The sequence below is a fragment of the Cervus elaphus genome, chromosome 11 (assembly GCF_910594005.1).
Source record: "Cervus elaphus chromosome 11, mCerEla1.1, whole genome shotgun sequence".
Classification (NCBI taxonomy): domain Eukaryota; kingdom Metazoa; phylum Chordata; class Mammalia; order Artiodactyla; family Cervidae; genus Cervus; species Cervus elaphus.
This window is the reverse complement of record NC_057825.1, coordinates 1,646,996-1,716,443: the sequence shown is the minus strand read 5'-3', so window position 1 is coordinate 1,716,443 and position 69,448 is coordinate 1,646,996. Positions and strand designations below refer to the sequence as shown.

The window sequence follows — 69,448 nt, the reverse complement described above, 5'->3', positions numbered from 1 at the left end:
GAAGGGCCGGGCTCACCCAGGCGCACAGGGGACGGGGCGGAACTGGAGCCCAGCCCAGGCCCTGAGCAGCCCTCACGGTCCTGCTGGCCTCCGCAGTGAAGGTCATCGCCCCCCGCCACACTCGGAAAGACCCTCTGTCCCAGCTGAACATCCTGGGGTCATTGACGACGCTCAGCTGCATCCTGGCTCCCCCTTGACCCCGTATATGCGCACCTGACCCTGGACTTCCCTGGGAACCAGCCCCCGGGAAACCACAGCCAGGAAAACAGCCTGCGAGGCTGCCCGCCTGCACCTAGGAGTTCTGGCAGTGGATTCCTTGGCCGGGGAGCTGGGGGAGGGGGTGGTGTGCGTGGGGTTGTGGGGGGGCCTGGCAGGCCTGCCTTTCCGTCCCCACAGCAAGGCCCCAGGGCCTCATTGCAGCCTGTGAACCCCCGCTGCCCTAGCCAGGTGTACCTTACACACATGCGTGCAGCGGGCCCTGGAGAGGATGCCTGAGCACATTGGGTGTATGTGCATGCACACATGTGTACATGCCTTACATGCATGTGTGCAGCAGGCTCTGGAGATGACGCCTGAGCACACTGGGTGTATGTGCATGCACACATGTGTACATGCCTTACATGTGTGCGCGCAGCAGACTCTGGAGATGACGCCTGAGCACACTGGGTGTATGTGCGTGCACACATGTGTACATGCCTTACATGCATGCGTGTGACACACCCTGGAGATGACGCCTGAGCACACTGGGTATATGTGCGTGCACATATGTGTACATGCCTTACATAAATGCGTGTGGCAGGCTCTGGAGATGATACCTGAGCACACTGGGTATATGTGCGTGCACACATGTGTACATGCCTTACATGCATGCGTGTGGCAGGCTCTGGAGATGATACCTGAGCACACTGGGTGTATGTGCATGCACACATGTGTACATGCCTTACATGCATGCGTGCGGCACGCCCTGGAGATGACGCCTGAGCACATTGGGTGTATGTGCTTGCACACATGTGTACATGCCTTGCATGCGTGCATGCGGCAGGCTCTGGAGATGATGCCTGAGCACATTGGGTGTATGTGCATGCACACGTGTGTACATGCCTTACATGTGTGCATGTGGCACACCCTGGAGATGATGCCTGAGCACACTGGGTGTATGTGTGTGCACATGTGGCACTTAGACCAGGAGAGAGGGTCAGTCAGAGGATGCAAGCTCCACTGTGGGGAAGCCCCTGGGAGGCTGGATGGACAGACAGAAGAGACAGGGCCCCAGGACGCTCTCTGCCCACTGCCCAGGGCTCATGCTTGGGGTGGACCCCCAGCGGGAGCAGAAAGCAGGCAGCCAGACAGGACCTGGTGGGGATGGTTCACACGAGGACATTAGAGGGAGGTTCACGCTCAGGCTCCCCGGGGGTCCTTCCAGGCCAGCCGGGCAGCGGCCCCGGGGTGCCCGGCCTCCCAGCAGGTGATCAGGCCCCACCAGGCCCTGCAGGGAGTGAGGGTTCTGCTCACACGTGTCCGAGGTGTGGGAGGAGGCCAGTGAGAGCCAGGGGACAAGGCTGCAGGACAGGCTCCCTCCCTATCCGGGCGATGACGACCGCATTTCTGCTCCTTTCAGGGTATCACCGGTCCTTCCGGCCCGATTGGCCCCCCGGGTCCCCCTGGCCTGCCGGTGCGTATCTGGAGGGGTGGGTGGTTCCCTGGGTTGTTCTGGGGGAGCGGGGTGGGAGTGGTCATGGGGAAGCTGTGGGGCCCCAGAGTGGGGTCTGCGGGCCCCCTGGGTTGTTCTGCTCATTATCCCTGATCCGAGTTCTGAGCGATGGAGATCAGGAAGTGGGTCACTGGGCCCTGATTTCAGGTGCGGGAGCTGGGGGCGAGCCTCTATCTCCAGGCATTTTAGGGCATGTGGACAGTCCTCTGTAGGCGTTTTGGGGACAGTGAGGACAGCGGCCGGTCCCTCCTGGCCCCTCACTGTCTGCACGCGCAGGGCCAGCCTGGCCCGGACATGAGGAGCTGGGGTCCCGGCTTCCAGGCACCAGCCTGGGGCCTCCCCCTGCAGCTGGGAGACCCAGGACACGTCCCTGAGCCTTGAGTTGCTTCTCACCCAAAACCAGTTGACCTCTGAGCTCCACCCGGGCCTGGGTCCACGTGGCCCAAGGTGGCCCCAGCTTCTCTGCCACTGGCCCCGTGGCAGGCTGTCGGGAGGGGCCGGGGGCTCCACGTCAGGGCCTCCGAGGCCAGCACGCCCCTGTTGCTTCTCACTTGGGCTGCCTGAGCTGTGATTTCCCTGCCGCGGAGGATGGGGGGCTGGGCTGGGGCCCACAGGACCCCCGGCCTCCATGTGAGTGAGCACTCCCCCACCTGCCTCCCTGTGAAGCAGATACAAGCTCAGACTCCTGGAAGGGCCAAAGGCGGAGGAGGAAGGCTGAAGGGAGGCGGGGCTGCGGGGGTGTGGGTCACAGCCGGGGGCCTGGGGGGAAGGGGCCAACCCCGCTGATGCCCTGCCCCTCTCCACAGGGCCCCCCTGGTCCAAAAGGTGCTAAGGGTTCCTCGGTAAGTGGTATCGCCCTGACCAGCCCCCGGGCCTGGGGTTGGAGGGGGTGCAGGCTGTGGGCTGAGAACCTCCCGGGGTCCCCCATCCCCCTTGCCTCTCGGGGCTGGTGGTTGACGCCCCTCCTGTGGGGCCGGGCTGCCCTGAGCCCGCCTCCGGCCTGAGTCACCACAGACCACGGCTCCCTGCGCACAACGAAGGGCTCTGTCCCCCAGGCTCCCCCTCGGGCTGTCCGGTTCTCACATCTGGGGCTGGGGGCGCCCAGCACGTTTGACAGGCCCCTCTGCCCTCTCCACGTGTTCCCGGGGATCGTTCTGGATCTCCAGGTGGACAGGTCCCGTCAGGCTTCCGTGACCATGGCTGATTCTGGTTTCTTTCTCCCCAGGGTCCAACTGGCCCGAAGGGTGAGGCAGGCCAGCCAGGACCCCCTGGTCCACCGGTGAGTAACCCTTGAGGACTCGGGAGTTTGGGGATTCCCCTAATGCCAGGGGAATCGTGGAAAGCATGTTTGTGTGATTCGATCCCAAAACATTCTGAACCGCGTGTGTGACGTGTGGTGGGGCGGGGCCTGTCCCCGGACACAGGCCAGCCCAGGGCACCTCGCCCTCCGAAGTCTGGCTGGGGAGAGATGAAGGGTGAGCACACGTGTGTGTGTGTGTGTGCGCGCACACCTGCATACCTCTGTGTGAACAGGTATGTATGCACACATATGCATGTGTGTGTGTGCATGCATGCGTGTGTTGGGCGGGGGCCGGGCAGCACTAGGCAAGGCCCCGTGGGATCGTGTGGAATGTTCCAGTGACACAGAAAAGGGAAGAAGACTGCTGAGATGGACAGGCGCCTGCAGCCCAGCCTGCAGCAGCGGCCCTGGCAGTGGGCCCTGCCCTGCCCTGCCCCACCCACCGCTGCCCTCTTCCACACCCAGGGCCCCCCAGGCGAGGTCATCCAGCCCCTGCCGATCCAGGCCTCCAGGACCCGGCGGAACATCGACGCCAGCCAGCTGATGGACGATGCGGAGGGCGAGCAGTACATGGACTACGCGGACGGCATGGAGGAGATCTTCGGCTCGCTCAACTCCCTGAAGCTGGAGATCGAGCAGATGAAACGGCCGCTGGGCACGCCGCAGAACCCCGCACGCACCTGCAAGGACCTCCAGCTCTGCCACCCTGACTTCCCTGACGGTAGGGCGGCCGCAGGCCTGGGGACGCACGGAGGGGATGGTGGCAGGGACCCAGGCCTGGGTGGGCACGCACCTCGTTCAGGTCCCCTCCATGAGGGGACGGGGGTGCAGGGGCCTCTCCCCTGTCACCTTTCGAGGCATCGCAGGAGAAGGGGAAGCCGCCCTGGGAGCCCAGGAAAGAGGTCGAGGCGTGGGGTCACATGGAGCGGAGTCTAGTCTAAGCTCAGTCATTGTCGGGCAGTCATCTGCTCTGACCAGAGCCGATGCTCCACATCTGTAAATGGGGGTAAAACACGTCCCCATCAGGACGTGCGTGCACGGCCGTGATGCCGGCCACGGCTGCCGTCCGTGTCAGTGAGAGTCCTCGGGCTGGTGTTTGCTGTTGCACCTGGGGAAGCACTGCTTAGACGCCAGGACACAATAAAAATGCAAACCAGTCCCGTTCTGTTGACTCTGATCCCACGTGCGTGAACCTCTAGGAGTGTTCCCAGAGCACCGCTGGGCTCCCAGGCCTGGGTCCCCAGAGCCATGCCCCGTGGCCCTCACGCTTCAGCTCTGCTCCTGGGGACCAGTCTGGCCCCGTGGCCCCGTGGGCCCAGCAGGGACAGTGGGAGGCCACTGGGAAGCCCCAAGGGGGCCGTGCTGCTGCCCAAGGCCAGGGCGTGCGCGGTGACTGCTAGATGATGGGTGGCAGCTGCTTCTGTACCGTCCGGGGGGCAGCTCTCACAGTCCGCCTCCCCGACCCTGACCCTGACCCCAACCTGGATCCTAGCCCTGACCCTAAGCAGACTCTGACCCTGACCCCGACCCTGACCTCAACCCCGACCCTAACCCTGACCCTGACCCAGACCCTGACCCTGAGTCAGACCCCGACCCTGATCCGGACCCTAATCCTGACCCTGACCCTAACCCTGACTCCGACCAAGACCCCGGCCCTGACCCTGACCCTGACCCCAACCCCGACCCTAATCCTGACCCTGACCTCCACCTTGACACTGACCCTGACCCGAACCCTAATCCTGACCCCAACCCTAACCCTGACCCCGACCCAGACCCTGACCCCAACCCCAACCCTGACCCCAGCCCAGAACCTAACCCTGACCTCCACCCTGACCCCGACCCAGACCCTAACCCTGACCCTGACCTCCACCTTGACACTGACCCCAACCTGGACCCTAACCCTGACCCTGACCTCCACCTTGACACTGACCTCGACCCAGACTCTAATCCTGACTCTGACCTCCACTCTGACCCTTGACCCTGACCCAGACCCTGACCCCAACCTGGACCCTGACCCCGACCTGGACCCTAACCCTGACCCTGACCTCTGCCTTGACACTGACCCTGACCTCCACCCTAACCCTGACCCTGACCTCTGCCTTGACACCGACCCTGACCCCGACCCGGACCCTAACCCTGACCCTGACCTCAACCCTGACCCAGACCCTGACCCCGACCCCGACCCGGACCCTAACCCTGGCCCTTACCTCCACCCTGACCCTGACCCTGACCCCGACCCCGACCCTGTGATGCAGGTGAATACTGGGTGGATCCGAACCAAGGCTGCTCCCGGGACTCCTTCAAGGTCTACTGCAACTTCACGGCTGGGGGGTCAACGTGCGTCTTCCCTGACAAGAAGTCCGAGGGGGTGAGTGCCGCCCCCGTCACCTCCTCTCCCAGTGGGCTGGGCTGCGGCTCCCGCTGTGTCACATGCATGCAGTTTCAGGAGTGAAAACCAGAAGCTGAAACCAGGAAATGAAAACCAGTTCCAAAATTAAGCTTTCTCTTCCAGAAATAGACTTAAGTTTTCTTTGAGGAGAAACTTCTAGCAATGAGATGGGCTTGGTGCAGTCTCGTTTGTGGAAGGTTGAGGAGTGCCTGGCTCATGGGCATCTTCCCCCAACTACCCCCAAAGCTAGGATTTCCACCACTGGTTGGTCAGATCCTCCCCAAAATGACCCTGTAGTCCTGACCTCAGACCAGCCTGAAGCCCATGAAAGGACTTTTAGGGCCAAGTGACCCAGATACATCTCGTAGAAGGTGGCGTTTGCTGAAATTCTTAGTGGCAGCTTCAAGGGTGTTTGCTCCTGAGCACAGTACATTCCTTTATAGTCTGTTTAGTGAGGTCCTGATCCATGGAGATTTTCTAAGGTGTCAATCGGAGTCACCTGTGGTCTTTTAGAGGCCTCGCCTCTGTGGTGGTGTCTCTGTGTGTGTGGACAGGTGTAAACCAGGGTATGTGGATAGTGAGTGATGGTGTGTGGATGGTGTGTGGGTGGCAGGTGGATGGTAGCAGGTGGCATCCGGGTGATGTGTGGGTGGCGTGTGGATGGTGTGTGGTAATGTGTTGGTGGCATGTGGATGGCGTGAGGGTGACGTGTGGGTGATGTGTGAATGCCATGCAGGTGGCGTGTGGGTGGCGTGTGGGTGGTGTGTTGATGGCGTGCGGGTGACATGCAGGTGGCATGTGGGTGATGTGTGAATAGCATGCGGGTGATGTGTGGGTGGTGTGTGGATGGCGTGTGGGTGATGTGTGAATGGCATGCAGATGTGTGGATGGCATGTGGGTGATGTGTGGATGGCGTGTGGGTGATGTGTGGATGGCATGTGGGTGACGTGTGGGTGACGTGTGGATGGTATGTGGGTGACGTGTGGATGGCATGTGGGTGACGTGTGGATGGCATGTTGGTGACATGTGGGTGACGTGTTGATGGCATATGGGTGACATGCAGGTGTCATGTGGGTGATGTGTGAATGGCATGCGGGTGACGTGGGTGACGTGAGGGTGATGTGTGGATGGCATGTGGGTGGTGTGTGGGTGATGTGTGGGTGATGTGTGAATGGCATGCGGATGACGTGTGGGTGGTGTGTGGGTGGCATGTGGGTGACATATGGGTATGTGTGAATGGCATGCAGATGATGCATGGATCGCCTGTGGGTGATGTGTGAATGGCATGCAGATGACGTGTAGATGGCGTGTGGATGGCGTGTGGGTGGCCTGTGGATGGCATGCAGGGACAGGTGTGTGTGGCTGGCACGTGTCACCTTCTCTCAAGCACGTGTTGGAAGCCGGGCACTCTTTAGCCCAGAACAGGTGAGGAAGGAGGGCGAGGTCTCTAGCTGGGAAGACGGTGCAGTCTTGGGCCGCAGTGCCCTCTGCACCTCCTGGACAGACCCTCCTCCAGGATGTCCCGCCCTGACGGCTCCCCGTCCCTGCCGCAAGCCGAGGGCGGCGGGGTCCTGGAGCCACGCAGGTCCAGGGTCGCACCCGGCAGGAGTCGGGTACCCGTGTCCTCAACGCCCAGAGCCACTTCCCTTGAGGGAAGCCGCCGCGGTGCCAGTCCCTGCGGTTCACCGTCCCCGCGGGAGCGCCAGCACCCCCCGGGGCCGTGGGAGCAGGGCCTGCGCTGACCGGGACACTCAGGGACCCTGACTTATGCTCACGCTCCCCCGACCTGGGATTTTAAATCCTGGGGAAACACACTCAAGCAGCAAGACCTCTGTGGGTCACGAGGAAACCCAGACCCTGGCCCTGCCTCTGACAGAGGTGCTGGTGGAAATTCAGATGGAAAAATGCCATTTCATGTCCTTGTGTTGCTGTCTGTCCTCTGCAGACGGCCTCACTGCCGGGGAGCCAGGGGAACCCCTAGGAGCCTTCCCTGGTGGTGGAGCCAGGCGGACGGTGGGCCTGGGGCGCTGAGTGAGCCCCGCGGCTCCTTGCTCTTCCTCTGCTCGTGTGCTGACCTCCACGGGCCCACGGGCTGGGAGCCTCGGGCAGGTGGAGACGTTGTGCCCAGTCGCCCGGGCTGCAGGGCCCCCTCGGCAGCAGGAGGGTGGGGTGGGGAGGAAAGGTCTGGGTGAGGCCCCCCGCCGCCTGCAGCCCCGCTCCTGCTCCGGGAGGACGCGGTCCTCACGCTAGCCTAGCACAGCAGTGAGAGTGGCAGGCTCGGAAGCGGGCGCAGAGTCCTGCAGGACGGGAGGTGGGCTGGGCGCGCTGGCCCTCCCCTGGGGCGACTGCTCGGGCTCCCCTGCGTGAGCCCAGTTCAGGAGAGGAGCCGGGGATGGGGCCCAGGACCCCCGGCACGGGCAGAGGACCCGAGGGACCTGCTGGGAACCGGCTGGACTCATGGGCGCTCTCCCCAAAGAGGATGCCCCACCGCACACTCGGCACACACACCACACATGCCACCAATGCACACATCACAGGCAGGAAACATGTGTACACCTCACCCCTGGCTGGACCCTGGGAGGGTCCCCTGCCCGCTGTGTTCCCAGGGAGAGGCCTTGGAGATCGGTCTCTGCAGTCGCAAAGCGCGAGGCTCTGTGTGCTGGACACGCGGAAGTGATCAGATGCAGACTCTGATCCTGCCCGTGGAGCCGGCGTGGACCCCTGGAAAGCACCAGGGCCAGTCCCTGCGGCGGTCACGGGCCTGACCCAGAGCGAGCACCAGCTCAAGGGGAGATGGGGGCGCCCGAAGGGCTGGCCGGCCTCGCGGCTTCTCCGCTCGGCGGGGAGACGGCGCGCCTGCAGGACGCGGGAGCGTCTCTCGAGGAGGCAGAAGTAACGCTGTCGTTCTCTCTGTTTCTCTCCCTCCCTCCCTGCCTGCCCCTCGATGTTTAGGCCAGAATCACTTCTTGGCCCAAAGAAAACCCGGGTTCCTGGTTCAGTGAATTCAAGCGTGGCAAACTGGTAAGACGGCCTCCGCCGTGTGTGCGGTGTGGTTTGAACCCGCCCGTTTCGTATCTTGCAGAGTAGAATGGCCCGCTGGCCCAAAGAGCAGCCCGCCACCTGGTACAGTCAGTACAAGCGAGGGTCGCTGGTAAGTGGCCCCGCGGCCGCCTGCTCGCGGCTCGGCCTGGCTCGGCTCTGCATGGGACGGACCCCCAGCGCCGCACCTGCTCTCGCCCTTTGGCCAAGCTGCTCCGCCGCCGTGACCGCCAGGCCCAGGCCAGCCCCTCCTGCCGCGCCGACGGGGGTCCACTCTAGCCGAGGGCAGCCGGGCGGCTGTCTGCTCAGGTGGAGGGCGTGAGGCTGGCTTTCAGAGCCCCCCGCCGGGGGCTGCCAGGAACCGAGACCAGAGACTCCAGGAATGGAGGGTTTATTTCGCTCAGTCCTAGTGGGCAGCTCGGATGGGGTGGGCCCTGGACCGTTAAACCATCCAGCCCCTGTGCTAACTTCTGGGGATCCAGTCTTAAAAAACGGCCCATCCAGAGGTGCAGGCAGCTGGCGTCCCCCGAAAGGACTGGACGTGGTGGGTCTCCAGGGGTCAAGAGACTGAGGCCAGTCACACCTGATCCCCTAGGGCCATGACTGCTTCCGCCCAGTAGAGCGTTTTCCCAGACCGTTCCGGGGCTTCGACTCAGGCCCCTTTCTGGGGCCCAGTGCAGAGTTCTGTGACCCCTTCCCAATGAGCTTAAGGCCCAGGTTCCAGACGTGGTCACGCGGCAGGTGCCACCAGAGCTCCTCGCTTCCTGCGTTCTCTCCTCGGTCCGGGTCCACCCGGCCGCCCTTGAAGGACGCCCTTGTTTCTCAGAAGCAGCTCTCGGGTCCACAGCGTGGGCCTGACCCTCCGCCCTTGGTCAGCTCCCCAGGGGCCCAGGGCCACTCTCCCCCGGGACTCAGAGCAGGGCCATCCAGTGGTCCACCCCGGGGACCGTGATCCTAGACCCCGAGGTGCTACGTGCTCACTATTAACAGCTCACGCCCGTGTCCTCGAGCCCCGGTCACCAAAGCTTTTTCTAGACACAAGGCCTGCGCTCGCCTTGCCTCGCCGTGGGCTTCCTGTCTCTGTGCGGACACCCAGGCACCCTCGCCCCCTCCCTCCTGCTGACTCTCTTCCCCGCGCCGCCTTGGGGCTGTCCTCAAGACAGAGCCGCTGGCATGCAGAAGGATCTGAAGTGGGCACCCCTTGGGAGGGCAGTGCCCAGGGCACTTGAGCCTGGCGGATGGTGGTGGGTGGGCGCAGCACTCAGGAGGAGGAGGGCCCAGGGCCAGGTCCCTTCTGCAGCCGGGCTGGTGGGCTTCTCCAGACGGGGCCCTCATCCCCCACGCCCACTGCCTGATTCCGCAGACGAGGGCGCAGAGCACCCACTTTCAGCTGCCGACCCGAGCCCACCTCCTCCTCACGTCCTGTTTGACCAAGAATGGAGGTGGAGGGACGGTCCCAGGGACGGCAGCATGTTGCCTCCATTTTTCGGCCGCATCATTTCCAGGTGCCTGTGACTGTCACAGGGCATAGATGAGGTCCCCCCCCTTGAAGAAATAGGCGCTTTTCTGGGCCGGCTGCCCTGGGCGTCATGAAGGGGATGCTGCACGGCCCCTTTCCCCTAGGAGGGGAGGGGCTCACGCCAGGGCTCTGAGATGCCAACGGGGGTCTCAGGGTGGGCGGAGCCTGGGCCTCACCCCTGCCCGGCTCTGGGGCTTCAGGTCCTTCTGCGTCCAGCACTGCCCCCCGCCTCTCTCTGCGCATGCCTCCTGCCTCCAGTCAGTCACCTTCCCTCCAGGAGGAGCACCCGATGGCCCTGACTGCGGTTGGTATCCCCTCTCTCTCCTCAAGGTCCGGCTGGAAGTCAGCGGCCGGCGGCCATGTGGGGAGCTGGCCAGCCGCTCCATGCCCTTCCCACCCAGGTGGGGAGGAGTAGGAAGCCGGGCTTGGCTCACCGCCATCAGCCGTCCTTACACAGATATCTCTATATACATGGGCAGTAGCGACTTCAAGCCCCCCTTGTGTGATCAGCATGGGTGTTTGGGGGCCCTTCCCGTGGATTTCCACGTAGAGTAGACCGTCTGTAATCCCTTCTGGTTCTTCTTGGTTCTGGAGGTTTTACACTTGGCTCCAACCCTCTTGTTGAGCAGAGCGGCCAGGGCGTGTGTCAGAGCTGGTCACAGGTGTCCCCGGCCAGGGGCAGGCATCCCAGGCACCAAGCTGCCTCTGCGTGCTTGGGGGCAGCCAATGCGCCTGCCTGGCTGAACCGGGCGCTGGGGTCTGAAGCAGAGCAGAGATGGAGCAGCCGTGTCTCGGGAGGACCTGGGATGTCAGGCCCTGACGTTCGCCCGCCCCTGTCTGATGGGGACCCAGGACGGGCCGAGCTCGCTCTGCTGGGTCTGAGAGGAGGGCCTTCGGGGAGGAGAGACCTGCCTTGTCCCAGGGGTTTGGGAGGCCCTGCTCCTGCCGGGCGCAGCAGCTCACAGAACTGCCATTGAGAAGGTGCAGAAGTTGACCTGTCCCTCCGGGTGCCCAGCATGGGCCCGGCTGAGCTCCCAGCCAGTGACGCCGAGGAGTCATTTGGGAACCAGCCTGCCCTCTCTTACGGGTGTCTCACCCCAACTTCAGGCTGCCCGCTCACATGGGCAAGGCTGACCCCCTGACCCCTCGGCCAAACCCCACCCACTGTGGTCTCTCCTGGGTGAACGCCCGGGGAGGGCGCAGCAGAGGCCTCCCCTCATGCTCCAGGGAAGTGCCCAGTCCCTGCAGGCCTCTGGCTCTCGGCCACATGGCCCGTGACCCTCTCACAGGCTGGTCTTCCTGTCTGCTGGCCAAGCACCCCACGCCTCGTGCCCAACCGTCCCATTCCTCTCCGAGGCCTCGTGCCCTTTCGGTGTCCAGTTCTCACGGCCCCGGTCAGGTCTTTGTACATCACGGCGACCACCAGCCAGTGGTCAGCATCATCTAATGAGCACCTTCCTTATGCTGATCTCAGAGCACAGAGATAGAGCTGTGCATGCCAGGCTCCTGTCCCCAGGGTACTCTCGGTCCAAGGAGGGCCACAGACCAGGCCCCAGGGACCCCCAGACAGGAGTCCAGTGCTGGCGTGGAGGGCCCTCCAGCCAGAAGGAAAGATGGACACTGAGCCAGGCCACGCTGGGTGAGGAAGTCTAACCCAGGCAGGCTTCCTGGAAGAGGAAGCATATGAGTTGGGCCCCAGAGGCTGAGTAGGGACCAGCCAGGCAAGGAGTGGGTGGGTTACTTGGGTCCTTGAAGGAAACGAGGCCGGGCTCACTTGTTCCAGGGAACCCCACAGAGAGCCAGCGCGTGCTGGCCTGGGGGCCCGGGTGTGTGGCTTGTTTCCAGGTGGGGCGCTTGGCATGACCCACACTCCAGAGGAGACAGCTCGGGGCTGAAGCTCCCAAGCCCGCCCGTGTGGACGAGGGGCCTTGCGAGGCCGCGAGTCCCCACCCTGCTGAGCCCCCGTCCTGTCGCCCTGCAGCTCTCCTACGTGGACGCCGAGGGCAACCCCGTGGGCGTGGTCCAGATGACCTTCCTGCGGCTGCTCAGCGCCTCCGCCCACCAGAACATCACCTATAATTGCTACCAGTCGGTGGCCTGGCAGGACGCCGCCACAGGCAGCTACGACAAGGCCATGCGCTTCCTGGGCTCCAACGACGAGGAGATGTCCTACGACAACAGCCCCTACATCCGCGCCCTGGTGGACGGCTGCGCCGTGAGTGTCGTCTGCGCGCGGGGCGGGGCGTCGGGGAAGTGGGGCGGGGCATCGGGGTGGGGCGGGGCGTGGGCGGGGCGTGGGCGGGGGGGGGAGCGGGGGCGGGGTGTCGGGTGGGGGCGGGGCGGCGGGGCATGGGGTGGGGGCGGGGCGTGGGTGTGGCGTCTGGGGCAGCGGGGCGGGGCGGGGGCGGGGCGGGGGCGGGGCGGCGGGGCAGCAGGGCGTGGCGTCGTCGAGGGCGTGGCGGGGTGCGAAGTCTGGCGCCGTCTCCTGCGGGGCAGTCATTTGCTCTTTGTGAATTTCCCAGGCACCTGCCATGTGCCGGGCGTAGTGAGGGCTGACGGTGGCTGGCGGACGTGGAATTCCGTAGCCCACAGCGGGACCTTCCCGAGGTGCTGGGGGTTGGAGAGGGCGAGCCCAGGTCCCTGACCCAAAGCCTGGGGTGCTGTGAAGTGCTCTTGGTCCGATTCGGAAGTTGAGACGCCTCCACTTTTTGGGAACGGCCGGAGCTGAGGCTGAGCCCCCTGAGAACATGGCCATCCTGGGAGATGTCTGCAGAGAGCGGGCAGTGGAACTGCCCACTCTCATGACATCCCCAGCTCACACTGGGTCCCCTCCCTGGACCCTGTGCCGCCCTCTAGGAAGGAGGCTCTGCTCAGACCGGAGAGGCCGGCCAGGGCTGGGCTGCCTTCACTCCTTGGACCTTGTACTTGCCCCCCTGCACCCCTACATGTGCCCCCCAGAGTGAGGGTCAGCCCCTAGATCTGAGCTGGGTCCTTCTGTCCTGGGATCCTGGGAGATGTTTAGCACAGCAGTGCACGGTGCCCAGTCCTGGAGAAACCCTCAGATGGGTCTCCCGTGTGGCCTGTCCGAGGCTGGAAGTCGGAGGGTCACCAGGAATCACCATCCTGCTGGTCTTACTGCCGCCTCTGACATCTGACCCCTGACCTATCACCACCTGCTTCCAGAGACCCTGCCTGAGGTCCCTGCCCAGCCTGGCTCCCTCAGGGGACTTGGCTAGTGTAGGCTCTGCCCTGCTGGGTGTCCAGGGCCCACTGCATGGTGCCGGCCTCTGTGGACACCCCCCTCTGGAAGGCGCCAGCCTCCCATCTTATGGTCAGGAAGCCCTTCCCTCCATCCTAGGACCCAGTCCCAGTTGGGGCCCTTCCCATGGATTTCCACATGGAGTAAACTATCTGCAGTCCCTTCTGGTTCTTCTTGGTTCCGGAGGTTTTACACTTGGCCCCAACCCTCTTGTTGAACAGAGCGGCCAGGGCGTGTGTCAGAGCTGGTCACGAGCGCCCCCAGCTGGGGGCAGACATCCTGGGCACCAAGCTGCCTCTGCATGCTTGGGACAGCCAGTGCTCCTGCCATTGCATTCCCATCCCATGCTGTCGGGGTGTGTAGGATCTGAGGGTTCTCCCTAAGGTCCGTCAAGGTGGTCTGGCCACTTGGCCAGCCCGGAGTGTCTGGGATGAGCCCAGAGGGCCGGCAGGAAGGCAGGTGCTGACCCACTGCTGAGAGCAGGACTCAGGTAGAACTAGACTCACATCTTGCCTCCTCCCCTGGCTGCTCTGCTGGGACTGGCCTGGGCTCTTCAGCTGTGGGAGCTCTGGACCTTCTTTCCAAAAAAGGATCTAGTTATAGCCCCCGGGGTTTCTTGGGGATTAGAGGTGAGTGTGTGCGGGGCAGTCATGGGGCCAGGGTGCCTGGCGGGGCAGCCTCCTCTCCCTGATGCCCTGGCCCTGGTGTGGGTCATCCTTCGGACCTGACCATGGCCTGTGCAGAACGGGTCCCTCCCTGAGGTCAGGGGATGCAGGGCACCCCGGGAAAAAGGACCCAAAGCTCCGGAAGCCCTGGTCGTCCAACATCTGCTCACGTTCCTGACGCAAACCCCAAGCTGCTTCCAGAGGTTGTGAGGCACCAACTAAAATCCTGTCTCGTGTCTGCCTCCTACAAAGGAAGACAAGAATAGCACTGATTCACGGGGCTGCTCCGGGAGGAACACGCCAGAGGAGAACTCAGAGCTGCGCTCAGCTGCCATGAGCCCAGAATCATCGTGGTTCCTATTTTTAGGCAACTCGGGCTCCCGAGTGTGAGGCAATCGGGTGGAGGAGGAGGAGGAGAAATGAGGACTTGAGGAGGAGGGTCAGCCCTGGGGCAGAGCCTGCAGTGGGGCTGAGCTCCCCGGCTCCCCTGGCAGAAAGGGAAACACTCTGGTTGGCCCATACGTGTCACCTGTAAAGGGCGGAGACTGGTTTTCCAGAAGAGGGGACGTTCCCTGAGAGGATGCTGGGAAAACGTGTCTGGGGTGAGGGAGCAGGTGGTATTGCCACGTGCACCTCTGGGGACAAGAGTGCCCAGCAGAGGGCCACCGCTCTTCAGGACGGTCACAGTTTCTGAGTCACTCAGAAGGTCAGAAGGATCTGGCTCCTTGTCTCCACCCACCAAAGCCAGCCCTGCTGCCCAGGCGCCCTGACACTGAGACCCATGTGAGATCCAGACCCTGAGCTGCTCCTTGAGAAAAACACAGATCCAGTCATCTGCTGTGACCCCAGGAACCCTGGCCGTCATTGCCGCGCTCCGTGCCGGTCCTCCGGGCACCTCCGATGCAGAAGCAAGACTTGGCATCATGGAAATATCTGCATTTGGTGCTTGACGTTTTTACTCTTGGAAAGAGTCTGTCTTTGAGAAGATGTCTAAAGAGAGTAACCCAGCTGATGGGGAAAACTGGGCTCAGCGGACAGGCAGGGGAAGGGCCGCGAGGAGGGGCTGTGCTCCGGGCCGGGCGGAGCTCGGAGCTGGGGCACGGGGCGCTTCTGGAGGACGGCCGGGAGCCGTCCGTGCTCTGCTCACCCCGCGCCACGCCGCCGCCCGCCTGAAGCGCAGCCCCGATCTGAAGGTCACACCCCTCCCAGGTGCTCGTGCAGGAGGCTCAAGGAACGCAGGCTGGGGACAGAGAGGCCTGCCTCCCTGGAGGCCCGCTCGGTCCACACTGTAGCAAGGACCGAAGACGCTGGGATTTGGACGGTGGGCCGGCTGTGCAGCCTGACGGGCGGGCTGCTGGGTTCAGAGGCTTAAGGAGCCCCGCCACATAAACCCCGCGGTCTGTGCAGCTCCGCGCACCCTGGGGGCCCGGTGCCAACCCGTGATGGTTACTTATGCCTCAGGAGTGACGGGGTGATGGAGCCCAGTGCTCGTGGACGCCCCCCTGAGCGCTCTGATAACCACAGCGCCAGGGCCCCATCCGTCTGGGAGAAAGCACCCGCCAGCTCGGCACATGCTGCCGTCCCTGGGAGGAGGAGGCAGCGGGCACCGGCGCCGCCAAGGCCTCTCTGTCCCCTCCCCGTGGAGGAGAGGCAAGCCGGGCTGCCTGGCTCCCCGTGACCACAGAGGCCCATCAGAGGCCAGGGCGGCTCCTGCTAGGTGGTAGTCGGACCAGGGCCAGAGCTGGGGCAGAGGGACAGGTGGACTCTGAACCCTCCTCGCTGGACCGGCCAAAGGAGGGAAAAGGCTCAGCTTCCTCCCAGGGCTCCCCACCTAAGAGGCGAGGGTGGCATCCTCCCTGGGGGCCCCGAGTCCAGCCCCGCTGCCCCCCAGTCCCTCCCAGCACCCACAAGGCTGCGGTGGCCCTTAGCGCCTTCCCTGGCAGTGGAGGGCTGGCTGTGCTCCCCGGGCCGGGCCTCAGCCCCTCCACTGGAAGCCCACCGCATCTGTGCCCTCAAGCTCCTGGCCGCTGGACAGGTCCTTCAGACAGTGTTGCTCAGAGGCTGACTGTGACCCACGCGTGTCAGCATTGCCCGAGATGCATCTAAACCATGCAGATGCTGCATCCTGCTCGCGGCCTCCTGAATTCTGTCTCCGGAACAGGCTGAAACCAGCGGTACTGACAGCTCCCAGGAGGACGCACCTTGACTCTGAAGTGTTGATCCCGGCGTTAAAGCGATCCCAGCCTGGCCCGCTGAGGGTGCTCCGTTCCTGTGAAGGCAGGGCCGAGGGGAGGCGAGTCCGCGGGTCGCGGAGACTCTGAAGGAAACTCAGAGCAGGTCTCTCCCGGGCTCAGTCCAGAAGCGCCTTCACGGAGGCCCGGCTGGGATGATCCCTGAGGCTTCACCCGTGCTCCCCATGTCCGTGGAGCACGGGTACCAGTTCTCCATGGAGAAAAATGAGCCGCAGAGAGTATGGTAGTCATCCATTGCTTGTAACAAATTACCCCCCATGTTTAGCACCTAAAATAGCAGCTATCAGTCACCTGACTTAGTTTCGGACGGTGACGAATCTGGGGATAGCTTAGCGGGCTGGCTCTGGCCCAGCGTCTGTCCTGGTCTGTTTGAGCAGCTGTCACAGGTGACTTCTGACCAGGGGCTCATCAACAGCACACAGGCGTCCTCACAGCACTGGAGGCTCACGTCTGAGCCGATGCCAGCTGTCCGGGCTGGTAGGGGCCCTCCCCCAGGCTGCGGATGGCCGCCCCATCTCCCCTTGTTAAGAGCTAGCATGCCAGCTGCTTCTTAAAAGGGCGCGAATCCCTTTCATGAGGCCCCTTCCCCGTGACCTAATGGCCTCCCAACACAGTCACCCAGGGGGTAAGGCTTCCCCATCGGGTCTGGGGCCGCACAGTCAGTCCCTGAAGGTGCCTGAGGTTGCCGAGCGACTGCTACGTGAAGCTCCCTCCTGAGGCTGTCCTCACCAGGCGGGCTCCCCCGAGGAGTGATCCACCGGGAAGTCTGGGGCCGGGGCTGTCCTGAAGCCTGCCACCCAGAGAGTGGCGGCCACCTCCTAGCACTGACCACTTTGCCAGGGCCACGTGGGGCTCCAGGGGCTTTACGTGGCCACCCAGGTGATGGTTATGGCCTCCCTGAGAGGGTCGTGCCCACTCCATCCAGCTGGAGGGGGGTGAGGCCGCCGGAGGCGCTACCTTCTCCCTGGACCGGTCACCCCTCGTGGGGGGTTGCACGGGGGAGGGACAGCCTCCCTGGGGCCAGATCCAGCTGAGGCCGCGCCTGTTCTCAGGCGAGGCAGAGAAGGCCACTGGTCCAGAACAGGCCAGCAGGCCGTGTCTTTGCTGATCCTGGACCCTCATCTTGGGGCGCTGCCGGGGAGCGGGGCCAGTGCGTCCCTGACAGACGTTCTGGTGCTCAGGGTTGGGTGTGGGTGGCTCTCCGGGGGGCGGGGCCAGTGCATCCCTCCGGGGGGCGGGGCCAGTGCATCCCTGACAGGCGTTCTGGTGCTCAGGGTTGGGTGTGGGTGGCTCTCCGGGGGGCGGGGCCAGTGCGTCCCTGACAGGCGTTCTGGTGCTCAGGGTTGGGTGTGGGTGGTTCTACGTCCAGGGTGGACTTGCACCTTCAGCCCGGTATTCTGGGGGACGTGGCCGGCGGGGGAGGGCAGCCAGCACTCCTGGGGCAGGTCTGTACCCCCTGGGGTTCCCTCTCCCAACCAGAAGGTGGGGCTCTCGTCCACCAGGGTGGTGCTGGGCAGGAACTCAGATGCTCACGGGAGTGAGGCAGGGGGTTGGAGCTGGGGAGGGCTGACTCACCCTGACTGGACTGCCTTGGGGCAGATCCCTGTGGCTCAATGGGGGGTCCCAGCTAGCGGGGATGGAAGCATGGGTCCTGATGAGCTGAGGACCCTCAGCACACCCTCCCTACACTGCGTCCCGCTCCTAAGTGGTGGGGCTGGATGGATGTCCTGGGGTGAGCTGCCTGCTCCCACAGCGGTCATCCTGCTGGGGGTGGGTTTCGGAGCTGGGGGGCATGGCGGACCTGGGCCATCGGTTCACCTCGGGGGCCTTGCTGACCCATTCCGCTCTCCCCCTCCGCAGACGAAAAAAGGGTATCAGAAGACGGTTCTGGAGATCGACACCCCCAAGGTGGAGCAGCTGCCCATCGTCGACATCATGTTCAACGACTTCGGTGAAGCGTCACAGAAATTCGGATTTGAAGTGGGGCCGGCTTGCTTCCTGGGCTAGGAGCCGCGAGCCCGGCCCCAAGAGCAACCTCGTGACCTCAGCGCGCCGCCTGTGGGCGTCCGGACAGTGAGGGCCCCTTGCCCCTCCCCACCGCGCCGGCCGCCCCGCCCCGAGAGAGCAAAGGGAAAGAGCCGCGTCCGCGCCCCCACCCTGGAGCCGAATCACATGACCTAGACGCCCCGCAGCCGCCCGCTTCCAGCAGCCCCTTCTACGACGCCGCACTCCCTGGGAAGGGAGCGGGGCCCACGGGTCTTGCCCCCGAGCCCGTGGATGGTCTTCACGGAGAGGGGTAGGGCTGCCGTATTTGGAGATCACTCATTTTAAAAAAAAAAAATTCAACTTGAAGATGTGTATTTTCCCCTGACCTTCAAACCTTGTTCCGAGGCCAGCCTTGTAAAGGTCACCCCACCCTCCAGAGCCTCCGTTTTTAACAAGATCCATTCACAGGCCAAATGTCATCCTGCATGTGCCTTTCCGATGGATTAAAGGTGCTTTTGTTTTTGTGAGTTTTAAGTAAATATTTGTATTGTATTGTCATACATGTTCAGTGTCCCTGACTTTCAATCATGCCTGTGAACCCCGCTGCAGTCCCTCTGGGAGAGTTGGAAACACGGCCAGGGCGTGCGTGCTGGGAGGCGGTCCACACCCCCGCCCTCTCCAGGACGTGTGATGAATTGGAAATTTGCAAAAGGCAGCGAGCATTCGCCCCACCATTCGCAAAGCAGGTGCCACTGCCCCTTTCAGACAAGTCTTTGATTAGCTCTGGATTTTTTTTTTAAACGGGGAGAAAAAGAAAAAAGGATTTTATACTCTGCCTTCTCCACATGCACTTAGATGAAAACGCAGGCTTAAATTAATTTTAATTGCTTCCTTTTTCCATGTTTCTTCCTGCAGAGCCTGATGGGAGAATGTCCAGGGCAGGGAAACCACATTTTCTGTCGATGATAATGAAATGAAAATTGGTGCTTATTTTTACACTCCTCCTTTGTGGTGCTATCTGTTGAGATCTCCCTGAAGGTGTCACTGGGGCTCCCTGCTGGGCCCCGTTCCCCATCTCTCTCCCTCCACCATCTAGGTTTTTGCCACGGACATTAAGATAAACGCGGCCACCTGCCCTCCTGTAGCCCTGCCCTCCTCCCAGACAGCAGCGAAGCCGCTCCAGGCCGGGTACCACTCCTAGGCTGTGCGTCTGTGATCGGAAGACGCACGCACACAATAGGCGCATGCCTCCCGCATGATCCACAGTGTAACGATGGCAGAGTGTACTCAGTTGCCGAATGTTTGTGGTGCTAATTTCTGCGTTGTTTTTTTTTTTGCAAGAACTGAATTGAGGCAGCTCGTGGCCCTCAGCGGGGCTGCCCTCCGTGTGGCCTCAGCAGACAGACAAATGTGCAATGAACTCCGTGATTCCCGCCGGGGTCACCAGCTGTGCCTTATCCCCTTGAAAGCGATTTGGATTTCCGTCTGCAAATGTGTTGGGCGTGGGTCTCAGCTGCTTGGGTGCTCGGGCCAGCCAGGCTCCGTCCGGTACCGGTCCTCCTCACCGAGCAAGGGCGAGGACTTGCTGGGCTGGCAAGGAAAGGTGATTCCTTTACTGTGAAAAGCTGCCCGCGTGCAATGCCCTTTCCTGCCAGGATGGGAGAGCGAGACGGGCCCTGGGGCCCTGTGCAGCCCCCTCAGGAGGCGTTGTGACGGGTCCCGGCTCTGGTGCTGTTCTCCGCCCACCCTGCCCCATCGGACCGTGGTTCCAGCTTAGGAAACCGCAGCAGAGCAACCCAGGAGTAGCAGCACACCCCCCACGAGGCTTTCCCGAGCTCCCTGGAAATTGAGTCTTGCTCTTGCCAAAGAAAAGTCTGGCTTCGAGATTCTTCCGAACCCAGGATGCCAGCATCTGCCAATGACCCTATCCTTCGTCTCTTCAAAAGAAAAGCCATATCGGATCGTTGCCACAGGGTGCCCTGTGGGTTTTGTCTAGGTCATGTGATTCCATTTTGATTTCTCATCCCACCGAGTTCTCCTTTTATTCTGTCAATCTTTTCCTCCATTGGCCCCTTCAAAGCTGTTGTAATTTGTACTGAGTCAAAACATGTCCCATTCTCCCCAGACCACTTAGCTATGATATATTGCAATAAAATTACTTCTTATATTTGCAGAAATTCTTTTGGTGTAATTTTATTTTTTTCCCCCTCATCTATATAATTGGACACATGTTGATGAAGAGAAAAGGAAAATGGTCAAAAGAAAACCTATGGCAAATATTCTAGGACATTAGGCCCTTTAAAATAGAATGTCAAGCGACATAATGTATACACTGCCCGAAAACCCAATAGACGTGTTCATACGTTTCAACTGTAATGCCCAGGAAAGGGTATTTTAAAATATTTTAAACCTGTGTAATAGAGGAATAACTGTAATAGTTTTTCAATAAATCAAGATGACTGTTTCCACCGTAAACAGATGTGATCGGCTGTCTTCTTAAGTGTGACCAGGGCCTTCCCCTGCATTAAACCGATGTGTGACCCCAATCTCAGGACAGCAGAAACTCGAAACCCTGGCCATGGTCACAGAAAGTGGAAGGAAGGTGTGGGCCAGACCACCCGCCAAGGGAGCTCTTCCTCGGAAGAAGTGGCAGGGGGCATCGCGAAGACAGAGCTTTGCCCCGCGTGCCCTTGGGCTGTGGCCAGGCAGTAGCCCTCCAGCCTCGTGGGGGAGTTTCCACAATTCTCGGTGTTCAGACCCCGACTGCCCTCCAGGGTGCCAGGTCCCAGGCACCTGCTCCTGCTGCCCAGCCGGACAGAGAAAGACGGTGCTGCCCGGCCCCCTGGCTCGCGACGGCCGATGACCCTGACAGGACGTGGTCATGTTGGCTCCCTCTTGCATCTCAGCAGCCGTGTTCCTGGAGTGACTGTGTCCCCAGCAAGCATGTTCCGGAGGAAGTCCCCAGCCAGACCGCCAGGAACTTGCAGCATGAGCAAGAAACGTGCAACTGTTGGTCTCAGCTGTGGTTGTCGGAGAGCGTGGTTACTGTCAAAGCCACTGGGTCTGTGGACCATCGGCCAGAGCATCAGCCCCTGTTAGGAATGCAGATTCCCGGGCCCCGCAGCAGACCTGCTGAACTGAACAACTTGGGGGAGGCCCCGTCATCTGCGTTTTGAGCAGGTCGATGGGGAGTCTGGTGCTCGGGTTTGAGATCCACCAGCCTGGACGATCCCGGAGCAGACGGGAACGTGAACCGGGAAGTGGGCACTTCCTTTCCAACGCCAGTGTGAGTTGGCAGGTCCCGCTGCGGGGCGGTGGAGTCCAGAACTGCCATCGGAGGATGGAAGGCGGCCCATACTCCAGGAGCAGAATGGGCGGTCAGATTGCTCTCTGTGACCTGTGAGAGCGTGCAGGCCACTCACGAGCGTGTGACTTGGGAAAAGGTCGGAACCAGGGCGGTGACGCAGGGCGCCGCAGATTTGAGGGTTTCCAGGGCCCGAAAAGGCAACCATTTCTCAATTTTGCTCTGTGGCAAAAAATCCACCTGCCAACAACGCAGAAGGCACGGGTTCAATCCCTGATCTGGGAAGATTCCCCGTGCCACGGAGCCACTAAGTCCATGCTCCGCAACTACTGAAGTCCAGGCGCCGTAGAGCCGTCGTCTGCAACCAGAGAGGCCCCAGCTCACCGGACCTAGGGAGAGCCTGTGCGTAGCATCGAAGGCAGAACACGGCCAAAGATTAGTCAATTAGGTAAACCATTTAAAAAGACGGTAGCATCCTGAGTAAGACCCTTCTGGGGCGAGGCCCTGCAGAGTCCCCCGCTTCTCTCCGCCTCTTCCCTCCTCCGGAGACCTGACTCACGGAAGCACCTGCTGGAGGCTGGGCTGGAGGATGAGAGCCCACAGGTGCTGGTGCGGCTGGAGCCCTGAGCCCAGCGCCCGGCGAGCACTGTGTGTCCTCCAGGATGGGAGCAGGGAAGCTGGACTCACTCGAGCACCACTCCCCCCCCGTGCCAGGGTCCCCCCTTGCAGCCGCCGACACCCGGACTGGCTCTTTCGAAGAACGGAGTGGAGGCATCTCACCGGGACTTTGCTCCCCGTCTTGGGAGAGGTGAGATCTGTGGAAACGATGGGTTCCGGGGTCAGGGAAGAGAGGGCTGTCACCGGAGGGAGCTGGGTGCCGAGCTTCCTCGCCTGGGAAAGCCCGTGCAGTCAGAGGTCAGGGCCTGGACGTCCCTGGACAGTGCTGGCCGAAGCCTGCACCTGGGTCAGCTGGAAGGTTTGTTAAAGCAGGTTCCTGTCCCTCCCTCCCCTGTGTGATTCAGCAGCTCTGAAGGCTGCCGAAGACTTGTAATTCCGAAAATTCCCCAGGTGTCCTGCTGCTACTTGGAACACACAGGAATTAGCGTCGGTAGCTTATCTAGTCTCATCTCCCACGCACCCTGGCCTCCGGAAAGGCAGGTGCCGCCCGCGTACCGGGTGTTGCCAGATTTTACAAAGGCTGACGCTATACCCAGACGCCCTCCACCCCCAACTCCCCTGACGCTAAAATTCCCCTGTAGAGAAGTGTGGTCCTTCTGTATAGAATGCATCGCTTTGAAATGCAAGTCTTTAAGCCTTCTGAGGTGTTTCTTCTTATTAGCGATCCTGTGGCAGAAATCAGCGTGACACCTTGAGTTCGAGTGGCATTTATTTGGTGCAGAAAGACAGAGCCTGAGGAGGCAGGATCGTGTGCAGGGCCCCTCTGGGGGGTGGAGGTGACGAGGGTGGTGTCATGTCGATGTCCCGTCTCTGACCACTTGTCAAGGGAGGAGGGGGTCTTCCTCTCCTGCCTGCAGCCCCGATGGGATGACCACAGATGGGGGACGTCCGAGGCATACACCGTGTTTGTTTCACCCTGGTCATCTTCACGTTCCCTCTGAGATGACATGACGGGGGCTCAGGCGGAAGAGAAGGAGATGACCCGATGAGAAGAGGTCTGCTCACAGTCACTGTGAGCAGTGAGGCACCCGCCACGTGTGGTGATGAGAGCATCCCCACGTTGGCCGGAAGAATAACAAGGACGATGAGGATACGGGCCTGGCTCGGATGTGGTGGAGGCTCTGAACGCTCTGCAGGGTGGACAGTCTGTCTTGGAGCCAGGATCAGGCATTCAGGGAAAGGTTTGGGGAGCAGGAGACGGATGAGGTTGGGGCTGAGCTCGCAAGACGTGGACCCGACACTGTGGTGTGGAGGAAGACCGGGCAGGAACAGAGACCGGGGAGAAGGTGCTTCGTTCAGCGGAGGAAAGAGCATCAGTGAAGGAGGGGGTGCCGGGCGCCGACATCCCGGTGCTGCAGGGCTGATGTCGGCTTTCCTGCTCCGTCTCCTACCAACGATTACTTTCTCAGGCACCTGGCCTCCGAGCTTTTTCTCAAACCCACCAGGATCTCGTCCTCTTGCCGTAGGACTCCCACCTGGAACACCGCGTATCCCACCCACGCCTCTCAGCTCCCTGCTCAAATGTTACCTTTCCTGAGAAGCAGTGAGGGACGAAGAGCTTAAAACAACTTGCCCGCCAGACATCTTGGGTCTGATTGTTGGAAGATGGCTTTCATTGTACCAACCCTCCTGCCAATAAAGTCTAAGAGTTGTCTGTGAAAATACACTTATTAGAAGGCAATGGAGAGGGACAAAAAAGCAGATAGGAACTGGATGTGGGCTAAGATGGACAGCCACCCTGACCTCCTGAGGGCCCCCTGGTCCATGGGGTGCAAGGTAGCATCTCTCAGACAGAGGCTGTCTCACTGGGCTGGGGACTTGGGTAGAGATCCAGGCTCCCAGCTGGGCAGGGGGTAGAACCCCCTAAACACAGGAAGCCATGTTGCGAAAGCCCCCTGGACTGCTGCAAACACTGTCCTGTCCCTGCCGACGGTCGATCAGAACGTGCAGCGGGGGGAGGGCGAGATGGTCAGGATGCACCGCTGGGCGGGGGCCCCACACAGCTGAGGGGAGGCGTCAGCACTGCCCAGGGTGGAGGCAGTTTGAGTTCAACTCCCATCATTTTGGATGGATTTGATAAACACCTCAGGCTTCCTCCAGGGAGCCCAACCCTTAAGTAAAAGGTCAGTATCCCAGGCCTGAAGCTTGTCCTGGGATTAAGGGCAAGATAGAGCCACAATAACAAAGCTAGAGCCAAGACCCCCAGGCTCAGATGATCCCGCCCACCTGCCTGCCAGCACCAAGCCCAGTGTGCTTCTGAGGGAGCTCAGAATGCAGACCCTGGGACTCAGTATCCGTCTGGTTCAGAATTAAGACTCACTGGACACAGAAGAAAGGAAAACATGGCCCATTGTCAAGTGGGGAAAGTAGAAACAAATGAACAGGTGCCTCCAAATTTACAGACAAGGACTTCGAAATAAGTAGGATAAATGTGTTAAATAATACATGAGAAAAGGTGGATATAATGAGTAAAGAAATGGGACGTTTCAAGAGAGATAAGAAAACTAAAGCATGAACAAATTGTAAATATTAGAAATAAACATTGCAACATATGAAATAAAATATTCATTGGATAAAGAAGACATACAGATGACTGATAGGCACATTTTAAAAAGTGTTAATTGTTGCTAATTATCAGAAAAATCAAAACTACAGTGAGGTATCCCCTCACACCAGTCAGAATGGCCATCATTTAAAAATCTACAAACAATAAATGCTGGAGAGGGTGTGGAGAAAAGGGAAACCCCTACACAGTGGTGGGAAAGTAAATCTGTGTAACCTCTATGGAGAACAGCCTGAAAGTTCCGAAAAAAGCTAGAAATAGAACTACCATATGATCCGGCAATGCCACTCCTGGGCATGTATCGAGAAAACCATAATCCAAAAAGACACATGCACCCCAATATTCACTGCAGCACTATTTACAACAGCCAAGGCAGAGCAGTAACTTAAATGTCCATCGACAGGGGAATGGGTAAAGAAGACGTGGTATATATATCAATGGAATATCACTCAGCCATAAAAAAGAATGAAAAATGACATTTGCTGCAACGTGGATGGACCCAGAGATTATCACTTAAATAAGTAGGCCAGACAAAGACAAATCTGATATCACTTATAGGTGAAATCTAAAAAATGATACAAATAAACTTGTTTACAAAACAAACAGACTCACAGATAGAAAAGACAAAGTTACGGCTATCGAAGGGGAAGTGGGCGGGATAAATTGGGAGCTGGGGATGGGCAGATACAAGCTATTACATATAAAACAATGAACAACAAAGTCCTACTGAAAATCACAGGGGACTATGTCGATATCTTATAATAACCTGCAGTGGAAAGGAACATGAAAACCTGAATCACCTTGCTGTACGCCAGAAACTAACTCAGCATTGTAAATCAACTAAACTTCACAAACTGTTTTAAAAACAGAGAGAGCGTATTTGTTGCCAAGCAGATCGCATAACCAGGAACGTGGATGGAAGTCCTTCATATCGTGTCTCATCGGTGGTGCCCATGGCTTTCAGCTATATCAGAGCTCACCTTGCACTAGCATTACATAGTTGTTTGTCTGCTTAATTTTTCTGTGTCCCCTAATAGCTCAGGCGCCCAGCATGCAGGGACCTTCTCCGTCTCCCTCTGTGTCATGGGGCCCAGAGCAGCACCTGGCACACAGCAGGTGTTCGCTAAATACCCCTTTCTCTCCTGCTGGTTGCTGTTCAGTCTTGTCTGACTCTTTGTGACCCCATGGACTGCAGCAGGCCAGGCCTCCCTGTCCATCACCAACTCCCAGAGCTTGCTCAAACTCATGTCCATCGAGTCGGTGGTGCCATCCAACCATCTCATCCTCTGCCGTCCCCTTCTCCTCCTGCCCTCAGTCTTTCCCAGCATCAGTGAGTCAGCTCTTCGCATCAGGTGGCCAAGGTGTTGGAGCTTCAGCATCAGTCCTTCCTCTCGCTGCAGAGGCCAAACAGGAAGAGGAATCCCAGTGTGCGGGCTCAGGGCGTGCTTATGGAGCAGCAGCGAGTTCTGAAATTCGGGAACAGGACTCGCCCTTGTGCAAGGCGGCCAGTGACAGGACTTTCCTTTTTGACCGTCATCCTGGGTTGATCCTTTCGCTTGTGGCCTGAACAGCTCTTCAGCTCCAGTGAGGAGCCTTGCAGGACTGCTGGGAATGTCTAATTCCAGTGTGGGGACCGTTAGAGATGAGGGCTGAGCAGGAAAATGTGCCCTGCAGCCGGAGCCCAAGCACAGGTTTGCAAACCCTCCCTGTGGGGGCGGGGATGTGTGCCAGAAGCCAGAGGGCAGGGCGGGGCAGGGAGTCAGGGAGGGGGCGGGAGGGTGGGGCGCCAGCATGCCAGCGCGCCTCAGGGGAGCAGAGTTCTAGTCCTGTCTCCCCACGAGCAGGACATGCGCCCCAGGCAGTGTCTTTCCTTCTCGGCATCTCCATTTTCCATCCCTTCCGAGAGGTGCTCTCCAAGGCACCCGGGCGGAGTCAGGCCTGGTCCTCGCCTTGTGGGTCTCTCTCCCCTCGGTGATGCATCACTGCTGACTCTTGTTCCCTTTCTGGCACAGAGAAGGTTACTCCATGTGCTACTGTCTTTTTAAATTAATTCAAAGGTAGTTTGTTCAATTTACTAAAATTATACATGCTAAATTCCAGCAATTCCTTCAGCTTTTAAGTTGGATGTATCAAGCTCATTCTGTGTGTAAAAAGGCACATTTGAATTTCTTCCTTTACGGGACCCGTGAGTGATTCCTGTTCCACTGACTGACTCAGTTAACAGCTTTCAACGTTTTAATTGCATTTTCAAAATGAATGTATTCACATCTGGGCTCTTGCGCTTCAGTTGTCTGCCTTTAATGAAACCTTCTGAGTAGAAGCTAATTTTTAGGGATCTACTAATGTACACATACAAATGTGATGAATTTAGGGGCCTCTTAACTCTCAACTATAAACAATAAACAAAACAGCAATATTTCCCCATAAAATTGCTAACTCGTTCCATTACTCAAGGTCATGTTTTCAGCTGGATTATCAGGTTGTTCTTTTAACAGATCAGATTCTCTTAACTGAAGCTGGTACTTCCCTGATGGGCTTCCCTCATAGCTCAGCTGGTAAAGAACCCACCTGCAATGTAGGAGACCTGGGTTCAATCCCTGGGTTGGGAAGATCCCCTGGAGAAGGGAAAGGCTATCCACTCCAGTATTCTGGCCTGGAGAATTCCATGGACTGTATAGTCCCTGGGTCGCAGAGAGTCAGACACGACCGAGCGACTTTCACAGACCGGTACTGCGAACATCAGATGGGGCACGAGTTTCTTTCTTTTGAAGGCTTATTTGTTCATGTACACTTGTGGCCGAGCTGGGTCTTTGCTGTCGTGGCGACTTTAGTTGCAGCAGCGGGGCGTCCTCTCTAGCGGTGGTGCGCAGGCTTCTCGTCTCGGGGGCCTCCCCCGTTACCGAGCGTGGGCTCTGGGTGTGCAGGCCTCAGCCGTCACCGCTGGCAGGCTCAGCGGTTGTGGTGCATGGCCTCAGTTGCTCCACAGCAGGTGGGATCTTCCTGGACCAAGGATCGAACCGGTGTCCCCTGCATTAGCAGGAAGATTCTTAACCACTGAGCCACCAGGAAAGCCCGATGTCAGTTTTTTACGCTAGAACATTAACACTGTGAGTACCACCTCTTGCCCCGTCTGTGCCCGGGGAAAAGTTCAGCCCAGCTGGAGGGCAGTCCCCACCCACGCAGCGCGGGAGCCAAGGGGCCTCCTTCCAGCCCCAGCTTGGCGGGTCTCTCCCTTCTGTTCTGTTTGCACATCCCCAGGGAGGCCACCTCTCCCGCCAAGCCCACCCCACGATGGATGGACTCTGGCGTCTCCTGCTCTTGAAGGTTCACATCCCGGCAGCGGCCCCCTGCCCCCGCCCACGACCTGCCACTCCGGCGGATTGATTGTTCTGAGCGGCGGACGCCCCGCGGTTGCTGTCGCTCAGCTGCCCCTGACTCTCTGTGACCCCACGGACTGCAGCCGTCCAGGCTCCCCTGTCTTCCTGGAGCTTACTCAAACCCATGTCCATTGAGTCGGTGATGCCATCCAACCATCTCATCCTCTGTCGCCTCCTTCTCCTCCTGCCCTCAATCTTTCCCAGCATCAGGGTCTCTTCCAATGGGTCGGATTTTCATGTCAGGTCCCAAAGTACTGGAACTTCAGCTTCAGAATCTGTCTTTCCAGTGAAAATTCAGAGTTGATTTCCTTTAGGGTTGACCGGTTTGATCTCCTTGCAGTGCAAGAGACTCTCAAGAGGTGCTTGAAAACCAGGAAATACAGGGCTGGCGTCCTCCTGGTGTTCCTCCTGAGTCCTCCAGGAGGAACTCAGCTGTCAGCCCCTCCTGGTGGGGTGGGCTCCATCAACAGGGAAGACTGACTCTTGACTCATCCCGGCAGAGGAGACCAGAGGTCCAGCCCACACTCAGACAAAGTGTGCAGTGGGCCCTCGGCTCGGGCGGCCTGTCGCCAGCCCTGCGGGGCCCTCAGGCCCAGGACGAGCCTTTAGCAGCTCTGTGTCCTCTGCAAAGGTGAAGCTGGGGGTCTGGAGGGCTCCGACGAGCTCTCCGTTCTCCGAGGCTGCCCAGGGCTGCCCGGAGCCGCAGGGCCCGGGGAGAGAGATACCAGCCGGTCCTGGGAGCCTCAGTCGAGGTCTGCACGGGGCTCTGCAGCGGCCGGGGCGTCAGCTCGGGCCTGGGGAAGCAGACAGACCCTGCTAGTGTCCTGGCTCTGCTTCTTCCATGTGATGTTGGTGGGGAGTTAACCTCACCGGTTTCTTCATCCACACAGTAACGTAACACCACGCACAGCTGAGCGTGCCCACGAGGCTGGCGTGACCCAGGACACCGTCCAACAAGCTGTGGGTTTTATCAACTACTATTGTCGGTGAACATGGGGAAGGATGGCAATTCAGCCCGTTTCCCTGAAGGTTCAGTTCCCGTTCTTATTATTGGAGCTCTCTCTTGAGGAATGAGAGTTTTTGGGCAGTGAGGATCACGCTCCCCCAAGTGGGAGGATGCCGGTTAGCTGGGAGGAGCAGACCGGACCAGGGGATACCAAGGCCACTGCACCAGCAGAGGGACGTTCCCTGGGGTCACGCGAGAGGAACCCCTCGGGGTTGTGCCATGCACAACATGCACACCCGCACAGGGCAGCCCTGACCAGGACCAGCGTCCGGGACCTCCCAGTCCTGGGCGCCAGCCGGGCTACTTCTCCTTCTGGGCAGGTGATTCCCCGGCTCACAACAATAGCACCTTCTCCGCCAAAGACAAGACGACAAAACTCTGGAAACTGTGCGGTGTGGTGCCAGGGGGCTGGTGGTATGATTGTCACCTGTTGAACCTGAATGGCGCTACCTCGGGGGTCCCACGAGAGCTTTGCAAACAACGTGAACTGGTGCTGGGGGAGAGCGTGCAACGACAGCACCACGGTGTCGGAATTGAAGGTGTGGGTCACCGAGGGCAGCGCCCATCGGCCAGGGCCCCTGGGAACAGCTCCCTCCACACGCACCGCCGGGGGTGGCTTGTCCAGAGCCCTCTCTCGGAAGGGGATGCGGGGCTCCGTGGCACTATCCTCACGGGAGCGGAAGAGCCGCTTCCTGTCCGCTGGGCTCTGCCTCATGCTCTGAGCCACCAGCGACTTCCAGCCCTCTGCCCCCAGCAAGGATGAGAGTAACTGCCACCCCAGGTCTCACCAGGCCCGTGTTCTCGATGAAGACACGTGCTTCCCCGACGGCAGGCAGACCTGGGCCGCCTTCATCACCGCCCTGCTCTGACCGCCGGTCCCGCAGCCCCTGTCCGCCCAGGTGTCCTCTGGGCTGAGGGTGTTTCCGAGGCTCTGAGACCAGAGTCGTGGAGCAGGGCCCCGTGGGGACGCGTGCCAGTCGAGTCCCACCACCCCCCTGCTGGCCTCTCTGCCTCCAGGCAATCCCACACTCAGGCCCAGTGGAGGGCTGGAGGCCAAGCCAGGTGACCGCACGTCCTAGAGTCTTCACACTCGGCCCTTTGAGAGAGTGTCCCCCGACCCGGGCTCAGAGGCGAAGTGACCTGTGCAGGCCCGCCCCCGGCCCAGCTGTCCCTGCAGGTCCACGCCGCCCAGGCTCCCGGCCCCCATCCCCCGTCAAGTCCCCGGTGGCCAGCCTGTCCTGGCGGGGGCCAGTTCGTAACACTTGCCCGGCTATCTGTGTCCCTGTCAGTCCTCTTGTGTCTGTTCTGGCTGCGTCATCTACTCAGAGAGAATCCAGAAAGGTCCCAGGTGGTTGCTACCCCCTTGCTCCCCGAGGTCCCTTAGACGGCTCCTAGCAGCAGCTGGTCTAAGAAGCACACAGAACCATGGAGAACACAGCATGTCTGGGGGCGCCGTGGCCTGAGATCTGAGCCGCTGCTCCCGGAACCCGCGCCCACTCATGCATCTCGTGCTGCCCGAGGGCCTGAGATGGGCCAGAGCAGGACGGAGGGGGCCAGCCTGGGGCCGGTGGGGGGTTGGCCCTCCTTCCCCCAGGCCTGAGGACAGGCCCACACCCACTCACCAGGGGCCCGACTGGTCCCCAAGACAAAATTGACACACTGTGAAATGCAGTGATTCAACATGACCTCAGGGGTTCTGCCCCCATAACATTATCCCCATCACCTCTTCTTTCCTTAAAGACCTGCTCCTTAACATCTGGGCAGGAGGGCAGTCCCTGCTGGGTGTGGACTCTGCTTGGGAACAGAGAATGCAGCTCTTCACTCGCCAGGCCCGGGCTCTGATGCACCATCTTCCAGGGCAGCTAAGACCTCGCCCGCATCCCCAGAGCCACAGTCAGGACCAAGAGCCCGGGCCTGGGGACTCTCCTACACACCCGCCACCCTGACATGCCCGTAGCATCTGCGGAAGGGACTGAGCCTTCGGCAGTGGAGAAACGCCCACTGGCTCAGCTGGAAAAGGCAGGACTAGAGTCTGACCCTGCATCTCGGCCTCTCAGGCTTCCAGGTGGCTCAGTGGTAAGGAATCCACCTCCCGGTGCAGAAGATGCAGGAGGCCTGGGCTCAGTCCCTGGGTCGGGAAGATGCCCTGGAGAAGGGAATGGCTCCTCATTCCAGTCTTCTTCCTGGAGCACTCCATGGACAGAGGAGCCTGGCGGGCTACAGTCGTCCTCGGGATCGTCAGAGTTAGACACAACTGAATGACCAAGCGTGCACTTGGCCTCTCAGTCCTAGAACTAAGCTTCTCCTGGAAAGGAGCTTCCTTTATAGATGTTATAATTAATACCGTGAAATTGAATCGTGAGCAATCCCTCTTGAGAAAAACATAATTTCTTACATGTCATGTCATTATTGTGGAAGGCAAAAATAAAACTCTTAAACAAGAAACACTCTTTACTTGACAAGCCAGAAAATTTTAGTGTTAGGCTTAAAATCTGCTTAGTTGAAAGATGGGCTGAAAATATAATGGGCTAAAAGATGGGAAAATAGAATGGGAGAAAGATGGGCTAAAAAAATAATTTTCATAAATAATGTGAGCCTTGCTATAATTTATTTATAAATACTCTTTTGCTCTGGGGACTTGAGAAGACTTTATTTTTTAAAGACTTGTGACAATGAGGTCAAAGGTACTTGGGTGAGCAAGGGGGCTTGGGGACTAACTTGACGTAGTAACGAGTTCACTTGCACCGCATGTTCATCCTCCGTGCATACGTGTGCGTGTCCGTCCACGTGGGGCCGCGGAAACGTGTAACAGCTGGAGGGCGTCTGAGGAGCCAGGGGTCCCCGAGGAGGGAAGACGCTGGTCCTGCTTCCCCCAGGCCCCCGGCACTGCCTTCCGGGAGCAGGGCTTTGGGGCCGGCTGGGGGCCCGAGCCTGGGCCAGCCGGGTCCCCCGACGGGCCCTGCCCTCCCGTCCTGCTCCTCCAAGGGCCCGGGCCTGCGCTGGGGGAGACGGAGGCAGAGGTCTGGGGGGTGGGAGGGTGTAGTGTGCACAGCCGTGGTTCTTCCTGGCGGCCGTGACCTCTGCGGTGGGGCGGGCACAGGCCCAGCCTGGCAGGACTGGCTCTGGTGGCTGTGACCCCCGGCAGCCCCTGGAGAGGCGAGCGCCACCGAGACCCCCGCTTGTCTGGACGGCCCTGGCAGCCCGCCCGGAAGCCCGGCCGCAGGAGGAGGGTGGGCCTCCCGATCCAGGCGAGCGAGGCTGGCCCCCACCCCAAGAGACGCCCTCCGAGACGCAGTGAGAGCGCCTCCTGGGGACGGGGCGCACCCCTCTCCTGGGTTTCCGTTCAGGGTCCCAGAGAGAGCGGCTGATCTCAAACACAGCTGAGTTTCGGTTTCAGCCGGTGACAGGCAAGGCCTCTGCACCCGCGCAGCCCTGGGCTCCCTGGGCTCTGCCAGCCTCAGGCGGTGTAAGCTGGGACAAGTCACTGGCCTTCTCTGCGTCTTCTTTGTCATGTGACTCGCAGACCCGTGGATTGAGGATAGTAAGTGGGAAATGTGGGGTCAGTGGGGCTTCCCTGGTGGCTGAGTGGTAAACAGTTCGCTGGCCAATGAAGGAGATGCAAGAGATGCCAGTTAGATTCAAGGGTTGGGAAGATCTCTTGGAGGAGAAAATGACAACCCACTCTGTATTCTTGCCTGGAAAATCCCACGGGCGGAGGAGCCTGGCAGGCTACAGTCCACGGGATCGCCAAGAGTCAGACACGACTGAACGACTGAGCACGCAGTGGGGTCAGTGCCCGTGAGGAAGTCATCACCCAGCCTCCCCGCTGGCCTGACCTCCTCCCAGAAGCCACTTCCTGACTCCAGGGCCGCCCTCCGTGGACTGGCCCCCTGCCTGCCCCCTCCTGAACCAGCCTCTGTTCCTGGCGGGAGCTTCACAGCCTGGGCAGAGGAGCCCGCTGAACCCCCTCCCCACCCCAGCCTCCCTCCCTGCCCACGACCCCTGGATGCCCCGTCGGGGGTGTGTCCTGGGGACCCCGCTCTGCTGGGCACACCGGTCAGAACGGGGACTGGGGGGTGGCCCCTCGGGTGGGCAGGCCCTTCCATCGCCTGCTGCTCACAGGCACCCGGGGTGTGAGGTCAGCGCTGCAGCCAGCCTATCTGCCTTCTCTGCCATCAGAACCCACTGGGAAAACAGGCTTCCCCCGCCTCTTTCCCGGCCTGAGGAACATCACCCTTCCCTCCAGTAACGCTGAACTTTGGAGCTGGGACTCGCCCCAAAGCCTGAAACCAGCCTGATAGGCTCGCCCGGGCCCCCCTTCCTGTTTCCTTCACCGTGAGGTTACAAGGTTTTCCAACGATCCCACACCTTAAGAACCGTTTACAAGAAAGGGATTGGAAAGGCCGTCTGGTCACGTTCAGGCTTGGCTGGGCCCGGGTAGGACACAACCCTGCCCACCGGAGACAGGGTGCTGCTCGGGCTGCATTCGTGATGCGAGGGGTCCAGACCCAGGCGGGGGGCCGAGCTCCTCTCTGCACTCCTGCGCCCTGGGGTCGGGGTTCTGCCCTTGAAAGCGGCCCGGGAGGGAGCATCACTAGGATGGGAGAGACGAGCTGGGAGCCAGACTCTTAGGGGAGAGGAGGACGGCCTCCCCGGAGCAGGAGCCGGGCCTGGGGCAGCATGCCCCCCCGGGAGAAGGAGCGCTGTCCCGGGGCTCACAGGCCCCTCTCCCCCCACCCCTGCACCCAGAGTTATGTCCTAGGCTTCCATCCTCTCCCCGGAGACTCTGGTCAGGCAGAGCGGGGTGACCGCTTTGTCCAGGTCACCCTGGGTCCTCCCGGTTTTAGCACTGAGCATCCCACATCCTGGAAAACCCCTCAGAGCTGGACAAACCAAGAGGGTTGGTCGCCACGAGGGGCGGCTCATGGACGTTCAAACTGCAGCCCGCGGGACTCCCCTGGCGATGCAGTGGTTAAGACTTCGCCTTCCAAAGCAGGGAGCCGGGGAGCCAGGATCTCACATGCCTCGGGGCCTAAAAACCGAAACATAAAACAAATAGTGTTGTGACAAATTCAAAAGAGCTTTTAAAAATGGTCCACATCAAAAAGTTATAGAACAAGCAGACAACTCTATCCCAGTCTTTAGCAACAGAGGAAAGCCCTCAAGCCTGGACTCCCTTTCCTCAAGGCCGGGGTGGCCTTCTCTTTTCTTCACTATGTTTGGTTATTCGCTGAGTCGTGTCTGACTCTTTGTGACCCTGTAGACTGCGGCCTGCCAGACTCTTTTGTCAGTGGGATGTTCCAGACAAGAATCCTGGAGTGGGTTGCCGTTTCCTCCTCCAGGGGATCTTCCTGTCCCAGGAATCGAACCCATGTCTTCTCCAGGCAGATTCTCTACCATCTGAGACACCTGGGAAGCCCATTTTCTTCACTGGAACGGCTCTACTAGCTTAGTGAACAAAGACAAGGGCAAGCCCCACCACCACCACCCCTCAGCAGGCATCTGCAAAGTCCTCTTTGGTGGGTGGGCGAGTCTACGCCCCTTGGAAGGAGCGCCCGGTCTAGTGGGGGGCCCCCACGAGTGTGGTAAAGACTCACGTGGGGGTGCACGCAGAGAGGCTCCTGTCTTTCTTTCACCCCAGCCTGACTCTCTGAGCGCATCCTGCCTCGCTGCCGGCCCAGCCTGGCTGGGCTCCCACGCTTATAAAACTACCTGCTCGTGGACTGCCGAGGGAGGCTGTGCAGCCTCCGGCCCGACAGGCCCCTGAGAGCCCCTGGGCTCCCGGCGGGGAAGCCCACGCCCCTCAGCCTGCCTGCTTGTCACAGCAGCTGTCAGCGCAGACGTCTTGGACAGGAGTCCCATCGCAAGAGCGGCGGCCGGAGCGAGGGGCGGGGAGGAAGGTGGAAACGTGTTTCACGCGAGCGCTGCTTCTGATAACGCGGAAGGCAGTTCTGCAGAAGGGCCTCTGGGGCTCCAAGGAAAGACCGTGCAAATCCAGAATGTGCGTGCTTCTCTGCCTCGGCGGTCTGAGGAGGCACTGCAGAGAAGGGGAAGGGCTTAGGGAAAAATCAAGCCATTTGTCAGCAGGAAAAATGAAGTGAAGAGTCCAGCAATCTGAGGTCTTATCAAGTCGGAAAACACCTAAACATCACTAGACCCCCAAAGGAAGGGATGGAACTTTTTCAAAGCCCTGGAGTTGCAGAGAGCAGTGAAGTGTTTTTTATTTTGGGGATAGAGTGACTCAGCCTTAGGAGTAAGATCTTTTCTGCCCAAGCCTGGGAGCTCCGAGCAAACTCCCGTTAAGATGGCAGATCCGGGGAGGCGTGGAGGTGAAGGAGCAAAGAAGGGACCAGACGTGTCTCAGGACGGAGGAGCCAGGCTCCGGGGAAGGGGTCGGGGGGCCTGGATCACTGCCGGGTTCACCAGCCCCCCAGGCCCTGTGGGACCATGACACGTTTGTATGGTGTCACGGGGCTGAGATCTGAAGTTGTGTATTAAACAGACAGCTGTCACTTACTTACCTTTACAAAGAGGTGGCCGGGGGAGGGGCAGACAGCAGGGAGGCGAGAGGGGCGACCTGCACCCCCGCACTTGCCCTAAATCCAGCTCCGGGCTCTGAGCCGACCTTCCTCCGGCAATTTCCTACCCATTTCTTCCGCCACCCTGGAGCTACTCAGCTTGGTCGTCCTTGTCACAGTGACTAATCAACCATATGTGTGGGGGGGGGGCGGCGAATTATCTGATTCCTGGAGCCTCGCAGGAGGCTGCAAGCCCCTCCGCCCCCGCCGCCCCCTCCCCACTCCAATGTGCGGCACACGTCCCAGCCGGGAAGGCAGGAGAGCTCGGAACCATCTGGAAGTGTCCATCTGTCCCAAGGGAGTGAGCACAGCCCTCCCAGCGCCCTGCGCCTGCGAGAGAGCTGGCCTACATTTTAATTGGGGTTGAAATAGAAATCGTCAGAGTCTGGGGACAGAAGCGAGGCGCAGCTGCTCCAGTCCACGCTTTCAGGCGCAGCGAGGACCAGCGCCCCTGTAGCCGCGGATGGACACCTGCTCGCTCCTGGCCCAGCGCCCCGTGGGCGGGGAACCCTGCTGCCCCCTTGGAGCACTTTGCAGCGAGGCCGGAGCAGCTGTCTGACCTCGGGCGCGCCCCCGCCTCTGCATTTGGCCCTGCCTCTCGGGAGAGCTCTTCCGCCAGGGGGCCGGGTGCCCAGGGCCTCAGGATGTCCACGCTGTGTGCCCACCACCCTCGGACAGGCCCCATTGACCAGCGGCCTAGACAGAGGAGCTGAGGACAGAGACATCTTCAGAAAACGAAACAGGAGGCCGTGCTCACCGGCAGGCTGTGAGGCTCTCGGGGCGGCGGCCCCGTAACTGAGCAGGGCTTTCTGGGTCCGACAAGCACGGGTGTCGTGAGCGGCCGGGGCGTCTCCTGGTTGCTCGGCCGATAACTCGTGTGACTCAGACAGAAACGTCCTCCCGTGAATCAGCTCCGCTCTGCCCTCCTGCAGCACCGCTGTCTCCTTCCACACAAGCTCTGCTCTGACAGGCCAGAGACCCGGGGCTTTCATTTCTTGCCCTGAGATCATCCACAAGCGCATTTAGCCCTGCAGATAGCATATTAGTGGGTTCCAAGCCCAGCTGTTCCTCAGAGCCACTTGGGGAGGCACTTAAAATAGAGATTCAGACGTGAAAACAACCTACATGCCCATCAGCAGATGAACGGATAAGATGTGGTGGTGTTCAGTCGCTCAGTCGTGTCTGACTCTTTGCAACCCCAGAGACTGCAGCACGCCAGGCTTCTCTGTCCTTCGCCAGCTCCCGTAGTTTGCTTAAGCTCATGTCCATCAAGTCGGTGATGCCATCCAACCATCTCATCCTCTGTCGTCCCCTTCTCCTCCTGCCTTCAATCTTTCCAGCATCAGGGTCTTTTCCAATGAGTCAGCTCTTCACATCAGGTGGCCAAAGTATTGGAGCTTTAGCTTCAGCATCAGTCCTGCCAATGAATATTCAGGACTGATTTCCTTTAGGATGGACTGGTTTGATCTCTTTGTAGTCCAAGGGACTCTCAAGAGTCTTTTCCAAGACCACAGTTCTAAACAATCAATTCTTTGGCACTCAGCCTTCTTTATGGTCCAACTCTCACATCCATACACATCCATTAGACAGCTAATAGTGAGAAGGGGACGACAGAGGATGAAGTGGTTGGATGGCATCACCGACTCAATGACCATGAGTGTGAGTAAGCTCTGGGAGTTGGTGATGGACGGGGAAGTCTGGTGTGCTGCGGTTCATGGGGTTACAATAAGTCAGACATGATTGAGCAACAAATGACGTCCTCCAGGGTGGGTCACATGGTCTTCAGGGCATTAGCCCACTGTGGCCCCCTTTGCCTGGCAAAGCACTTAAAGCTACTCTTTTCCACTTCACCCCAAACTCTGTCTCCACGTTTCTGTTTGGCACCAGTGAACAGGGGCCGAGTTTCAACAACAATATGTCAAGAGGGATAAAGGCTATGCAATTGCATAAGAGCAACGTCTGGCAGGGTGTTCAATAAAGACATAGTGTGTGCAGGACAAGGGGGACGCTGAAGCCAGGGGGCAGTGAGCTCACAGGGGCCGAAAGACCCTCCTGGTCAGTGGTAGAGGGCAGAGGTGGGCGGGGCTCCTCAGATACGAACACCCCAAGAGTAGGGGAATGTGTCCCCAGCACAAGCTGGAAGAGGGGAATTCAGGCAATTAACGTATTCACTAATAAGAGAGAGGTGACGAGAACGAGCCTGGGAGAGCGACCCCGCCCACTGAAGCCCTGCAGTGGGGTTTCTCCCGCTCGGGAGCGGGTGCTGGGAACAGTCCTGGGGGGTTGCTTAAATAAACACCCTCTGCCTCCCCTAGGTGCCAGGGCGGAGCTGTTCTAACCATCACTGAGTTTTAAGGATTTGAGTCTGATAGGCACTTGTGTTTAGGAAAGACTCAGCTTTTCTAAAATAACAGTTGATTTCTGAAAGCTACATATTCAAAAACTTTGCCTAATCTTTCACATTCGACATACGCATCTCATTTTCCATTTGTAAGACCTGCAAATCTTAACAGTCACTTTTAAGGGTCTTTGAATACTACAAATCTAGTTCATTAAACCTTCAAAACTTTGAATTGTGATAATAAGGGCAATATATTAAATTTCTTCTTAGGCATTTCAATTGCCTAGCGGACAAAACCTTCTTAGTACTAATTAATTTTTAGAGATCTAATGATTTCACTTACAAATGCAGTGAACCCAGAGTTTCTTACGTATTCTAGTCCTGTGAATAAACGTACTAAGATTTCTAGATAGCATTACAAGGCTAAGTCAACTGGATAATTACATATTTAACTCTGGATTTATGAGGCTTTCTTTACAATAAACCAGGTTCTTTAAACCTTAAGGGACCATGAGATTTCAAAGCTATCCAGATATCTTAATATGAAAGTCCAAATTTTATGGCTTTTGGTATATTAATCGCTTCTAGAATTACAAGTCTTCCTGGGTTTATAAGATGCTTACCTATTAAGGGAGAAAAGTGCAGTTTTAACTAGCAGGCTTTACTTCTGATGAGAGGTGGTGGTCAGCGCCTCGTGGGGTCCAGTCAGCCCTGGGTGGGCTGCATGTCCTCAGTCACTGAGTCGGCGACCGCGGACGTCAGGAAAAGACGCACAGGTTGCCCGCTTCCCTAGATCTAGGGTGTGCACTTCCTTCACAGATAGTTATAAAATTGTGAACAAGTGTGTACTCGAAAGTCCCCAAGAGGAAAAGTGAGATCTGGCTGCTTTTGTTACCGTGTGGCCCACGGGCTTGTCATCACCGCTCAGAATCCCAAAGGCCCGCGGGGTCCCTGTCACCACCGCATCCCACCCAAGTACAGACACCCTCTTGTCTTCCTGGTATATGTTTACCACCTAAGCTGTTGTTGTTCAGTAGCTAAGCCGTGTCTGACTCTTTGCAGCCCCACGGACTGCAGCACGCCATGCCTCCCTGTCCACCACCAACTCCCGGAGCTTGCTCAAACTCATGTCCGTCGAGTCAGTGATGCCATCCAACCATCTCATCTTCTGTCGTCCCCTTCTCCTCCTGCCTTCAATCTTTCCCACATCAGGGTCTTTTCCAGTGAATCAGCTCCTCGCATCAGGTGGCCAAAGACTGGAGCTTCAGCATCAGTCCTTCCAATGAATATTCAGGGTTGATTTCCTTTAGGATGGACAGGTTGGATCTCCTTGCAGTCCAACGGACTCTCCAGAGTCTTCTCCAACACCCCAGCTCAAGAGCATCCATTCTTTGGTGCTCAGCCCTTTGTGGCCCAGCTCTCACGTCGGGGCAGGTGGTTGCCCCAAAGACTGCCAGTCTGTTTAACCTGGAAACCAGCCTCGTGCGGTGCGGAGCCGGCACCAGGCCCGCCTCTCAGCCCGGGGTCCCCCCGCCCAGCCGCCGCGTTGTGTCTCCACCCTGGGTGTGGTCACAGCTATCCAGTTCTCGCCGCCGAGTGGCATCTGGCACACACAGTCTTTAGATGACTATCTGCCCTCTTCCGGGGGCCTCGGGTGGTTGCCAGCCTGGGGCTGTCGTGAAGAGTTTCAACATAGATTGTCCTGCCCGTGGTCCCTGAGGCACACGACGCTCATTTCCACGTCAGGCAGTGGAATTGCCAGCTATGGGCCTGTGTCTTCTGCTCTAATGATTAATAGCACACTCTTCCCCAAGTTGGTGGCTTCAGTTCCCACTGCTGCCCGCAGCATGTGTAATCCCCCAACCCTGCCGCATCCCTGACACCTGGTGTGATCAGTTTTCCAAATTTTATCGGTCCTGACGAGTGTGGAATAGCATCTCACTTTGGTTATAATTCTCAACAAAATAGAGAAGCTTTTTACAAGTGTATTGGTCCTGTGGGTATCATTTTTTGTGAAGTGTCTGTTCAAATCTCTTAACCCGTCTTATTAAGCGATTAAAATTCTGTTGATTGGTAGTTCTTTGGGCTTCACTGGTGACTCAGCAGTAAAGAATCTGCCTTCGATGCAGGAGGCGGGGGATGGAGAAGATCCCCTGAAGAAGAGAATGGTTACCCACTCTGGTATTCTTACCTGGAGAATTCCATGGATAGAGGAGCCTGGCAGGCTGCAGTCCATGAGCTCACAAAGAATCAGACATGACTTAGCGACTAAGCAACAAGAAGGAGTTCTTTAAATACTCTGGGTGTGAGATCATGCTGTGTTTTTTTTAATGGGTCATGGTAGACAGAATATGCTCCCCCGGCTAAAGAGCCCCTGATCCGCAGGTGGACGGGCGTCACCTTACACGGGGACGGTGACTTGGCGGAGGTGCCTAAACAGAGGATCTGGAGACAGAGAGAGGGCCTGTGATACCCAGGTGGGCCCGGTCGGATGCCAAGCCTTTCAGAGCAGAGGGGCTTTCCCCGCCACGCCCAGAGGGACGGCGGGACAGCGGCCCGGAAGCAGGGCCAGAGGGCGGTGCTCCTGCCGCTCTGAAGACGGGGAGGGCCCTGAGCCAAGGAGGTCCAGGAGCCTGCGGCAGCAGGAACCAGCGAGAGAACAGACCCTCCCCGGAGCCTAGAGAAGGAACCGGCGCCGGAGCCGACTTGCTTCCAGTCCCGTCACACCCACACCCGACGTCCAGCCTGCACGGCCCCGTGGTGACACATTCCCCTCGTGCTTTAGGCCCCTGAGCTGCAGGTAAGGAGTTGGGGCAGCCGTGGAAAACTAGCAACCTACGTGTCACAAAGGGCGTCCCTGGCAGCCCGGTGGTAAAGGGCCTGCCTGCCAAGGCCGGAGATGCAGGAGGCCCGGGTTCTATCCCTGGGTCAGGAAGATCCCCTGGAGGAGGGCATGGCAACCCACTCCAGTATCCTTGCCTGGGAATCCTGTGGGCAGAGGAGCCTGGTGGGCTACCGTCCACGGGATCGCAAAGAGCTGGGCACAGCAGCGCGCGCGCGCGCACACACACACACACACACACACACACGTGTTGCGAGGGATTTCTGTCCCTGGGTGAGTTTCCTTCTATTTCCCACGTGGTCCTTTGATAAACAGAGGCTCTTGATTGAATGCAGCTGAACCCATCAACCTTTCCCTTTCCACCCCGCCCCTCTGGAGTCTCGGATAAGAGGCGTCTCCCTGCCTGAGAGACAGAGAGCTCTTCTCCGTCTCCCATCAGGCTGTTGAGCTTCGCACACTGGGGTCTGTGATCGTCCAGGGACCGAGGCTTGTGCGGAGCGAGGCTCCTGCCCTCGGGGTTTTGCACGTGGGGCCTGCCGCCCTCCCTCTGCTGGGCGGACGCAGCCCGTGTCCCGTGTGGGCCCGAGTTTGGTGTTTCAGTGGCTCTCGGGGGAAGCTGGTCCAGAGCAACCACCACAGTGACTGGAAGCAGAAAGCCCCTGTTTATAGCAGACTCCCCTCTTTTCAACCAGAGTGTTCTAGTCTCAGGGTGACCTGTTTAAAAGCGTGTGATGCTGGGAGTGAGGCAGGAGGAGGCAGGAGCCTTTAGGGGAGGGAGGGGACCCCCTGGTCTATTAATGGTGGGCGCTTAAGGCTGCGGCTGATGCTTGGGGGACACTGGTGACTGCGTGCTAAGGGGGGCTGAACTGCCCCTGGCTCGGCTGGGTCAGAAGGCCCTGCTGCAGATCGGCTGTGGGAGAAATGCTCAGAAAAGCTCAAGCTCAAAGATGCAAATGAAAACCGGCAGGAAAAAGTATGTCAGAAAACAAACTTTAAAACCGTGGTGCTTCTGGCGAGGCTGTGGGTCTCGGAGTTCAGATGCGGACAGGAGGGGCTGGACCCTGCGGGCCTTACAAGCGGAGGCAGGGGAGCAGCGGGGGCCTAACCCTCGCCGGGGACGGAGCAAAGCTCGTGGAGGCTGCGGGCGGCTGGGTGAGCCGCAGCTTCATCTCCGAACCTTGCAGCTGTAGTTGTACCCTCCCCACGACTTCCAGCTGATGCCGTTGGCGCAGCCCGTGTGCGGCCCCTGGAGGTAGCAGCCGTTCAGGCTGGACGAGTGATAGGCGTGGTACTGCCAGGCCCCCTGGAGCGGCACGCACAGCTGGAGGCGCTCCCACCACGGTCGCGGTCTTTGGTGCAGAAGAAGTGACTTCTGTGGTCCGTCAGGGAATCACCTGCTGGTGGGGGGGAACGGGCGGAGTGGGGTGTTGCTGGTCCTAGAGGGAACCACCGTCGGGGAGCCCTGCCGCCCACCCAGCACACCTCCCTCTAGAGACCCCCAGGGGGCTGACAGCCCACCTCGGCCGTGGGGCAGAGGGCGCCTCCTGGTCCCGGAACTCTGCACCAGGGCGTGAGCCTCCCTCCAGCCTCCCCTGTTTCCTCCTGGCTCCCCAGAGACCCCCAGGCCCTCGGGGCCCTCTCTCCCCCATGGCCGCGCCTCTCTCCTGGGCACCGCCCCCTCGCACTGGCTCGCCCTGGTCATCCCAGGGGCCTAGCACCACCTCACCGGGGGCCCTGGCTCCAGCTCCAGCCCCGGGCGTGCAGCTGACCTCTGGCCCCTGCAGTATCCACGCCCCCCCCCCCCCACGCCTGCCTGGCCCTCACCTACACCCTGAGGTCAAGGGTCCCCGCCCTGCTCCTTCCTTGGAGGCTCAGAGGAGGCCGTGTGTGTCAAACGGGCGCTTGAAGGCTCCCGTTAGCCATCCCCTCCGGCATCCTGGAGGGCCTTGCTCTCTGGAGCTCTGCTTCAGCGCAATCCAACAGGCGCCTAGCTCCTCTCCTGGACACGAGTGCACCCTGGCGTTTCCAGGATGGGCCACAGGAAGTGCCTTCCCAGTGTCTGTGACCAGGGGTCTTTCTGGAGAGAACACCCCACAGGGTTGGTGTTCCGTGGAGCCGCCTGGGAACAGGGCTCTAAGGCCTCCTATGAGCTGACCGTCCTCCTCCAGGTGTTAGCAGGGACAGGGTCACTGACCTCAGTGAATCGCGGGCCCCACATTGCAAAGAAACTCAGGCACAGTCTTGTCTGCCTCCACAGATGGAGAAGCCAGGCCCTGAGGCAGGAACCCCCAGCCCAGGGTCTCTCGGGGAGACAGAGCCAGGACCCCCAGCAGCTGCTCTGCTTCCCCAGCCCCAAGCTGAAGCGCCGGCCCCCGCGGTGCCCCGTGCGGACTCTGACCTGCACCGCCCACCACAAAGGCCCCCGGGACCAGCTTGTACTTCTCAGCTTCACCCGCCATCCGGAATGGCTGGTGCTTGGCAAATCAGTGGTTGCCCTCAAAGTCCACAAGGTCTACCCGGAGCTCACTGGTTCCTGTTGGAGGAAGGTGTTCAGGTCTCAGCAGAAGGGGCCCTGTGCCTCCAGGCAGAGGAGGTGGGAATTTGGGTAAATTCTGGAGGGATATCTGAACTTGGCATCTGGGGAAAATTCAGCGGGGAAGGTGTGAGAGGCTGGTGGATGTGAGGCTCCGGGGAGGGCTCCCCGACTTCCGACAGCTCCCCTTCTGTTCTATCAGTCTCGCCCGAAATCCCACGGTTGGTGTTCCTTAAAAGGAGTGAAGCCTCACTCTGCTGGAAACCCTAAATTCTCCTGCAAACCGCAATGAATGCCAGGGCAGGAAAGTGTATTTGTATTCGTTTCTTTTGCAGGAATTTCAGGCACATGAGTGGATACCTTCAAGGTTGCCCTGAGGTAGTGGGAGAATTTAAGATAGGATTCACAGGTCTACAGTTAAACTCAGGACCACCCATGAAGCTGAGTCTATGAAACAGAGCAGTGGGCTGAGGGGGACTGTGTCGGGACCCCCACGTGCAGTGACCAGGAGAAGGAAGGAGGGGGCTCCGGGGTCTCAGAGCCCAGATTCAAGGCAGGACCGACGGCTGGGAGAGAGAGGAGGGCCACCGCAGTCCAGACAGCCTGCTGCCCACTTCCTCCTCTCGGGATCTAAGGTCTGATTGGTCCTGAGACCAGAAGACATCTTCCCTCCAGTAACCCCCCTTCTCCCGATTCTGACACTCAGCGAGTCTGAGAGAAGCGCACCCCAGGCTGGCACAGGCATAACCTTCCTGCTATCAGAGGAGAGCACGCGGGGGGCGAGGTCTTCTGCTCCACACGGCCCAGGGCTAAGGTCAGGAGCTGTGGGCTACAGCCCCCCAACCACAGAGCCCCCGCTGTGGCCCTACCCTGGGCGGTCAGGGCATGGATGTTGTCATTCCCCAGCCAGAACTCACCCAGCTGACTGCCGAAGCCCTGCTTGTACGCGGTCTAGGTCCGGAAGAAGTCCACAGAGCCATCCCTCCTTCACTGGAAAACCTGTGCATGAGCTGGGGGGTGCTGGGAGACAGGCCCCTGCTGCCGTCCCCCCGCGGGGTACCCCACCACCCGTGAGCACAGCGCCAGTAGCTCCCAGCGCTTCAGTCTGGGGCCCAGGATGTGGGTCTCATCAGAGACCCTGGGGACCACCAGGGGAGTACCTACACATGGCCAAGGATAACATGGAGACTCAGAGAGGGCAGGCGACAAGCCCAAAGTCATGCGGCTGGAGAGAAGTGGGCACTTCTGGGCCTCAGCCCGTGGCCCAGAGTGACGGGCCTCCTTGCCCCTGCCCCGACGTTTCTGCTTCTCCCGACCTAAGTGACAGGACGGGGTCAGCCTGAGCCTGGGGTTAGACAGTCTCACAAAGGCCTCTAAAGACTGATCTCCCACCAGAGGGGCCTCCCGAGTGTGCCCACCACCGCCCACGGGCCACGGGGCCATCTCTGGGACCCCCGGCAGCTCACGATCCCCCCCGCCGTCCGTGTCCATGTCACACAGCCCGGTCAGGGCCGGCAGTCGGGCAGGTAGATGGTGTGCCAGCTGCTCGGGAAGTGCCCCCTGGTGAGCAGCTCCTTGCAGGTCCAAGGTCCTTGGTGGGGAACCGGGGGGTGGACGCCAGGTCGGGAGCCTGGGCAGGGCAGGGGCCACGCAGGGGGCGGAAGAGGGGATGACTGCCCGGGGGAGGGTGGCACGGAGGCCCGGGACGGACGGAGGGCACCCCCACCTCCCGCTGTCCCCACCTCGGCCCGGGCACCCTGCCTTCCAGGGGAAGTTATAAGCTCCCACAGGAAGACTGCTGTGGAAGGCACATGTCATTCAGGCAACAGCTGCCTGTAACTGGGGAGCAAGAGGTGTGCAGAGAGTGTTTCGTGTGCCCCTGGCCTTCTGGTCCACCGCCCCCACGGAAGCAGGTCCTGGCTGAGGTCCAGGGGTGGGGGGTCGGCCTGTGGGCAGTCACTTGCGGCACACGAATGGAGCTGCCCCGGCTCTCCTCTTGTGGGAGAGACGACACGCACGTCACACGTCTGGAAACAGCCCCGTGCCCTCCCCCACTCTGCTCCGTGAACACAGCACCGAGAGTGGAAACCATTACCCAGCTCTTCCGGGACGGACAGCCCCCAGCCCTGGGCAGCGGTTCCTAGGCTCAGCCACACGGGCTCACTGGGTGCAGGCAGCCAGCTTGGGGAACTGGCTGGACCACCGTCCTGGCCACCTCTCCTGGGCTTCGAGGCTCCCGGCAGTGAGGGTCATCTCCTCCGGGCCCATCACTTTCCACCACCAGTGTCTCCATCAGAGCCTTTGGGCGTGGAAAGTCCTGGGGGTGTTTGGGGTATGCTTGGGCCCCGACAGTGCACTTTCTGTTTGTCATCAAAGCTTGTGACTGTGTCTTGTGAACACTCAGTCGTGTCCGACTCTCTGTGACCCCATGGACTGTAGCCTGCCAGGCTCCCCTGTCCACAGGGATTCTCCAGACAAGACCACTGGAGTGGGTGGCCATGCCCTCCTCCGGGGAAATCTTCCCAACCCAGGGATTGAGCACATGTCTCCTCCATCTCCTGTACTGGCAGGCGGGTACTTTACCATTAGTACCACCTGGGAAGCCTGACTGTGTCTTGGTGTTTTACCTTTTCTTACTTTTAGAAATTTTTAAATAAATGGGCATAAATCAGAAAAAAACAAAAAGCGAAGCATCCACAGTCATGCAATAAGTCAATGTTGCCAGTCTCCTGGGGGCAAGACTGGCAGCCGCTGGCTCCTCCAGCCTTCAACCACCAGGACAGCCCCTCTGCCCCCACCCGTGGGCTGGACGGGCGGGGCCAGTGGCATGGTCTGAGCTCCTCCCCCAGACGGTCTCCTGGGCCCCGGGGCACCTCCTGTGACCCAGGCCTCTGGGACCACCCCCCCCAGCCCCCTGCAAAGTCTGCCAGGTGCCCCTGGGGAGGGGAGGGGCTCACGTTTCTCTCCACGTGCACTCTTCTCCCCTCGGGCTCCTGGGGAGAGACAGGGGGTGCAGAGGACGCCCGTCAGTGGACAGCGACCCTCCGCTCTGGAAGCCACCCCAGGCTCAGCTCTTCGGGGGGTGGGGGGTGGGCGTGAGGCTGAGCCACACGCATGCTCCGCGGCTCACCCGGCTCTCTTAGCGGAACGGGTGGGTGGCTGGGGACTTGAGGCCTGGGATTCTTCCCTGGGTCACAGCAGGCTGCTGAGGACCCAGGACCCTGGACCGGTTCAGGCGCCTCGAGGCTCTCAGGACGCGGGCAGTAACAGGCGCGTCTGTCTCCTGCCGCCCTCCCACCCTGTCTCTCTCCCATCTCTCTCTCCGCCTCCCCGCGCCCTCTCGGTCTGTCTGTCCGTCTCTGCAGACAGGCCCCAGGGTCCTGCTGGGGGTCACAGCTCTTCATCACCTGTGCTTCCTTTGGGTCCGGCCAGCCCTGCCTTCCCAGGGACTCTGGGCGAAGCTCGTTCTCCTGTAAATCCCAAAGACACACCATTGAGGGAAAGGCCATCTGAGGCATCCTACTTGGGCGCTCTCTGCCCTGAGGAATGAAGTCCTGACCCTCCTGCCCCGGCTCCAGTATCCTCAGGGTCGCTGCCCCCAGTGAGGGTGACAGCAGAGACAGTGGGGGCAGAGCCCCCACAGCCCCCGGGGCAGACGGCTGGCACCCCAGGGGCCACCGGCTTCCGGCTCCTGTAGACCTTGGTGTAGCAGGCCCGGTTCACGCTGCGGCACAGAGCTCTACCGCCGAGCTGGGCGCTGGGACCAGGAGCACATCCTCAGAGACTATCACCAGGGGCACCTGGAGATGCCAGCCACGGGTCCAGCTCTCTGTGTTCCCCCAGATGCAGGGGAGAACGTTAGCTGCTCAGTTGTGTCCAACTCTTTGCAACCCCATGGACTGCAGCTTGCCAGGCTTCCCTCTCCATACCAACTCCCAGAGCTTCCTCAAACTGAAGTCCATCGAGTCGGTGATGCCATCCAACCATCTCATCCTCTGTCGTCCCCTTCTCCTGCCTTCTATCTTTCCCAGCATCAGAGTCTTTTCCAATGAGTCAGTTCTTTGCATCAGGTGGCTAAACTATTGGAATTTCAGCTTCAGCATCATTCCTTCCAATGAACATTCAGGATTGATTTCCTTAAGGATGGACTGGTTGGACTCCTCGCAGTCCAAGGGACTCTCAAGAGCTTCTCCAACACCACAGTTTGAAAGCATTAATTCTTCAGTGCTCCGCTTTCCTTATGGTCCAACTCTCACATCCGTACATGACCACTGGAAAAACCGTAGCTTTGACTAGACAGGCCTTTGTTGGCAAAACAATGTCTCTGCTTTTTAATATGCTGTCTAGGTTTGTCATAGTTTTTCTTCCAAGGAGCAAGCATCTTTTAATTTCATGGCTGCAGTCCCATCTGCAGTGATTTTGGAGCCCAAGAAATAATAAGGCCCAGCTCTGCATTATTAATCTTGGCAGGAGGCTAGGACCACCCAGGGCCCCTTGCCCTCCTCCAGGCACTGACGTGAGGGTCAGGAGAGGCAGCCCCAGGCTCAGCAAGAGGAAGGGCAGGAGTCTGCCAACAGGCTCACCGCCCAGGGGAGTGGGGCGTGGGGGTGGGACAGAGGGGTAACGCTGCTTCCTCCTGGGGCCAGCTAAACACACCCCTGGCGGCAGCGGACCAGATATGCCCTCCTCCCAGGGCCCCCCAGCAGAACCCCATCTTGGAGCGTGTTTTAGGGCCCAAACCTTGTAAGGGGGGATTGCGCCGTGGGAAGATGTGTGGAGTGCTCGGGGCCCTCACTCTGGGTGGAGACCCAGCTCCTCCCTCCCTGGCAGTGCTTGGCTGCTCGGAGCCCCAGGTGTCTCCTCCGAGGTGCAGGGAGGGAAACCTGGTGCTCCGGTTTCCGGTGAGCACGCCGGGCATGTGAGGCGCAGAGCTCCTGCCAACAGTCACGGCAAAGCCAGTCCCGATCACGCGCCCGGAAGCGCGTGCTCCATGAAGACACTCCCAAACGTGAGCTGACAATAGCTGGGACCAGCGCCCTCCTCCGGGGATGGCGGTGCCGGTGGGTTCTGGGCAGAACCCGTGACCCAAACTCCCAAGCTGAGACCCCTCGGGGGCACTGCCCTGCTCGGGCTCCAGTTTGAGAACAGCCGGCGCTCAGTGACCCCCGTCACCGACTCGGAGCACATACCCTTCAGTCCACCGATGCCTGCCTCTCCCTTGGGCCCTGGGGCTCCGGGCAGCCCTGGGCAGCCTCGGAGGATGGACAGCTTGTCGGAGCCCTCCAGACCCACCAGCTTCATCTCTACAGAGAAACGCGGAGTTGGGGTCAGGGCGCTCGTCGCAGGGCCAACAATAGGCCGCCCGAACCAAGAGTGTCTGCCATAAGGTCCCCTGGTCCCTCGGCTCCGGCACGTGTCACTGGTCTCAGATGAAGGGTCAGCCTGGCAGTGAGCTTCCTGCCTCTGGTGGGCACTGGTCAGGTGGGGAGGCCATGCCAGGCAGAGCCGTGGCCTTGGACTCCACGCTGCCAATTCCCAGCCCCCCACCTCCATGCCGTGTGTCTTTGGGCAAGTCACTCAACCCCTCTGAGCTCTGGGAATCCAAATGGGGACAGAAATAAAGCTGTGGGGAGGATTAGATCAGATAATGCAGATTTTTAGATTCTTGGTATACTTCACGGCATTTTAAAAGAGCCTCATAAACAGTGGATACTTCCACTACATGACAACAATAAGTATTTATAAGACTTGGGGATTTGGGGACAGCATAACATTTTTAACCCCAGACCGCAGATTTGTGACCACAGAGCTCCTGAGATGGAAGGGGTCCCTGTAGGTCCTCCCGAAGAGAAGATACATTTGATCTAAGAACACAGAGCAAATTCCAGGAGAACAGGGACCAGGGGGTCATTTCCTTCTCGGGGGGGAAAAAAAATTAAGTTTTGTTGATTTCAAAACTAAAACATCCTCATAAGAGACAACTTAGAGCGTGTGGGAGTCAGCCAGGCTCTCACTGCAGACGCGGGAGCTACTGCTTTGGAGTCGTCTCCACCAGAGATGCTCTCAGAGGAGCAAGTTTTTATGCTTCCCCCACAGATACCTCCTCAACTCACGGCGAGGCTGGTCTGTCCTCAGGCAACCTCTTTCCAGGCATGGGCCCAGCCCCCTGCACGGGATCAAAAGGGAGGCCACCCACCCTTACACCTCTAATCTGCTGATTCACACTCTGGCGTGAAAGCCGAAAATCTGCAGTAACAAACCCCAAGCGAGTGTGGGAGCCCTGGGATGAGAGAACCTTTCTGAAAAGTCCAGGAGAAGACAGGAAGCAGGGGGCATTGTCCTTCTTGGCTGCAGAGCCGAGACCTGACTGGACACTCCGTGGAGCAAATCCGAGGCTTGAGAGGGAGATAGACCCAGATTAAATTCCCGCTCCTCCCCCGCGGCCTCGGGCCGTTCATCGTCTCCTAGTCTGAGGATGAGGCTGAGCCGCTGTCTTCGGAAGGTGCAGCTGGAGGGTTTTGCCCTGGATGCTCCCTGTGGTCACTGAGTGGGGAGCTCCAGCGTTCAGGGGCCGGAAACAGGTCCATCTGGCCTGGACAGGTGTCAGCAGCCCGGGCAGCGAGGGTCCCAAAGTGCAGGCACACGCGGAGCGGGCCAGCGGGCCCAGGGCCCCGGCCATGCCTCCCAGCTCCACGGCCTCTGGTCCATGACCGCGCTCTTGCGGGCGGTGGAAACCAGCCTTTGCTGGGCCTGCGGTTTCTCCACTCCAGGCGGACGCCCACTTCCTCCCGCCTCTTTGTTTATACCCACAGGAGGTACCAGAGGATGGCAAAGGGCGTTTCCTTCCCTCTGGGCCCCAGCAGGCTGCCCGCTGAACTGGGTTCACTTCCACTGGCAGGATACCCTGTTCCCAGGTGAGAGAGCTCCCAGGACCCCTGCCTTGGAAGGGGTCTGCCTTTTTTGTGGCTTAAGGAAAGCTGCATCCCCAAACCCCCTCCTTATCACCCAGCTCTGCCCAGACAACACATGGAGGCTTTGACTGGGGTATGAGGAGGAGTAAGACCCCTCTCTCCCTCATCTGATTTCCAGAATGTTCTGATGACTGAGCACCTAACACAGCGGAAGAGAAAAAGAATCCTGGGCGCTTCTTAGGTGCCAAATGCTACTCACACCAGCCCCATTAGGAAGATGCCATGGTCTGAATTTCACAGGTGGGGAACTGAAGCCGCTCTGCTGGTGGGAGCCAGACATCTCCCCGAGTCTGTCCGAGGCCCCGAGGACCACCGGGTCTGGTCTTGACGCCTGAAGGTGAGACTTTGTCTTGCCCCCCCAGATCCCAGAGGCTGTCCTGAACCAGCACAGGCGGTGGGCCTTCCAGGAAGGGCTTCTGCAGACGTGTGGAGGGTCACCAAGGCGAGCAGGACGGTGTCAGAGGGGAGGAGCTGGGGATGAGACTCCTTCGTGGAGTGATGTTTCTCCAGTCAGCATGCGTGAGCTGGCGTCCTAACCGCACTTACTCTCCAGCTAGGAAAGAAGCGCGGGATGGCCGGACCTGAGGTTTGCGAAAGGGCGCACAGGACCTAGCGCCCATCTCGTGGGCTCTGGGGTGACGCCAGACTTGGTACAGTGTTGAGCAGTGGCTCCAGCCCGCCGAGACAGAGGGAGAAAGAGGTCGCCTTGCCTCGGCCATCACTCAGCCCGCAGCCAGCTACGGATCTGAGCTTGGTCCATTGGAGAGGAGCTAGTTCAGGGTTGTTCATCCCGTCTTAGGCGGCCAGTGTGAGTCCCGCCGCCCCATCTGCAAGCAAGCCCCTCCCTGCATCAGGCTGCTTCCTCTTCTCGCTGTTGATAGGATGACTGTAGGTCGGACGCTGACCACACTATCACGTATCACTTTAATGTCCCTAAGAGTATGTGGGCCTGAAAAGATGACAGAACGCAAGACTCTGTCAAGTTCAGATATCTTAAAGTGGGGTCGACCAAGGTCGTCTGATTTCTGGCAATGACAGGTTAGGTATTTGGGGCCATTTGTCCTCAGAAAGACAAACAGAAGTGAAAGTATTAGCCCCCCAGTCATGTCCGATGCTTTGCGACCCCGTGGACTGTAGCCTGCCAGGCTCCTTTGTCCGTGGAATTCTCCGGGCAGGAATGGGTAGCCCGGAGTGGAGTGGAGTTGGTAGCCATTCCCTTCTCCAGGGGACCTTCCCAGCCCGTGGATCGAACCCGTGTCCCCTGTGGCTCCTGCACTGGCGAGCAGATCCTTTACGACTGAGCCGCCTGGGACTTGAAACTCTAGTGGGGTCTTCCTGTATCACTGTTGCCTGCTTGCTCCAAGCTGAAACCAACACAGACCTTCTCAGAATAGTATCACCCAAGACTTAAATGATTTCTGCAAATATACGTACCTTTCAAATTAAATCTTAGAATGCCATAAAAGATAACCAGGCTCATGAGGACAAAAGACAACAGGTACAAGAACAAACAGAAGCAACACAGTATAGAAACAGACCTGCAGAAGCTACAGTGACTGAAATGACATACAGTGAACGGCGAGAACAGAAAGGCTTCCCCGGAGACTGAAAACAAACAAGGTGCTCATCCATCGCCACTTCTGGGCAGCGTGGTGTCACTGTCAGAGTAGTGAGGCAGAAAAAATAAGTCAGATGTATACAAGTTGGAACGGCAAGTACAAGGCCGCTATTACTTTTGCAGAAAATTCAGGGGGATCTAAAATTTTTAGAATGAATGAGCTTAGCAAAAATCAATTATGTTCCTAAAAGTTAAACAGTGAATTACAAAAGGAAATTTTAAACATATGCAATAGTGACACCAAACTCAAATAACTGAATAACTCCGGCAAAATATACACTAGTCCGTGTAGAAACATCAGATGGGAACGAGAGATGCTTAGAGAACAACTGGAAGAATATTCTCTGTTCATGGATTCAAATGCTCAATGTTATAAAAATATGTTTCTCTCTAATTGATCCGTAGATTCACTGCATTATCAGATAAATGCCCCTCTTATTGGGAAACTTGACAAGATGAATTTGAAATTTGTCTAAAAGGTTAAAGGCCAATAATTAGGATGTCTTGAGCTGGAGCAAAGAAGGATGACTCGCTCTAGTTGATGCCCGTGTTTGTCGTGAAGGTAAAGTCACTGGGATGGTGTGGCACCAGCTCAGATCCAGACCGAACCATCAGAACCGAATAAAGGATCTAGAAACAGATGCAGGCGCGTGAGAGTGGCGGCTCCGCGGAGCCGGTGGGGAAAGGGCAAGCTGTGAAACTGAAGAACGGCTGATTTACAATGCTGCGTTAATTTCTGCCGTGCTGCAGAGAGATTTGGTTTTATACACACACGCATATATTCTTTTTAATATTCTTTCCATTGTGGCTTATCACAGGGTATTGGATATAGTTCTCTGCACTATACAGTGGGGACTTGCTGTTTATCCATCCTACATCTAATTGCTTGGGCTTCCCAGGTGGTAAAGAACCCACCTGCCAATGCAGGAAATGTAAGAGACGCAGGTTTGATCCGCGGATGGGGAAGATCCCCTGGAGGAGGGCAGAGCCACCCTCTCCAGTGTTCTTACCCGGAGAAGCTCACAGACAGAGGAGCCTGTTGGGGTACAGTCCATAGGGTCACAAAGGGTCAGACACGACTGAAGTGACTTAGCACACACACACGCATCTACTAGCTTACCTCTGCTAACCCAGCCTCCCACTCCATCCCTCCCCCAGCCCTCTTCTCCTTGAATAAACTTCCAATAAGCACTGTGAGCTACTGGGTATTCACATGGGAAAACCAGAAATGAAACTTGACCCTTACCATATAGCAGAAAAAGAGCCATGTTGGCAGAATCATAGACCCAAATGTGAAAGATGAAACAGTAGTCTTGGGCCACATCGTAAGACATCAGATAACTTTGTTGATTTCTCTAGCAGGAATGCAAAGAACTAAGTAATGGACAAGTCTGAAAACTGACATCGAAATTAAGAATACTGGGTTTTCAAACGACATCCCCGAGAGAGACAAAAGCTGCCAGGGGGTGGAGAGCAGGCCGCAGGCAGGAGTGACAAACCTCTCTGTCCAGAATAAATAAGGAATTGCTGTAAATCGATGCTCCTGTGCAAAATGGGAAGGTGACTTACACAGATACTCCTCAAAAGAGACATTTCAATGGCCGATAGAAACAAGATGAGACCCTCAACTTGATTAGTGATCAGAGACATACACGCCTGCACCGGCTCGATGACCCACACCTGGAGCTCAGCCCTGCCACATCTGCAGGCAGAGGACACGGGTAGAACAACGTCCCGCCCCAAACCGCAGCAACCAATTGTCCATCCAGAGCAGGACAGATCCCTGGCCCAACGTGTGTTCAAATCGGAGAGACCTGCAGAGCATCACACAGATGATTCCTGCTCCCTGCAAAACCATCGTGGAAATTCACAAACACAGCATCGCAGGGAAAGTGGCATCAGGAAGGAGACTTTGTTTGGTTGCATTTGTACGTAAAATTCTAAAGTGAGCCGCTCCACAGAGCCGTGTTGGGATGAGGTGGGCGAGTGGACTGTGGAGAGGAGGGCCAGGTGCCCCCAGCCAGGAGGGCAGCCCCCTCAGGAGGGGTCCTCGGAGCTGGAAAGGGACTCGAGGGCTGGCCCTGTTCTCCGGCTTCTTCTGACGCACTTTGTTTCACGCACTCTGGTGAGGAAGTGTTGTTGTCCACTTCAAAAAGGAAGTTTAAATACAATGAAATGGAGCATGCGGTGGCCATGGGAGATCTGTATCACTTCCTGCCGCAATGCGCCAGTCCCAAGCAAGCGCCGAGATTCACAAGGGCCCCGTGTCCTGCCCGGCTCCTGGGAGGCTGGCTGTCAGCACACAGGTGCTGTTCCACTGCCTCTGAGGGGAGCTGGTCCCGGGCCGGGGCTCCCGCACATCTCCCTCCACCCCAGTACCAGGGCCTGTGCATCAGGGCTCATGGGGCCTTTGCACGTGACTCTGTGGATTCAGGAGAGATGTGAGCCCACCCAGTGATGCTCAAATTCCAAATCGCCTCATCCAGGTCCTGGCTCAGGGTGAGGACCACAGCATCCGCCAGAGCTTCAGCGCTCCAGAGCAGGAAGGGCGGTCCGATTGACTGAGATTTTGAAGTCTGGATTAGGGTGGGTCTTCCAATGGGGCCTAGGGTGGGAGCACCCTGTCATTGTTTAAGGCTGGTAGACACAGCAAAGTGAGGTTTTTTAATCCACACGGTTCCACTCAAACTATTGATTTCTGTTGATGAGTTGATGGGTCTTTGGGGAAAATGCTTCAGTGAGTAATATGGCATTTGCAGCCTTCAACTTTCTTAGGAGAGTCTGTAGACAGCATATTAAAAAGCAGAGACATTACTTTGCCAACAAAGGCCTGTATAGTCAAAGCTACAGTTTTTCCAGTAGTCATGTACAGATGTGAGAGTTGGACCATAAAGAAAGCTGAGCACCAAAGAATTGATGCTTTTGAATTGTGGTGTTGGAGAAGACTCTTGAGAGTCCTTTGGACTGCAAGGAGATCAAACCAGTCCATCCTAAAGGAAATCAACCCAGAATATTCACTGGAAGGACTGATGCTGAAGCTGAAACTCCAGCACTTTGGCCATCTGATGCAAAGAACTGACTCGTTAGAAAACACCCTGATCCTGGGAAGACTGAGGGCAGGAGGAGAAGGGGACGACAGAGGATGAGATGGTTGGATGGCATCCTCGACTCAGTGGATGAGCAAACTCCAGGAGATAGTGAAGGACAGGGAGCAGATAGTATAGTCCATGGGGTTGCAAAGAATCGGACATGACTGAGCGTCGGAACAGCAACCCCAGGAACATCAGGGCCCCTGGGAGCACAGGAATAAACCCTCCCCCACCCACAGAGGCCCCCAGCCCCGGCCTCCTCCCTCCCAGTAGTAGGGAGTGTCCCCCAGGGTAGGACTTCCCCTGTCCCTCTGCTGGTTCCCTTCCTTCCTGCTCCTGCAAGGACTCGTGTTTGGAGGGCCTCAGGAAAGGGGCTGCATGCCAGCTGGACCTGGCGGGGTCCCCGTGATATCCCCCAGAGGCACCTTCGTTTGGCTGTGAAGACTGTCTACATCTGGAGCCCCTCAGCGGGGGAGAGGCTGCCTGCCGAGTCCAGTCCAGCCTGGAGCCCAGGGAAGGGACCCTCGCCAGCTGTCTGTGACTTTCTATCTGGGGAGAAGGAGCACGCGGGGCTTGCCTTGAAGGATGCCCCAGGCCACACCCACCCACAGGCCCGGGTTCTGACCCAGGCGGTGCGACCTCGAGCCCGTCGCTTGACCTCTCTGAGTCTTCTTTGTCATCAGACTTGGGGTAACAGGGTGGATTTGAGGACCCCGTGGAGTGAGGATGATAAGTTGGAACCATGTGGTCAGTGACCGTGGGGAGGTCAGCGCCCATGCTTTCCCTGGCCCTGACTTCCTCCCGGCACCCTCTCTGCCGGCTTCCCGGGCTGCCCTCCAGGCCTGGCCACCTGTCCCCCAACCACCCCCCCAGCCACCCCAGCCTGTGCCAAGCCTCTGTTTCCAGTGGGCATTTCACAACCTGGGAGGAGGAGCCTCTGGCTGGTGGTGTTGTAACCTCCTGCCTTCCTCCGGCCTCCCTCCCTGCCCCCACCTCTCAGCTGCTGGGCCGGGTCCTGGCCGCCCCGTCGAGCATGCGGGGAGCCGTGTCCTGGGAACCCCTCTCTGCTGTGAACACCGACCAGACGTGGCACCAGAAGGCAGCCCCCTCGGGGGGCAGGGCTCCGCAGGCTTGCGGCCCCCACTGGTCCTAGAGTGCCTGCAGTCCCCGGAAGCTTCTGTGCCTGCATGCTCAGTCGCTCAGTCGTGTCCGGCTCGTTATGACCCCGTGGACTGTAGCCCGCCAGGCCTCTCCATCCATGGGGTTCTCCAGGCCAGAATACTGGAGCAGGTTGCCGAGCCCTCCTCCAGGGGATCTTCCCCACCCAGGGATCGGACCTGCATCTTTTGTGGCTCCTGCATTGCAGGAGGATTCTTTTACCACTGAGACACCAGGGAAGCCCATGACAGCTTCTAGGGGGTCCACAAAAATGCTCTCGATGTATTAGAGGGAAAAAGTAGATAAAATATGGCCAAGGTTATATTCAACTCTGAACCTCCATCTTTGTGAAATACAATTTCTAATGATTTTCTGTGGAGGAAGGGGCCCAGTAAGGCAAAAGTGCCCGGGGTCCCCAAAGGGGAGACCCTCCCCGGGCCCCTCCTGGCACATCCTTGAAAAGCTGGGGTAGGGCGCGGGGTTTGGTGCCGTGCCAGGCCGTCAGCTGCCAGAAGGAAGCTTTCTCTTCCCCACCCCTCACTGGCCTGAAATGTCCCTTCTCCTGCTGTTAACAGCTCCCCCATGGCAGGCTCGCTCAGCCCTGGCGCTAGTGACTTTTTGGCCCAGACCACTCTCGCCAAGGGAACCATCCAGTGCCTGCTAGATGCCAGTCACATCTCCAGCCCAAGTCATGACAACCGGAAATGTCAGCAGACGTTTCTGCCGAATGTCCCCTGCGGGTCAGGAGAGAGAGTCACCCCGGGCCCCGTCGTTCTGGAATCCCTACCCCTTCACTGTCACAGACCCTAACGATGACCTGATTTCTAGGCCAGTCCGCAGCGTCAGACCTGTCCCAGGCCCCCTCCCTCAGCTCCTCTTCCTCAGCTATCAGCAGGGACATCTTCTGACTTGAACGATGTTCCCGGAAAGTGTATTCGTGCGTGCCTGCTTTTTCATGTAGGTAAATGGCGCTTATTGGAGCTCATTCTGAATTCTGCTTTCTCCACTCAGCCGTGTGGGCCTCGTGTGTGTGCGCATGTGTGTGGGCCAGTGACTTGCAGGGACATTTGTCCTGGTGCATTTCTCTACATCCAGCCCACGGCTTTCAAATGCGAAGTCTGCATCGCTTTGGACCTGTCCGTGTTTCCTGGGCAGTCTCCCGGGTGACCTCAAAGCCCACCCTCCTCGGCCACCGATGCTGCCCTGCGGTCTCCCAGGCCCCTGTGTTGACACCAAGTGGATTTCCAGGCCCTGCGATCTGCGGAGCCTGACTTCGGCTACCTGAAGGGACTGTCCTTCAGAACAGACGTGTCTGCGTGGGGTCCCCGTGCTCTGTGCTCCTCAGTTTTCTGATAGTTGCCTGGGGCCTCAACAGCTGTAGCTCCAAGGTTTCCTCTTGCATAACCCGCTCTTCCGTCGCCCTGAGGTCGCTGCCTTCTCGTTGTGCTTTCCAGACGTGAGTCACGTGTTGGCTTCAGACGGTGCAGGCATCTGCTCCCTTCCCACTGGCTCCCCGTTAGCTTTGCCCTTGGAGTCTTTTGCACTTACCATTTTTGCTTTTAAAGTTTTATTTATGAAGTCTTTCCCTCCCCCGAAGTCCCAAAGATAATCTCCTGCATTTCATTTTCTAACTTTATTCTTCTATTTCTCCCATCTGGCTCTTCATTCCCTGCGGTCCTCCTAGTTTCTAGGTAACCCCCCCCCACACACACACACACACGCACGGGGATTCATTATTACGCTCCATCTCATGGGCAGGTTTCGGGAACTGTCTGGAACTCTGTCCTTTCCCACTGGATTTGTGGGGCCGCCTTGTAATGAGTGAAGGTCCCACAGGTGGTCGGTGGGCTCTGCCTCCAAACTTCGGAATCCAGTCCACCACTGAGTGTCAAGACCACGTGGGGTTCATTTCTTTGCTTTTTAGGGTGTCTTATATCTCGCAGGACAGCCCACATGCTACTCTTCCTTTATAAAGCTGGTGAAGCTTTTTGTGGGCCTTAATACATCCACATAAATCTTAGATCATGTCTGAGTTCTGCAAGGAATTTTTTGATTGGGATCGCATTGGATTCATGGGTTAATCTGAAGACAGCTGGCATCTTTATGACATTAGACCTTCCCATCGGAGGGCCCAGAGTCTTTCTATATCTTCAGGTCACATCAGAGTCTCACATTCGGGTTAGGTTAATTCCTAGGTTCCTTATGGTTTCTGTTCCTACCCTGTGGATGACACCTTTGGAAAAAATCATATTTTCTAATTGATCATTATTGGTGAAAATAGATGTTATTTGTGTCAGTTCAATATGTCCGTTCAATATGTGCAATAGACATACCCAATACACCTGCTGAATGTATTGGCTTTTTTCTAGAGAGATGATTTGGTGAGGAAAAACTATGATGATTCACTAAAATGGAGCTGAGAAAAACCAGTTCCCTTTTTTTCTAGAATGAGAACTCATTCTCTCTCTGTCTCTCTCTCACACACACACACACACACACACACACTTCCATACACACGAGCATGCATGCACACACAGCTGCTCATATATACCCATGTACACACCCACACTTGTGTACCCACACACACATCACACACATGTATACCCATGCACACACATGCACTACACACTCACTCATACCCATGCACACACATGTATGCACATGCACATATATACCAATGCACACACATCACACATATATGTGCCCATTTCACACACAGCACACAGACACACGCCTGTTTGCAAAAAGAGCCAATCTCTCTTCTCGCCGGCAGAGCCCTGCGGGCCCTGCTGGGCACCAGGGCACCTGCCCTGTCAGCCCCATGTGCCAGGACGCAGGTGGGGGCTCCTGCCCCCCGGGAGCTGGGCTCTGGCTGGGGAAACACAGCACGTGCTCAAAGACTCAGGGCAGTGGAGGGTGAACTCTGCCTGGCTGTCATCCAGCCCCAGTGCCCATCACGCCCCTTCTCTTCCTGGGGCGGCAAGGGTGGAGACCGGCCCAGTATGAAAGGTAAGACCCCGACGGCAAACACACCCAGAAGATGGTTGGTTGCCTTCCGCTAGATGAACCCGCCCGCTCCAGTCCTCCCGGGGCGTGCCCAAGGCAGCCGGGGCTGGGAAAGGATGGGAGGAAGCAGTTCCCTCCGCGGCTTCAGGCTGGTCTGTAGCCTCAGGGGCACACCATTCTCTCGGAGCCTCAGTTTCCCCGTTTTCCAGGGGACGTTTGGACCGGACATGCTTTCTGACCCTTCTCTGCTGAAGCCGGAACCCGCTCCCCTGCCCCCACCCCCAACCAGCTGCAGCCTGAGACCAGGGTCCCTGGACCCTGGCAGAACCCGGCCGGCTCCCCACTGTACTTTCACGGCTTGAGCCTCAGGGAGCAGGCAAGAGTCCCCCAGCTCTTGTATCTGGACTCTGCTCGGGGCGGTGCGGGGGCGGTGAAGGAGCCTAAATTCTGCAGGAACTGGGACCAGCCGGCAAGAGTGTGCCTCCTCGGGGGTGTAAAGTGACTTGGAACAAGATTGCCAAGGAGTCCAGTACAGAAAGCAGGACGGCCGCTGGGAAAGCGCCCGGGACGTGGGGCCGCCTCACCACCCCCATTCCACTCCTTGTGTGTCCCCAGGGGAAGTGACGACGGACATCCGCATGAGAACATGGCCCTCCTGCCCAAGGCAGCCCTGCTCACAGTGGCCAGAAGGTGGACGCAGCCCAAACGCCCATTGGCTGATGCACAAATAAGTAAACTGTGGTCTAGGAGCCTGGTGGGCTACAGGTCATGAGGTCACACAGAGTCGAACGCGACTGAAGCGACTGAGCGCGCACGTGCCCACGGCCGTCCGTACAACAGGGTGTCATCAGAGCAGAAACACTGCCGAGGCGCTGACGGAGCCCTCGGACGACGCTGATGGGGACGCCGGTCAGGAAACCGCGTGCTGCCCGACTGCACCGATACGAAACGGCCAGAAGAGGCGCGTCCGTGCGGACAGCCAGGGGAGGGGTGCAGGGGGTGAAAGCAAAGGGATACGGGCTTTCTTTGGAGATCATAAAAACATTCTAGAATGTTCTCAAATATAGACTATTCACCGCCCTCTAAAACTGGAATGTGCTGAAGGTTCACAGCTCTGCAGATACACAGAAAGCATTGAGTCTGCAGTTAAAAGGGGTGCGTCTATGCAATGTGACTTAGCTCTCAATAAAGCTGTTAAAGGAAGAGAGCTCTGCAGGGAAGGCGGGGGTGGGCCAGGGATGCTGGCACACGGTTCCTTAGAGCGGGGGGCCGGCCCTGCAGACCTAGATGCGGCGTCCTAGATGGGGGCAGCCGACTCTGGAGACCCCTCCCCGCAGAGGGACCCTTCTGCCCAGTGGACCATCAGGGGAGAGACCCTGGCCTTCTGTTCCACACAGGGGCCTCTTCTTCCAACCACCCCCCACCAGGCTTTCTACGCGGCTCCTCCTCCAGTGACCCAGGAGCTCTGCCGCCCCCTCCCAGGCCCAGAGGTTGGGGCAGGGGAGGCAGGACGCCCTGGCTCTGGCAGGAAGTGACCCTCACCCTCGGGCCGTTTTAATTTCCAGGAGATAATAACACCAGCCAGAGCATCCCCCGGGCACCTGAAGACAGATGACCAGTGTTCGCAGGGTAATCGCTTGTGTCAGAGTAAATTGGAATTTATATCTCAGGAGGCAGATCATTCCCATAGAGCCTTCGGCATCCTGGGATTGGAAGCATTTGCACCAGGCTGAGGACACCAGCAGAGGCAGCTCCCCGGGAGACCCGGCTCGCCCATGTGCTGTTTAATATCTTAATCGAGTTTGCAGGCCCGAGGACACTTGTGGGGAAAGCAGATCTCACAGCGTCCTCCTCCCAATTTGCAAGGGATGGAGGTCATTTTCACCTTCTGGAAACCCAGAGAAAACCAGCCTAGAAGCAGGAGTTATTTTGTTTTGTTTGTGGCTGTTGCTTACTTCTTGCATGCTTTTATAAAGCTTGTGAGCGGACAAGAAAAACCCAGGAGTCAGTTCTCATCCAAGTTAAACTAATTCTTAAAATCCCAAATCCTTGCTTGGCTCCTTATTTCCGGGGACCAGAACACAATCTGCTTTGCTCTTGACTTGAAGGCTGGTGAGCTGGATGGGGACCGTCATATATAATGCATGAAATGAGCAGCAGAGAGATGAAGCCATGTTGCGCGCACACGTTACCCGCTCTGGAGCTCTGTTCCCAGAGCCGTTGTGCAAACATATTTACTCTGCATAAAAGAATAGGCTGAGGCTGCCCACGACATTTGTTCATTGCAGTGGATTTGATTTTTAAACCTGCATTAGGACAGGATTAACCTTGCTGAAGGGTATCGAGATGTGGGTGGAATGGATAAAATTAATCCCAGGCACACAGTGCCACGGAGAAGCACTGGGAGCAACTCAACATTTACTGCACGTAAACACCTTCTTCTCAACTCCTTCTTCTTGAGCAGTCACCTCAGGTGGAAGTTCTCTGCGGGGCCCAGCCTCAGGCCTGGACACACCACACTTCCTTCCACCCTCCCAGCACCCCTTATCCTGGCCCTCTCAGTGACAAGAGGTGGCCGAGGGCAGGTGGGTGGACTTTCAGACTCCCAGGAGCACACGTGCACCCAAGTGGGTCTCTGGCTGGGCTCTTTCCTTCTCCAGAGACAGAGAGAACATGGGCTCAGTTGCAGAGAAGTTGCCATCATCCTGGTCTTTGAGCTGGAGGCAAAAGAGAGCATGACCCAGCAACGACAAGTAAGGACTCTCAGGGAAGCCTCTGATTGGCTGGCCATTGGCCAATCAACATGATGGAGCTTCTGGGCTCCATGGTGGCACAGACAGCCACCATAGGGGACCTTCACCAACTGGTTCCATCTGCCTAGGACTGACCTCACTTCAGCAGTGAAACTTCCATGTCCCAGGAACCCTTCAGTCCCGGGCAAGCCAGATGGCAGGTCACTCTAAGCTCAGGAATCCATCCCAAAATTTCCAAACTCAATTAGCAAGTTCCGTGAGGGAGTCATAACCTGTTTTGCAAGCATTTCATTTGGGCAATTTCCCCACAAATTGTTTCAAAGGGATGACAAATAAGAACTGAAACCAGGTCAGGGTGCATCTCGTGATTTTTTCCTTGGCAGCTTGTCAGGCTCTGGGGCACCTCTTGGTTAAACCAAAACCACAGTTTGGGGACCTCCACTGATCCCCAGCCTCCCCAGGAGGCAGGTTCCTTTTTCAAGAGTTGCCAACTTGGAGCTGCTCAGGAAACACTTGGGGTCAGTCAGCCTTGGGTACCAGACACAACAGTTTCCCCACTTTCTACTACCAGCCCTTCTAAAGAAAAATCGGCGACATTGTCATATTAATAACAACCCCAGTGGAGGGAGTCCTGAGTTGCAGGGCAACCCAGACATCTAGATATTTTAAGTTTCCTCCAAACAAGAGGACCAAGGCCTGAGCAGCCCCCAGTCACTCTGTGACCTGCACAGGCAGCAGGAGAGGACGTGAGGGCCACCCTGGACCCTGTGAGCTCACCGATGACAGGAGTCGCCTGAGACCTCGGATCACCTGGTCATACGGCTGACGCAGCTCGGAGCTGCATGATGGATGGCCCGCAGCACACAGCACCATCCACAGGCGAATTTCAACCTTCCTTGATGTAAAGAAGGAGAGCTAGTCAAAGCTATGGTTTTCCAATAGTCATGTATGGATGTGAGAGTTGGACTTAAAGCTGAGCGCCGAAGAATTGATGCTTTTGAACTGTGTGTTGGAGAAGACTCTTGAGAGTCCCTTGGACTGCAAGGAGATCCAACCAGTCCATCCTAAAGGAAATCAGTCCTGAATATTCACTGGAAGGACTGATGCTGAAGCTGAAACTCCAGTACTTTGGCCACCTGATGGGAAGAACTGACTCATTGGAAAAGAACCTGATGCTGGGAAAGATTGACGGTGGGAGGAGACGGGGATGACAGAGGATGAGATGGTTGGATGGCATCACCGACTCAATGGACATGAGGTTCAGCAAGCTCCGGGAGTTGGTGACAGGCAGGGAGGCCTGGCATGCTGCAGTCCATGGGGTTGCAAAGAGTCGGACACGACTGAGTGACTGAACTGAACTGAACTGATGTAAAGAAAATCCACAATGACATCCGTTGTAAGTGACAGTCATGCCGTGCTGGGAGGGCTCCAATGACTCTGCAGCTGTTCTTCGTCTTTGTAACCTGGGGCTGGGGCTTCATTCTGCATGTGACATCTGGGGAGCCAGCAGCAACATGGTGGATGTCAGAGTGAGCCGAGGTGGTGAGCGCGGGCGCTGGCCAGCGGTGAACCGTGGCTTTGTGAGGAGGACGAGGAGACAGTCTTGCCTTTTGCAGGACACAACTGCTGTCCCCTGATGCCCGGCTGTCACTAGCATCCTTCAGGGGCCCTTCCCCGTGAGCCCCAGATTTCAAGTTAGTTCTACTTCCTCTAATCAAGTCTCTGGTTTAGCTAAGCTGGAAGGACCCCAAAAATTACCTGATTGAAATAATTTACATGAACTTGTAAAGACTGATCAGTGGAACCTTCCTGAGAGTTTTTGCCTCCCCCTTCCTTTTGAACATGCATCAACCACAACTAGATGGTTGACCTGGGGAGGTGACTGATTGCATCTCTGCCTCCCCCAGCCCCTCGGCTTCCAGGTGGCGCTAGTGGTAAAGAACCCATCTGCCAATGCAGGAGACGTAACAGATGTGGATTCAATCCCTGGGTCAGGAAGATCTCCTGGAGGAGAGCCTGGCAACCCACTCCAGTGTTCTCGCCTGGAGAATCCCATGGGCAGAGGAGCCTGGCGGGCTACAGTCCACAGGGTCACAGAGCTGGACACGACTGAGCGACTTAGTACACCCAACCCCTCGGGCTGGAGGAGAGCAGTCCGCAGGGCACACCGGGGGTTCTGGAATGTCATCGGGCCGCTCCTCTGAGGACAGCTGGTTTGGGGAGGGGTGTGGTCCCTCTGTGCTCTGATACTCCCGCTCAGGCGGGCTGCTGTCGGGAAGAGGGGAGGCCGCCCTGCGCTCCCCTGGATCTGACAGTGATGGATGTGGTTGGATTTGGAACCAGACAGGGATGAGTGGAGGTTCTCATCCCGGTCAGTCCAGCCTCCCCTGGTCCTGCTCCCCGGCTGCAGATCCAGACCTTGGGCTCCTCCAGCTATCAGAATTCTGTCTGCACGGATTCAGGGGGGTCCTAGCAGCGTCTCAGGGTGCGGTGCCTCATCCTGCTCACAGAGGGTGGGGCTCGGTGCTGGGCTTTGTCACGAGCAGGGGAGGAGGGGGTAGGGCCGCCTCGGAAGCTCCCTGCAGAGGGCACTGCTCACCTTTCAGGAGGACCCTGCTATTAGCCCCACTTTCCAGGTGGCAAAACTGAGGCTCTGTCAGGGGAGGGTATTTGCCCATCTTCACCAGAAATGGGGTTTCCGCGGGGCTCCCGGACGCCATGTTGGAGCCAGGTTACGTGCTCTGCCCTTGAGGGGCCTCTTGCTTCCCTGAGCCTCACATTCTCAAGTCCCACCTGATCTGACAAGTTCAGATGCCCCTTTGCAATAAACTAGAGGACAGGACACTTTGGCGGGGTTCCCTGGAAGTGTTAGCAGGGGTTAAGGATGTCCACTCAGCGTGGATCCTTCCTATTCACCGGTCATGTGGCGGCGTCTGCTCACTCATGAGCAACACCTCACAGTTTAAAAGACCCACTTGCCTGTCCCCATGAAACGTGCCCAGAAAGGAGAGAGCGGGTGCCCAGTGGTTATGGCCTCAGGTGGGGTCACCAGGGCCAGTGTCCTGCCCCCAAGTCCCTCCTGTGACGAGGGTCTGGCCTCCAAACTGCAGCTGGAGGCCCACGCTGACATCCCGCCCCCCAATCTGGGACAGGCTCTCTGAGGGACCAGGACACTTTCAGCCGGCTCAGGGGGACACCAATTCAACCCCATTTCCATCATACACGAAGAGCCATTCCTGCCTTCCGCCCGTCTGCCCTCTCGGAACCTTCCAGGCCCGTCTCCATCTGAGGCCGCGATGTCTGAAAAGCCTCCTGGAGCTTCCGTGCGGCTGCAGAGAGAGCTTTGATTCTCTGCTGAGAGCCCGTACCGCGGGCCCCACCGCGGGGAGCCGTCCCTCTAGAGAGGAGCAGGAGGAAAACCATTTTGTCGACTCCAGGTAATTAAGTCGCCACGCAGTCACGGAACACGCATTATACGATGATTAATCCCCAGGATGGTGAGGGTATTTTTCATCTTCAAAGCTCTCCTCTGCTGTTCATTAATCATCTCGGCCCCAGGGAGAGAAGTGCTGATTCTCGTCCCAGGAGCCGGGAAACTGAGTCCGCCGTGCCTGCGCCAGCCCCGGGTGCCCGGTGGATGTAGCCCCCATGGGTGCTGGGCCATCTGCTTGCTTCTCCAGCATCGCCAGGGCAGGCCTGCGGGGACCAATGCCCACGCTACCTTACAGAAAAGGAGAGCCGCCCAGCTCCCCCTCTGCCGCGCGCGGCTGTCACCAAGGGCCTTTTGCGCGTGACTCTGCTCTTATTTTCCTCCTGTACCTGCACTTCCAGCTCTGAATGCTGACAGCCCGGCCACTTTCGAGGCGAGCAGTTTAAAAGAAAGGGCTGTTCTGCTCTCAAATACCTTCCTCTCCAAGTGGGACGCACTGCTATAAATACAGCACATTCTGCTTGGCGTTCAAATTGTTGGGAAAGTTGGAGGCTGTGGATAAATATTCTCCTGGTGCTCACGACAGCATTACTATTATTTTGCCCCCAGGTCTTGGAACGAGGGGTAAACGAAACCCCTCTTGTGTGCCCCACCCCAGAGACTGGGGCAGGGCTCTGCTCCAGTCGTGAAGGGTGAAGGTGGCCGGGACAAGAGCCAGACCAGAGCCAGGGCCGGGCCGAGAGAGGGGCGTCCTGAGCGTGCAGGTGGGGGCGTGTCCTTCTGACCAGGGCTTCTCACTGATGCTTTCTCCGGGCAGTCTTCTGGGAGCAGAGCTTATCCTCAGAGCTCAGAGGTCGTGTGGTCCGAGCTGGTCCTTTGACACAGGGGAGAAGCGAGGCAGAAAAGAAACTCCTGGAGTCAGTTCCCTAAAAACAGTTTGTGACCACAGTCTGCCCGGGGTCGGACCCGACTGCCCCCCTGGCGGCCTCGCCCAGATCCCGGGAAGCGGTGTTTCTTCCCAGGGCTGCTGGGGCGGCTCGTGGAGGGGAGCACCGCCGTTTCTGGAGGAAGCAGAGGCCCCGGGTGTCTTTGGCAGAAAGAACTCAGTGGCCAGGCTGGCGTCTCAATGTGGGTCTGGAGCGGCTTGCCCCCGACTCTGGGCCTGTGAGAGCCCCCCACTCCACCCCAGCCCCAGAGTCCACGGCTTGACCGTGCGCTGCGTCACGGGGCACGAGACAGGCCGGGGTGGGCGCTGGTCAGTGGTGAAAGCGGACACGTTTTCGCCCCTGCTGGGTGTGCCTCCAGGAGGGGCCTTGTGAGGTCACGTGGTACCGCTCTGCGGAGCTGACTGGCGTGTTCCCAACAGCGGATAACGCGGAGTTTCTTCTCATGTGTTTATTGGCCGTTTGCATATGTTACTTAGAGAAATGTCCTTTGCCCTGAAAAATTTTGGATTATTTCTTTTTTAGTATTATTAAGGAGTAAGAGTTATTTATATATTCTAGATACAAGCCCCTTGTCGGAGATATGATTTGCAAATGTTTTCTCCCATTCTGTCAGTTGTCTTTTCACTTTCTCGCGTCCTTTGATGTACAAAAGTTTTAATTTGAAGCCCAAATGATGTACTTTCCTTCTGTTCCTCATGCTTTTGATGTCATTTCAAAGAGACTCTTGCCTGGTCTGAGCTGACAAAGATGCACGCCTCTGTTTTCTTGCAAGAGTTTCATAGACATTTAGGTCTCAGTACATCTTGAGATCGTTTTTAATGTGTAGATAATTTCTGTGCATGCATGTGGATGCCCAGGACTGTTTGTTGAAAAGACTATTCTTTCCCATTGAACTGCCTTGGAACCCTTATAGATAGTCGACCGCAAAAGTGAGGGTTTGTGTCCAGACTCTCAGTTCCATTCCATTGATCGCTCCATCTGTCCTTGTGCCAGAACCACACTATCTTTATAGTAGCTTTGTGGTAGGTTTCCAAACTAGGATGGGTGAGTCCTGGAACTTGATTCTTCTTTTTAAGGACTGTTTTGGCTACTCTAGATTCAGTGCATTTCACGTGAGACTTAGGATCACATTATCTGCTTTCACACACACAAAGCTAGCTAAGATTTCAATAGAAGCTACACCGAATCTGTAGATAAACTTGAGGCATGTTACCACTGGAGCCTTTTATGTGAAGACCTTGGAACATCTCTCTGTTGATTCAGTCTTAGCTTTGTCAACAATGTTCTGTGGTTTTCAACGTACAATCCTGGCACTTCTTTTCCTAAATCTGCTGTTGCCGTTCAGTTACTAAGTTGTGTCTAACTCTTCGCAGACCCACGGCCGGCAGCACGCCAGGCTTCCCTGTCCTTCACCATCTCCTGGAGCTTGCTCAAACTCACGCCCGTTGAATTGGTGATGCCACTCAACATCTTGTTCTCTGTTACCCCTTCTCCTTCTGCCTTCTGTCTTTCCCAATACCAGGGTCTTTTCCAATGAGGTGGCTCTTGGCATCAGGTGGCCCAAAGATTGGAGCTTCAGCTTCAGCATCAGTCCTTCCAATGAATATTCACAGTTGATTTCCTTCAGGATTGACTGGTTTGATCTCCTTGCAGTTCAAGGGACTCTCAAGAGTCTTTTCCAACCCCACCACTCAAAAGCATCAATTCCTTGGCACTCAGCTTTCTTTATGGTCCTGTGCTCACATCCGTATATGACTACTGGAAACACCATAGCTTTGACTATACAGACATTTGCTGGCAAAGTAGTGTCTCTGCTTTTTAATACACTGACAGGTCTGTCATAGCTTTTCTTTCAAGGAGCAAGTGCTTTTAATCTCGTGGCTGCAGTCACTGTCCGCAACGATGTTGGAGCCCAAGAAAATAGTCTTTAATTCTTTTGTTTCCCTATCTATTTGCCATGAAATTATTTACCCCTAGACATCCTAAATTTACCCCTATATATTTTATTCCTTTACTACTATTATAAATGGAATTATTTTCTTATTTTCACTTCTGGCTGTTCATTACAAGTATATGGAAATGCACTGATTTTTGTATATTGATCTTATATTCTGCGACATTGCTGAACTCTATTAGTTATATGAGTCTTTTTGGCAGTGGGCTACTTGAGATCTTCTATGTGCAAAGTCATCATCTGCAAAAATAGATAGCTTACTTTTCCTTTCCTTTCTGATTGTGTTTTCTTTCTTCCTTTTACCTAATTGCTTTGGCTAGAAGCGTCAGGACAACATTGGGTAGAAACGGCGAGAGTGGGCATCCTTGTCTTGTTCTCTATTTTAGGGGAGAAGCGTCCTGTTCCTCCGCCTGAAGTGTCATGTCCGACTCTCTGTGACCCCACGGACTGTAGCCCACCAGGCTCCTCTGTCCTTGGGATTCTCCAGGCGAGAATCCCGTGGGTTGCCATGCCCTCCTCCAGGGGATCTTCCTGACCCAGGGGTCAAATCCGCATCTCCTCTGTCTCCTGCATTGGCACGCTGGTTCTTTGCCACTAGCGCCACCTGGAAAGCCAGAGGCTATTTTTAAACGGCGCCAAAACAAAGGCTTCCTTCACTCTGTCAACAGCTCTTTCAGCAACCGCAAGTCTCCAGAACCCCTCCTTCTGCCTCTGCTTCCTCGCGTTCACCCACCACTCTCCTCTGTCCTGACTTCCTCGCGATTTCAAACAGAAGCCCTCCAGCTGCCTCGTACGTTGCTCTCAGTCCTTCAGCTGAAGCTGGAGCCTCAGGACCAACCTGCGCGCATAGGGCCCAAGCCCTCACGGCGGGGGCACCTCCATCTACCGCCTGGGCTCCTCCTTGGGGGATCCAAGGACCACCACGCAGAAGCCGGCGGCAGGCCCTCCGCGCCCCTCCTTCTGGCCTGCAGCTGTCACAGACCCTTTAGGAGTGAGCTGTTGGACGGGTGGATGAAAAACGGCGGAGCGTGCGTTCTGACTGAACCGCCGTCCGGTGTCAGGAGGAGAACAGAAGCCGGGAGCAACAATGACTCAGAGAGTTTTTATTGAAACTCAGGCAGGTTCATTTGCTCAGTGAATGTCTGTTACGCTCCAATCGCATGCCAGGCGTTGGGGAAAC

At 57.9% G+C, this 69,448-nt stretch overlaps 1 protein-coding gene and 1 pseudogene across 5 annotated transcripts in view; one reads left to right on the top strand and one right to left on the bottom strand.

The window, feature by feature from the left end:
- COL5A1 (collagen type V alpha 1 chain) overlaps nucleotides 1–20,297 on the top strand; it is a 151,806-nt gene extending 131,509 nt beyond the window's left edge. For 3 of the 5 annotated variants that reach the window (XM_043916326.1, XM_043916328.1, XM_043916330.1), the window contains exons 59-66: nucleotides 1,619–1,672; nucleotides 2,518–2,553; nucleotides 2,937–2,990; nucleotides 3,477–3,732; nucleotides 5,267–5,379; nucleotides 8,353–8,421; nucleotides 11,940–12,173; nucleotides 17,995–20,297. In XM_043916326.1, the coding sequence (XP_043772261.1) occupies nucleotides 1,619–1,672; nucleotides 2,518–2,553; nucleotides 2,937–2,990; nucleotides 3,477–3,732; nucleotides 5,267–5,379; nucleotides 8,353–8,421; nucleotides 11,940–12,173; nucleotides 17,995–18,141 (963 nt within the window). In that variant the 3' untranslated portion in view covers nucleotides 18,142–20,297. Of the gene's footprint in view, nucleotides 1–1,618; nucleotides 1,673–2,517; nucleotides 2,554–2,936; nucleotides 2,991–3,476; nucleotides 3,733–5,266; nucleotides 5,380–8,352; nucleotides 8,422–8,482; nucleotides 8,552–11,939; nucleotides 12,174–17,994 lie in introns of all 5 variants that reach the window. The other 2 variants (XM_043916327.1, XM_043916329.1) reach the window with 1 other exon arrangement.
- A 20,173-nt stretch (nucleotides 20,298–40,470) lies between these two features.
- On the bottom strand, nucleotides 40,471–53,199 carry LOC122702563 (annotated as a pseudogene).
- Nucleotides 53,200–69,448: the final 16,249 nt, after the last annotated feature.